A 72,089-nucleotide genomic window follows, 5' to 3' on the forward strand; every position below is an offset into this window, starting at 1 on the left:
TTACGAAACAAGTACACTGCAAGACCAAGTTGCGGTGGAGAGATAAATGAACGAAGCCTTGTAGCTGGCACAACGACATGGGATACTGCTGTACATTTTTTTAAAGGAGACTGTTCGCTACCTTTTTTTTCTTATTTTGACAAAACCACACCATTCACGAAGTCGTATAAAGTGTCATGAACGATAACTTCAGCATTCTCTGTCAAGTCATTGATATCTGGATAATCGCAAATACTGTAAGGAGTCATTCTTATATCTTGACGGATGATAGTTGCTCCTACTCTACTATTCTCTTTCTCTCATCTTCTTCAGTAACAGCTCGTTCATTATACTACTGATTCAAAAGTTTGTGGCCACTGCCACGAACACATACAATTGGGGGATTTTTTAGCATTGTGGCAAACAAGACCTCATTACTGCAGTGTTCAGTCAGTTTATTTTTCAGAGTTTTTGTGCTCATTGTTTCCCCTTCTGGGAGACATTCATTAACTTTCTGCAACAAATCGAGCAGTGAAAATTGACATTCCTCTTAACTATCTATAAATTTGCATAATTCTTGAAACGCGGTATCAAAGTTGGCGGCCACTTTTTGGAACAGAGGAGGGGTTCGGCACTAATTTAGCGTAGCAGTCTTGATGATAACGGGCTTCTGCAGCTACTAAACACAAAACACTGTTGATGCGTTCGGCAACCTTTCTATCGAAATCATAATCGCGTTTCTCTGCTTTCTCAAGCAGCGTATGTTTCACAGTTAAAGAGCGAACTCCACGGCGTTTGTGGAGTGGTTTTTATTGTTTCCGCCTCTATGTCACACTTTTCAGCACATATGAAACAGTCTTTTTTGAAACTGAATGGATAAGAGGAAGAGGATCTGAAACTTTTATCATCTGCTTGTGCAACATTCTGATTAATTAGTTCCCTTATATTACGTTCCTTTAACATAGTCACGTCGATATACCTTATGCATTACAATCAGTCCAGCGTTCTTTAGAAGATTATGAGCCCCATCCTTGTGTTTCTTGCTGACGCGTATTAGAGCTTCCAAGCCCTTCGTCACTATTGGTGTCTCTCCTTCCGAAGCAGATTTACCACAAATAAAACAGGTAGTAAGTTGTGGCATAACTTGACTAGAAGAAGGGATCGGTTGGTAGGACATGTTTTGAGGCATCAAGGGATCACAAATTTAGCATTGGAGGGCAGCGTGGAGGGTAAAAATCGTAGAGGGAGACCAAGAGATCAATACACTAAACAGATTCAGAAGGATGTAGGTTGCAGTAGGTACTGGGAGATGAAGAAGCTTGCACAGGATAGAGTAGCATGGAGAGCTGCATCAAACCAGTCTCAGGACTGAAGACCACAACAACAACAACAACAACAAGGTCCAGAATTATTGTTTTCTCAGTCCAGACAAAAGAAATGAGACTAAGAAGAAGCACTTCGTAACATCATAAACTGATGAATACTGTCACAGAAACAGAACTCTCTGGTAGTACTTTGACAGTTTACAAAATGAACTCAACTGAACTGGTCACTGAGTAGGAAGAAACGCCAGCGACAATATTAGTAGGGGAGCGCTGAGTGAATGGGAAGGAGAATTTGACCGTTTTCATTGTTGGCACGTACTCCTGATTTCAACAATACCGATCGCAAAAGAACTATGGAGTAGAATATATACGCTACGTAATATTTCCATACACTTAATTACGCTTTTCATTGAAATACGTTGCTAAGCAACAAAAACTGCAAACTGTTACATTAACAGAATTCTGTTCCAATTCTTGTACCTCAGATGAAAAGATGCACAAGATCTTTTTCGTGTACAATTTTGCGAGGAATATATTTACTAATACGAGCTCTGTTCGAAAAATGGGCCTTTTCGCACATAAATTTAAAATATGGTACAAATTTACTTTTCGAAGGGATAAAAGGGGGACACCCCCCCCCCCCCCCCCAACGAAGGAGAACTTTTCTGTTTCTTATTACTATACCCCATACGAGTATTTTCCCGAAGTTTCAAACCTTTATAAATTTTTTCTCCCATCTGCTGATTTTCTTACTAATTTGCCTGGGGTAATTTGGAAGGAGCGTGGTTCAAATTCCCGCTAAGCCATCACTAACTTCTCCGTATTTTGCCTTACATACTTTCATATACTTCTGAAAAGTACCTGGATAATGGTTTATACAATATTTACCAGTTCTCAGTCGATTTTTGCTTGTGTTTCCTGACGAATGTAGAGGTCTTTCTCTAATGAACTTGGTATCGACGAACCATTGAACTCAAAGGCCCCTCAGTTTGCAAGCGTTTCTGAGCATTTCTTTCACCTCTCTATGGTCGGAAGCAACTTATGTAGCGAGCTGAAGTGATGTACATGCAATACAAGATTCGATAATCTCATTACTTGAACAAGTACGGCCTCATTAGGGAATGGATGTGTTCCTTGTAAGCACATCGTTACGTTTACTGTAGCTAAGAAGAAAGCTAGACACTTTATGGAAGCAGTGCAGGCCGTAAATCTATAGGAGCGGAACTCAGCTTTCCCTGCATCCCGTAAGAGGAAAGCTACAGACTCCAGGCGGAACTGCGGCTCTCCCGGGATGCTGCCAGACGGCGAAGAAACGTTTTCGCCTCTTTCTGAAACTTCTAAGGTTTCCAATTTCAGGAAGAACTTTCGTCATATATCAAACATACCTGGAGAAAGAAACACGTGAACATTTTTCAGATGAAAAATTTTCGACTCCTTTATAAATATCACTGATTAAAAGTTCAGTATAGCCTATAGCGCATTGTGGTTGGACACTTGATGGATGAGAGGCATTTTGCTCGTACATACTCTACGCGATCCAGGCTGTCCGAACACCCATTAGTTGATAGCAGTATCGGGTGTGTCCACCCTTCGGCTTTATGACTGCTTCACCTCTGCTGACGACAATTTCAGTGAAGTGAACGGATGTCAGTGGCGGAATGGCTGTCCATTCTTCCTCCGGAGCAGAAACCTGAGAAGGTAGTGACGTTGGACGATGAATCTGGAGAGAAGACGACGCTCTAATTCATCCCAATGGTGATCCGTTGGGTCAGGTTGCCACTCTGGGCAGTTAGTCCTTTTCAGGAATGTTGTTGCCGACAAACCATTGTCTCAAGGATGCTGCTTGTGACAAGGTCCATTGTCATGGTGATAAAAACAGTCAACATTTCCGAATTGTTCCTCTACTGTACGCAGTACACAGTGCTCTAAAATTTCACATCCTTGCAACTTTCGCGTTTTCTTAAGCGCAGTGGGAGAACCGCACACAAAAAGCATCCCCATACCGTAAAATAATCTTCACTGTTGGCACTATACAGGTGACAGGTAACGTTCTCTATGCATTTCCCAAATGCAAACCCCTCCGTCGGATTTGTCACAAGGTATAGCGTGATTCATCACTCCAAACGACTCATTTCCACTCACCCACTGTCCGCTCTTTGCACCACTTCAAGCGTTATTTAGCATTGAGCGTAGAAATAAGGAGCTGTTTGACCATCGTATCTCATACTTTTTAACACCTTACGTGAAGTCACTGGGCTAGCTCCACTGCAGGCAGCACTTTGGAACTCACTTCGCGTTTCTACTTCACAGTCACATCACCAACGGCTAACTTGGGTAGCATTAGAAGGGTTGAAATGTTGCTGATGGATTTGTTGCTCAGATGATATCCAATGACTAACCTACTTTAGAGGTCGCTGAGGTCTCCTACTGACCCATCCTGTACTACAGCTTCTCTACTGATTACACAATACTCCCCTCCTACTTTTATACTGGTGATTTCCCCTCTCGTGAAATCTAGTGTTCAGTTCCGCATTAAACTGGGGTTTCCGGATAGAATAATAGGTGGAAGTAATAAAAGTTGAAGGTCAGGAAGGGCGAGTTAGTTTTAAGAAAAGCGTAAGACAGGACTGCACCTTATCACCAGCATTGTTCAACTACAACGCTGAAGAAGCAAGGAATAAAATCAAAGAAACTTTCCAAAGGGGAAAAATGTTCAAGGGGAATACATCGAAACAAGTTTCGCAGGTGATATAGCTGGATGTAAGGAAGAATTACAAGAGCTGTCGACAGGAATGGACAGCCTATATAGCACAGCTTAAGGACAAGCAGACGAAAGACGAATAGAAAGGAGAGTAACAGCTTGTTTAACAACGAGACGGAGAACGCAGCGGTACTGCAAGAATTAAGATAATTCTCCTATCTAGGAAGTAAGATTACAGTGCACGCTCGAAGCAAAGAAGATATCGGAAACGAATTGGTTCAAAATAAGAAAGATTTCTTCAGTGGAAGAGTTTTAGTAATGTCAGAAAAACAAATAGAGAAGAAGTTCCCGAAAGTTTTATGTCTTTAGATCAGCAATGTACGAAAGTCAGTCGTGGACAGTCGGGAATTCGGAAAAAAAGAGAAAGTATTTGAAATGTAAAAAGTTAAGTAGAAGTAAAGAAAAAAGTGCCAACGATAATGGATGAGGATAGAAGACAATGATAGACTTCACTAAAACAGTTACACATATGTGACTACATCCTTACGTTGTTTATGAAATCAAGGCTTCGGCCACTGTGTACAGCAGTCTCCATCAAACATTCGTTTATATATCCGCATGAGCGTTATTATATGTCAATAATAATATTTTGTTCTTTTCACTTATATTAGCAACGGACTTATTTCTAATTAGACAACAAAGATACTGCCGATTATCTGTTTTAAGAGAATACACTTAATTTCTTTTATCAATTCGTTATTCGTTTTCTTCTGGCCGTTGTTTGAACTAGGCATTAAGTTTCGCCAGCTATATTTTATCCGTTGAGGAATAATGTTGTTATATTCAAGGGAGTTTTTAACTTTCTTAGAAACGATTACCTTCCATTGCTGCAGTTTCATTTAGCATGCGGATTTAATTTTCTGGGCGTTTTATGCAAGTTGGTGGCAGATTGGCTCAGATGGCTCTAAGCACTAAGGGACTTAACATCTGTGGTCATCAGTCGCCTAGACTTAGAACTACTTAAATCTAACTAACCTAAGGGCATCACATACAGCCATGCCCGAGGCAGGATTCGAACCTGCGACCGTAGTAGCAGCGCGGTTCCGGAGTGAAGCGCCTAGAACCGCTCGGGCACAACGGCCGGCGGTCGCAGATTGTTTGGTAACGAAACAGTTATGCGTCTTGTGCTCTCTATCATCGATTATTTCTTCATTGCAATACGATCCTTTATCTGTTAATACGAAGTCTCATGATTTCCATTGAATGATGTCATGTATGAGAATCTCAGTGAACTTACGGTCGAACGTTGCCGAAAAATGACTACAGCCATCACTGAACATGGCCTGATGAAATCATTTAATAGTGATCGATATTTAACAAAGGATCTTTATTTACCGAAATCTCCATAATTTAAAAAATATTCAAATACAAAATTATCATTTTACTTTTCCATTGCTGTTGGAATTTATTCTTTGAACGCGACAATTCACGACTCCTACCAAATCATTTTCGTTCGTTAGGTCGCTAGAAAATGTTATATGAAGATTTTGAAAAAATTATAAAAGGATGCGCTTCATGTTGCAAGTTGTTTTCATAAAGCTTATATGTTTACTGCTGGGCCAGTGCTGGATTCATCTTTTACAGTGTAATTTCAGGGAGCTCTCGGAGCCAGTTTGTCAGGAACGTCGTTGAAACCTATTTTAATTGGATGGAACAAATGTGATGGCGGGGACTGTAAATCTGTATTGACAGTAGTTTTTATTTTATAAGTGCCGATAAAAATATTTCCGTTCGAAGGCCGTGAATTCCATAATAGGTATGCCAATCAGGCAAAGACGCCGTGAACATCGAAGCAACATCCCACCGACGCACCAGACTGAAGATACCCGTTTGGTAAAACACCGCGTCCTGTTGTGTGAAGGTGTCCGTAACTATCTGCTGCACACCCTCGTCCGACAGGAAACGTAGACCCATCAAGACCTAGTGTGAGGGACCGAAGTCGTGATAATCACATGGGGAGAGATCAGGAGTATAGGGCGGGCGCGCGAGTGTCTCCCACATGAACTGGCGTAATTTCTGCGTTACGATATTTGCGATGTGGTGCCATGCTGTATGAGGCAGCAGCATTCCTTGCTGCATTTTCCCCCGACGTTTCGCCGTATGTCTGCTTACACTGATAAGCCAAAACATTACGATCACTGCCACTCACCGTGTTGGATGTCGCCTGTGGCGCTGCGGGCTTGAGACGCCGTACCAAAAGTATGTAAGCGGCGCAGACACGGACCGGGATCACCAAATGGGGAAATCCATTGAGATAAGCTACTCTGATAAATGGCTGATTATTATTACGCAGAGCCCGTGAACGAGTATCTCGAAAAAGGTGAAGACGTTCAAATGTTCACGTGCTTCTGCCGTGAGAATCTATGGAAAGAGGTAGAAGGGGACTCTCCACAGAACGTGGGGTTCGGAGGCTTGTCTGCTCTAGAAAGTAGTTGTAGCTGGTGATCTGTGGCGTCTCTGCCGAAACAGCACAATGCTGGTGCACGCACAAGTGTTTCGGAGCGCACCGTTCATCGTAAATTGTTGAACATAGTGCTTCATAGCAGACCACACCGACATGTTCTCATGTTCTCCCAACGACATGGTCAGTTACGACTGCAGTGGCGTAGGACCATCGGGATTCGATCGTCGATCAGTGGATACGTGTCGGCTCTTCGAGTGAATTACATTTTTTTCTCAACGAGGTCGATGGTCGTCTCCTTAAACACCGTCAGGTGAGGTGAACGGTGGCTCGAAATTTGTAGCACGCCACGCACGTAGACTGGTGGGACCAGTGTTATGCTATGGGCGAAATTCTCCTGCGCTTGCATGGAACCTGCGGTAGTAACAGTGAGGTCACAGGTCCTATCCGATTAGGGAAGGATGAGGAAGGATATCGGCCGTGCCCTTTCAAAGGAACCATCTTGGCATTTGCCTGAAGCGATTTAGGGAAATCACGGAAAACCTCTACATCAGGACCGCCGGATGCGGTAATGTCTTGCCCGACGGTGATTTCATGTTTCAGCAGTATAATTGTCCGTGTCTCGGAGCCAGAACCGTGCTACAGTGGTTTGAAGTGCATTTAGGGAACTCACGTTGATGTCTCGGCGACCAAATTTGTCTGGATCGCTATCGGGCGCCATCCCCGCATACGGAAATCAAATGGTTCAAAGGCTCTGAGCACTATGGGACTTAACTGCTGAGGTCATCAGTCCCATAGAACTTAGAACTAATTAAACCTAACTAACCTAAGGATACCACACACATCCATGCCCGAGGCAGGATTTGAACCCGCGACCGTAGCTGTCGTGTGGTTCCAGACCGTATACGCAAATCAGCGGCCCGTTTTTTACCCGAATTACATGACCTGTGCTTGGACATCTAATGCCATGTACCGCCACAAACCTACCAACAAACCGAGGTGATGCAAAGCTCTTTTTGATGTGTGTAACATTAAATTTAGGCTGTTATAATACAATGAAACGCAAACAAAAAACATTCACATTTGATTTCTGAGTGAGAAACGTGTTGCATAATGTTTCCTTACACCGAGGAAGTAGAATTCATGAGATATCTCCTGATATCTTGTCGGCCTTAATTTTTACCTGCGCAGTACAGCAACTCGACATGGCGTGGAGTCAACAAGACGTTGGAAGTCCTCTGTCGAAATATTGAGCAATGATGCCTAGCCCATAGACGCTCCTAATTACGAGAATGTTGATCGCTGCGGGATTTTGTGCACGAACTGACCTCTCGGTTATGTCCCATATACGTTCGGTGGGATTCATGTCGGGCAATCTGTGTGGCCAGATCATTCACTCGAACTGTCCAGAATGTTCTAACATGGTGCATTGTCGTTCGTAAAAATTCCATCGTTGGTTTGGAACATGAAGTCCATGAACGGCTGTATATGGTCTCCAAGTAGCAGCACATAACCATTTTCAGTCAATGATCGGTTTCGTTGCACCAGAGGAGCCTGCCTTGTTGACAACTTGGGTCTATGACTTCGTGGGTCTGTGCCACACTCGAATCCCACCATCAGCTCTTTTTTTTTTTTTTTGTCATCAGTCTACTGACTGGTTTGATGCGGCCCGCGACGAATTCCTTTCCTGTATTAACCTCTTCATCTCAGAGTAGCACTTGCAACCTACGTCCTCAATTATTTGCTTGACGTATTCCAATCTCTGTCCTCCTCTACAGTTTTTTCCCTCTACAGCTCCCTCTAGTACCATGGAAGTCATTCCCTCATGTCTTAGCAGATGTCCTATCATCCTGTCTCTTCCCCTTATCAGTGTTTTCCACATATTCCTTTCCTCTCCGATTCTGCATAGAACCTCCTCATTCCTTACCTTATCAGTCCACCTAATTTTCAACATTCGTCTATAGCACCACATCTCAAATGCTTCGACTCTCTTCTGTTCCGGTTTTCCCACAGTCCATGTTTCACTACCATACAATGCTGTACTCCAGACGTACATCCTCAGAAATTTCTTCCTCAAATTAAGGCCGGTATTTGATATTAGTAGACTTCTCTTGGCCAGAAATGCCTTTTTTGCCATAGCGAGTCTGCTTTTGATGTCCTCCTTGCTCCGTCCGTCATTGGTTATTTTACTGCCTAGGTAGCAGAATTCCTTAACTTCATTGACTTCGTGACCATCAATCCTGATGTTAAGTTTCTCACTGTTCTCATTTCTACTACTTCTCATTACCTTCGTCTTTCTCCGATTTACTCTCAAACCATACTGTGTACTCATTAGACTGTTCATTCCGTTCAGCAGATCATTCAATTCTTCTTCACTTTCACTCAGGATAGCAATGTCATCAGCGAATCGTATCATTGATATCCTTTCACCTTGTATTTTAATTCCACTCCTGAACCTTTCTTTTATTTCCATCATTGCTTCCTCGATGTACAGATTGAAGAGTAGGGGCGAAAGGCTACAGCCTTGTCTTACACCCTTCTTAATACGAGCACTTCGTTCTTGATCGTCCACTCTTATTAATCCCTCTTGGTTGTTGTACATATTGTATATGACCCGTCTCTCCCTATAGCTTACCCCTACTTTTTTCAGAATCTCGAACAGCTTGCACCATTTTATATTGTCGAACGCTTTTTCCAGGTCGACAAATCCTACGAAAGTGTCTTGATTTTTCTTTAGCCTTGCTTCTATTATTAGCCGTAACGTCGAATTGCCTCTCGTTCCTTTACTTTTCCTAAAGCCAAACTGATCGTCACCTAGCGCAATCTCAATTTTCTTTTCTATTCTTCTGTATATTATTCTTGTAAGCAGCTTCGATGCATGAGCTGTTAAGCTGATTGTGCGATAATTCTCGCACTTGTCAGCTCTTGCCGTCTTCGGAATTGTGTGGATGATGCTTTTCCGAAAGTCAGATGGTATGTTGCCAGACTCATATATTCTACACACCAACGTGAATAGTCGTTTTGTTGCCACTTCCCCCAATGATTTTAGAAATTCTGATGGAATGTTATCTGTCCCTTCTGCCTTATTTGACCGTAAGTCCTCCAAAGCTCTTTTAAATTCCGATTCTAATACTGGATCCCCTATCTCTTCTAAATCGACTCCTGTTTCTTCTTCTATCACATCAGACAAATCTTCACCCTCATAGAGGCTTTCAATGTATTCTTTCCACCTATCTGCTCTCTCCTCTGCATTTAACAGTGGAATTCCCGTTGCACTCTTAATGTTACCACCGTTGCTTTTAATGTCACCAAAGGTTGTTTTGACTTGCCTGTATACTGAGTCTGTCCTTCCGACAATCATATCTTTTTCGATGTCTTCACATTTTTCCTGCAGCCATTTCGTCTTAGCTTCCTTGCACTTCCTGTTTATTTCATTCCTCAGCGACTTGTATTTCTGTATTCCTGATTTTCCCGGAACATGTTTGTACTTCCTCCTTTCATCAATAAACTGAAGTATCTCTTCTGTTACCCATGGTTTCTTCGCAGCTACCTTCTTTGTACATATGTTTTCCTTCCCAACTTCTGTGATGGCCCTTTTTAGAGATGTCCATTCCTCTTCAACTGTACTGCCTACTGCGCTATTCCTTATTGCTGTATCTATAGCGTTAGAGAAGTTCAAACGTATCTCGTCATTCCTTAGTACTTCCGTATCCCACTTCTTTGCGTATTGATTCTTCCTAATGTCTTGAACTTCAGCGTACTCTTCATCACTACTATATTGTGATCTGAGTCTATATCTTCTCCTGGGTACGCCTTACAGTCCAGTATCTGATTTCGGAATCTCTGTCTGACCATGATGTAATCTAATTGAAATCTTCCCGTATCTCCAGGCCTTTTCCAAATATACCTCCTCCTCTTGTGATTCTTGAACAGGATATTCGCTATTACTAGCTGAAACTTGTTACAGAACTCAATTAGTCTTTCTCCTCTTTCGTTCCTTGTCCCAAGCCCATATTCTCCTGTAACCTTTTCTTCTACTCCTTCCCCTACAACTGCATTCCAGTCGCCCATGACTATTAGATTTTCGTCCCCCTTTACATACTGCATTACCCTTTCAATATCCTCATACACTTTCTCTATCTGTTCATCTTCAGCTTGCGACGTCGGCTTGTGTACCTGAACTATCGTTGTCGGTGTTGGTCTGCTGTCGATTCTGATTAGAACAACCCGGTCACTGAACTGTTCACAGTAACACACCCTCTGCCCTACCTTCCTACTCATAACGAATCCTACACCTGTTATACCATTTTCTGCTGCTGTAGATATTACCCGATACTCATCTGACCAGAAATCCTTGTCTTCCTCCCACTTCACTTCACTGACCCCTACTGTATCTAAATTGAGCCTTTGCATTTCCCTTTTCAGATTTTCTAGTTTCCCTACCACGTTCAAGCTTCTGATATTCCACGCCCCGACTCGTAGACGTTATCCTTTCGTTGATTATTCAATCTTTTTCTCATGGTAACCTCCTCCTTGGCAGTCCCCTCCCGGAGATCCGCATGGGGGACTATTCCGGAATCTTTTGCCAATGGAGAGCTCATCATGACACTTTTTCAATTACAGGCCACATGTCCTGTGGATACACGTTACGTGTCTTTAATGCAGTGGTTTCCATTGACTTCTGCATCCTCATGTCGTTGATCATTGCTGATTCTTCCGCCTTTAGGGGCAATTTCCCACCCCTAGGACAAGAGAGTGCCCTGAACCTCTATCCGCTCCTCCGCCCTCATTGACAAGGCCGTTGGCAGAATGAGGCTGACTTCTTATGCCGGAAGTCTTCGGCCGCCAATGCTGATTATTTATCAAAATTTAGGCAGAGGCGGGGATCGAACCCGGGACCTAAGACGTTTTGATTTTGAATCAAAGACGCTACCCCTTTTTTTATCTCATTTTGTTCGTTTTCGTTCGTTGCATCTGCTCGGGGCGGACGTCGAAAGACACCCGTTTTTTAGTTCGTTGTTGGTCCATTAACTCAGATTTTTATTACAGAGAGCAGCTAGCCCTCTGACCGAACACGCTGAGCTGCCGTGCCGGCTGTCCCCTAGACCACGGGTACACACAGCTCTTACCAACTGAAATTGGGACTCGTCTGTCCAGGCCACGGTTTTCGAGTCGTCTAAAGACAAACCGATATAGTCACGATCCCAGGAGAGCCGCTGCAGGCGATGTCGTGTTGTTAGGAAAGGCAGTTGCGTCGCTCGTTTACTGCCGTAGCTAATTAGCGCCAAATTCTGCCTCACATTCGTAGCGGTTATGTTCGTTATACATTGATTTCTGGGGTTATATTACACAGTGTTGCTTGTCTTTTAGCACTGAAAAATCTACTCATAGGCCGTTGCTCTCGGTCGATAAATGAAGGCCTTCGGCCACTGCGTTGCCCGTGGTGACAGGTAATACCTGAAATTTGGTATTCTCAGCATACTCTTGACACTGTGATTCGCAGAATACTTAATTCCCTAACGATTTCGGAATCGCAATGTGCAATTCGTTTAGCACCAGTTACCATTCCCCGACAGACTCTGTGAATTCCCACTGTGTGGCCATAGCCACGTCGGAAACCTTTTCACATAAATGACCTATGTACAAATGACACCTCCACTAATGAAGTGCCCTTTTATACCTTGTGGATGCGATGCTACCGCCGTCTCTATATGCTAATATTGTTATCTCATAACTATTATCACCTCAGTGTATATACAGAAGACTGTATTCTGGCCTGCTTTGTGCAGTAGCGCTGAAATGCTAATCATTTGTTTATCCAAGCATATTCTACACGGCCTGTCAGGTTTATGTTTCTTGCATGCCTCGATGATAGAATTTCAATTTTAATGGTCAGTAATGCCAATAAGCATAATAAAGACCAATTTTAACTATATTACTATACGGTCACACATCCAGAAAAGTTTTACTTAAGATGACAACGTCATCACAAGCCTGTATGCAATGGAAGAATGGACAGGTTAGTGAGACATCCAGGATAGCTGCAACGACCAATAGAGAGGAAAAAAAGTAGGGGCAGATGCAGGCTAAAATATACAAAATACATTACAAGGATGTTGGTTGTAGCAGTCACATAGAGGCGAAAACTTAGAACAAAATAGAAAAATGAAATTATAATGAAATCCAGACCATTTCATTCTTCGAGAGCTGCAAGATCACCAATGGTATCTCTTCTTTCGGACATGTCCGAAAGAACAGATGCCATTTTCATACAGATAAAGCTTACCGGCCAAATATCTTCTTCAGTGCGGATGCACTCACATTGCTCAAACTCTTACAGGATTCGGTAGATTGACTGCATCACATGTGTTTTTTCTATCGGAATAGGCACATTAACACTTCAGTTTTTTCATTCTAGGGAAACGTATGTATACGCTGTGTGTTCAATTTCCTTACAATAGACAAAGACCTCTGCACTGCAGGCACCCTTTCTATAAGGAGGGATAAGTTTTTATATATATATACACACATCAAAAAAAGTTTTGCACCACCCCGGTTCCCAGAACTCCTGAAGATAGACGTTGACTGTGAATATTGTGTCACAGACACAGTCCCTTTGTTCAGAGATGTCATTAAACCCGCGGAAAGTTGTAAACAACCATGCATGAGCAGCGCCTATTAGACGGAGGGGGTCCGACAGCCGATCAGTTCCAGTCATTCCACCAGGAGGGAGGTACATGGCTCTCGCTGTTTGTAGTTCAACCATGCCTAGACGGTCAATACCGTGGTTTGATCGTGTCCACATGCCGGCCGTGGTGGCCAAGCGGTTAAAGGCGCTACAGTCTGGAACCGCGCGGCCGCTACGGTCGCAGGTTCGAATCCTGCCTCGGGCATGGATGTGTGTGATGTCCTTAGGTTAGTTAGGTTTAAGTTGTTATAAGTTCTAGGGGACTGGTGACCTTAGAAGTTAAGTCCCATAGTGCTCAGAGCAATTTCAACCATTTTTTCGCGTCCACATTGTTACTTTGTGCTAGGGAGGGCTCTCAAACAGGGAGTGTCCAGGAGTCTCGGAGTGAACCAAAGCAATGTTGTTCGGGCATGGTGGAGATACAGAGAGACAGGAACTGTCGATGACATGCCTCGCTCAGGCCGCTCAGGGGCTACTACTGCAGTGGACGACCGCTACCTACGGATTAAGGTACGGAGGAACCCTGTCAGCAACGCCACCATGTTGAATAATGCTTTTCATGCAGCCACAGGACGTCGTTTTACGACTCAAACTGTGGGCAATAGGCTGCATGATACGCAAGTTCACTCCCAACGTCCGTGGCGAGGTCCATCGACACCATGCAGCGTGGTACAGATGGGCCCAACAACATGCCGAATGGACGGCTCAGGATTGGCAGCACGTTCTCTTCATCGACGAGTGTCGCATATGGCTTCAGCCCAGTCAGGCTGATCGCCATAGACAGATTGTCCAGCGAGTGCAGCAAGGTGGAGGTTCCCTGCTGTTTTGAGGTGGCATTATATGGGGCGACGTACGCCGCTGGTGGTCATGGAAGGTGCCGTAACGGCTGTACGATACTTGAATGCCATCCTCCGACCGATAGTGCAACCATATCGCCAGTATATTGGCGAGGCATTCCTCTTCATGGATGACAATTCGCGCCCCCATCGTACACATCTCGTGAATGACTTCCTTCAGGATAACGACATCGCTCGCCCAGCATGTTCTCCAGACATGAATCCTATCAAACATGCCTGGGGTAGATTGAAAATGACCGCTTATGGACGACATGACCCACCAACTACTCTGAGAGATCTACGCCGAATCGCCGTTATATATATACTTATATTGAGACGTTGAAGAATAATAACTGATCTAACTATATGGTCACAAAGAATTCTTTCCCACAGATTGATGCTGAACTGTTGCTGATGAGATACTTCAACAATTCCTCAAGGATTGTCTGTAGCCCACGGATGACGATTATGCTGATTATTGTGCCAGTTCTGAACTTCGTTAGTAAAAAGGTTTGATATAATCCCATAATTGTAATGGTCTGGTGTAAAACCCGTCGACAGAATTCTTCCCGTAGAGGGAAATCTGCTGTTGATAATCGCTGTACTCTTTGCACGTGATAGGACAGCAGCGACTGTCATGTAGAATACACATAATCGTACTTTGGCATTGTAACATATTGGCAGTAACATGTTGATGAGATACTTCAACAATTCCTCAAGGATTGTCTGTAGCCCACAGTTCTGAACTTCGTTAGTAAAGAGGTTTGATAGAATCCCATAATTGTAATGGTCTGGTGTAAAACCCGTCGACAAAATTCTTCCCGTAGAGGGAAATCTGCTGCTGATAGTCACTGTACTCTTTGCAAGTGATAGGACAGCAGCGGCTCTCATGCAGAATACACATAATCGTACTTTGGCAGGCCACTTGCCTAGAGCCTGTACTAGGTTCATCTCAATATTTAGTTGAACCCAGTCTTCCAAATCTGGTTTATCCACAGTCCACAGCCTCCTTGCACATTCATCTTTCTGATAGGACCCATGAGCACACTAATACCCACTAACGGCTTGAAATATTATGTCTGTGAGGTTACTTGTTTATAGCTATTACAAGCCATATGTTTTTAGGTTGGTTAATACCTCCAAGTACATGTGGCAAGAGCAAGCCATTAATGTTTTTTTTCCCCTGTTGAAGGGTGGACACATGGACACAAAATGATTAGTCTGTACTGACAGGCATAATCCACTTGGTGCAGTTACAACTATGTAGGAATGAGAAGGTAGTAAATTATGTAATGTATTTGTGGGAGGACTATTAGATGCAGAGAAAAGACAACGAACACACTGATATGAGCACATATCAATGTACCACATATAAAAATATCTCGCACTTATGCCCATTACACCTTGCATGCATAGAATCTGCGTTCCAACAAATAAAAATGAGGTACAAAAGCTGTATTTACAAAAGGTAACCGAACAATTTACAGAAATATACATACAAAGTGTGTCTCACAGGTTATGTTTTCCTCTACAACTGATGCACTTTTATACTTCTAACAGCTTGGAATATTCGTAGCACAATTTACAAACAGCTGATGCACTTACACGTTTTTCTTCCAACAGCTTGGAATAGAAGTAGCACAATGTGCGAGCAACAAAGTACTCACTCACAAGAACAATATCCAGTCATACCATACGCACTCATAGATAATTACAACTGTACACATTGTGATAAGCAGGTTAAACTATTCCACATCCACACAAACATATTTTTCATCATAGAACACCCCCCCCCCCCCCCCCCGCCCACACACACGCATATTCTACACTGAAGAGCCAATGAAACTGGTACACCTGCCTAATGTCATGTAGGGCCCCCGTGAGATCGCAGAAGTGCCACAACATGACATGCCATGGACTCGGCTAATGTCTGGAGGGAACTGGCCCCATGAATCCTTCGGGGCTGACCATAAATACGTAAGAGTACGAGAGGGTCGAGATCTCTTCTGAACATCACGTTGCAAGGCATCCCAGATCTGCTCAATGATGTTCATGTCTGGAAGTTTTGGTGGGCAGCGGGCGTGTTTAAACTCGGAAGAGTGTTCCTGCAGCCACTCTGTAGCAGTTATAGACGTGTGGGTTGTCTCATTGTCCTGCTGGAATTGCCCAATACCGTCAGAATAAGCAATGAACATGAATGGATGCAGGTGACTTGACAGGTTGCTTACATACGGGTCACCAGTCAGATTCTTATCTAGACGTATCACGGGTCCCATATCACTCCAATTTGCCCACGCCCCATACCATTACAGAGCCTCCACCAGCTTGAACAGTCCCGTGCTGACATGCAGGGTCCATGGAAACATGAGATTGTCTCCCTACCCATACACGTCCGTCCTCACGAATCAATTTGAAACGAGACTCGTCCGACCAAACAACATGTTTCCTGTCATCAACAGTCGTATGTCGGTGTTGATGGACCAAGGCCAGGCGTAGAGCAGTGTGTCATGTTGTCATCAAGGGTACACGAGTGGCCCTTCGGCTCCGAAAGCCCCTATCGATGATGTTTCGTTGAATGGTTCGCACGCTGTCATTTGTTGATGGCCCAGCATTTAAATATGCAGCAGTTTGCGGAAGGATTGCACTTCTGTTACGTTGAACGATTCTCTTCAGAACGTCGATGGTCCAGTTCTTGCAGTATCTTTTTCCGGCCGCTGCAATGTCAGAGATTTGATGTTTTACCGGATTCCTGATATTCCCGGTACTCTCGTGAAATGGTCGTACGGGAAAATCCCCACCTCATCACAACGTCGGAGATGTTGTGTCCCATCGCTCGTGCGCCGACTATAACACCATGTCATACTAACTTAAAAGTTGATAAGCTGCCGTTGTAGTGGCAGTAACCGATCTAACAATTGCGCCAGATTCTTGTTGTCTTATATAGGAGTTGCCGACCGCAGTGCCGTACTCTGCCTAGTTACATATTTCTCTATTTGGATACACATGAGTCTATGCTGATCAAGCAGGTTGTGTGCAATACGGTATGGCTCTGCTCCCAACAGGATGACTTATCGTTCTGTCACGACAGGCCAATCCTCAGTTGTGATATAGTATGTACCTCATCTTTTTTGCGACAGAATACTGTCTTGTTGCACCATATGCAGAGGAGGGGATGGAGCGCCAACAACACTGGCAAGGTGTAGTAGTAGGAGGCAGGGTACAGGGTGCATGTTTCCAGGCATACACTCTGGCAGCATTCGAAAATATCTCATTCGAAATTATATGGGTAAGTACACATGTGTGTCCATGCAAAGTTTTGCATATTCCTTTAAATTAGTGACGTCAAATGTCTGCCATACATTCACCATACCCCATATCCAATACGGCAGTGCCTGAAAGTTTGCTGCGGAATGTAGCTATGTTGGGCATTGTGGTTTGTTGAATTTCTCACACGAATCTAAGTATTCGTATGGAGTATTCTTCCTTACGAGCTGAAAGTTGACAGCATCAGGAAATGCTTTGCGAATGAGATGACAACTAGTATCTCCAGCGATGCATGCATAAATCTCACTGTGTCATGGAACTGCAATGTATCTTCTTGGTAACTCTACCAGAAAACAAAATTCGCCTGTTAGTGGTATTAGGCAGGACGCTAATCCACTCTCTGCTCACTCTGTAATCAGCCAAGGGCTTGACTAGGATGTGAGCATCATACTAGCTTAAATTGTGGATGAGAGTTGGTGATTCAAGTTGCATGCATTGTGTGCAGCACCAAGGAATTTGCCAGTTAGATGGCAATGATACATATGCTGTGCTTCCTCTTTTTTGTCAAACAGTTGCCCACAAGAACACCAACCAACTGCTTTCTTATACAGTAATTAATCTCCCTTCATTTCGATCGTAGGAACGATATTGTTATAAATATTGTCAACCTTCCGTACAAGTTTTTCAACCTTTGAGAGTACCCAATGATTGTCTTGAATCATAGGTGCATACAGTGCTGCAAAAGGTAAATGCCATTATGTGGGAGTGGTGTGTGTGGCACTAAGATTACCCCCACAGTACACTACAGGAACGAGAAGACATCGACAGTTGGCATGTACAGCCAAGGGTACTTGTCCCTTGAGGAGAAAATTCTTAAACATTAAGATTTTATTGTCCTCAGTAGGCACTTCTACACGTGCTGGGTCCCTGCTAGAGTAATCCAACAGACGTTTTGTTAATAGCTCACACATAATATACTAGTTCAGGCACCCAGGACAGGAGTGCCTTATAGCCTTGTGTTTCGAGATTGAGAGGAGAGAAGGTGGGACATTCTTTTGATCCAGCAGTAATGTTCTTTCTCCCCTCGGAGATTAAGAATAAATCTGCATGTGTTGGTCACCGACTGGCCAGTTTGTGAAGGTAGAGGAATGTAACAACAACACCATCTGACTTGCATTCCTTCAGGCTATGTACATGACTAGTCATATGAGCTTCAGGCTCTTAAATTTACTGAGGTCTTGAAGGTTCATGCGAAATTTAATACCAATCATATTTATATCAGTCATTAATATCTACATGATAGTCATGTAGTCCGCTCCCGGTAGCTGAGTGATCAGTGCGACAAACTGTCAATCCTAAGGGCCTGGGTTCGATTTCCAGCTGGGTCGGAGATTTTCTACGCTCAGGGACTGGGTGTTGTATTGTCCTAATCATCATCATTTCATCCCCATCGACGCGCAAGTCGTCGAAGTGGCGTCTAATCGAAAGTCTTGCACCCGGCGAGCGGTCTACCCGACGGGAGGCCATAGTCACACGACATTTATTTTATACAGTCATGTGCACAGCATGATTTTTTCTTATAATTTCTTTCGTAAGCCAGAAGTGAGCACAGAAATAAGTACTTTTCTTTTCTTGGTCATTAATAACGCCCTGCTCGGGAAGGCAGTTATGTACATGAACATCCAAACACAGAACTCCACAGAGAGCTTCACCCGAATCTCTTTGTTGGAATTCGAAGAGCTGGGTATGTATCGGTTTCAGGGTAAAATCGTCAAACCATTCAGCATCTGTGAGACCTTTGATATCTCACCATTATCACCTAGCTTCTGTGTGAACACACTTTTCGAGACACCCTCCTTAGGTGGGAGAGTGAGCTTGTAGCATATCGTAGCACTGCACTTAATGGCGAGATATTGCAGACTGTTTAAAATCTTCAGAAGTTTATTTTCCAGAATGGCAGATACCCATTCACTAAAAGAATTTTATCTTGGCACCCAACCATATTACAGATGCTGATAAGAAAGAATCTGTCTCCAAGCTCACCTCTAATCTCTCAAAACGGTAATTCGATGCAGAATCTCTAAAAATCCTCAACTTCGCTGTCAGAAAGGGTGGAGGGGCTGCTACTGGTCGTAGTTGATTACCACTAACACTACGAAGACTCTAACCCGATGATTTAGGTGTTGGTGGCAGTAGTGCTGCTGTTGCCCACGCTGATGGAGATGCCGATGTTGGCTGCACTGCTGCACATGACGACCTGCTGCCAGCGCAGGTGTGATCACTAGAGCTAGAATTTTTGCATATTTGCACGATAGTGCATATGCAGCAATGATTCTTGAACTACAAGTATTTCACCACAATAGCTTAAGAAAAAGAGTAAGACCTGAGCAAATTTCTCTTTTATTGTTCCGTTTGTGTAGAATTACATCTCTGTCTTATTTACAAATTCATAAAAGGGCGCCTAAAAATGAGACGAACATAGCAATCAGCAATGAGCGGTTCCTGTACTATGAAAGTATGTCTCTCGACAGCTTAACAAAAACTAAATAGCGATCAACAATCATGCGGCAAACCTTTAAAGTTCGGTCGGCCATCGCGTCATAAAAGTCAGTACGGTTTGTATTGTGTAACAAACGAAGCCGGCGGCGGCAGCGATGGCATTTCCAAGAATGAAAAAGTTCCATTGTCAGCTACCTATAAATCAGTAACTATTGTGCTGTTCTTCGTGATTTATGAAGTGTGCACAGGAGGAGACCATATTACCACAATACCGAAGGAGAATAACAGTAAAGCTTATTTACTTAGACAGTGGATTGATGGAAATACTACTCTAACAGCAGATCGAAATGTAGTATTGTGCGAAGTGTGTGAGAAGCACGTAAGTTCTATTTCTTCTTTCTCAAAGTTAAAAACCAATGTGATTTTCGAGTTAGTTTTTTACTTAATGAAAATAAACTCACTTTATTTTTATACCATTGTTATAGGAGCCGTATGATAAAAGATTCCAGATTACACAACATTTACAAACAGCTCCTCATAGAAATGCTGCTAATAAAAATATCTCCAACATCCAGACAACCTTACCAGCAGAATTTTCTGCAACCAGAAGTGGAAATGATGACAATGATAATTTTTCGAAAGATCTCTGCAAAGCTTTAGTTTCAGCCGACTACCTTTCAATAAATTAAATAATGTAGAATTTCGAGGGTTCCTCGAAAAATATACCAAACTAAAAGTTCATGATGAATCAACAATAAGGAAAAACTATCTCGGCAAAGTTTACGAAGAGGTAAGTTAAAACATTAATTTAATGAAATTAGTTTGCATGTCAGCTACCCCCATATCCCCCACCCTCCATTTCAGTTTCATTAAAAAAGTTTAAATTATTTTTTAAGAATTTTAAATCTATTACACAAAAATATTTTAAAATCGAAACATAAAATTTCGTATTGCCTGTAGTTTCAAAGAGTTTACGATCAAGAAACATTTTTAATATTTTTTGTTATACTTATCCTCCCCCCGCCCCATTTTACACTTGTGCTCCCCCTCCCCCCCCGCCCCCCCCCCCAAAAGTGGGACCCATATTACCATGGCTGTTCTTTACAAATTTTCAATAAAATAATTCTTTTCAGGTAATACAAGAGATCAGAGATGATATTGAAGATTCAAACGTGTGGTTATCTGTAGATGAAACGACTGACTCATTTGGGAGATATATTGCCAATGTTGTCGTCGGAAAAATGGCGGAATCTGAACCAGGAACAACTCATCTCATTGTCTCCAGAGTACTGGAAAAAACAAACCATTCTACTATTGCTAGGGTTGTTCATGATGCATACGCGTTTTGTGGCCCGATAAAGAAAACGAGGAAAAACTCCTGGTGATTGTTACAGATGCAGCAGCATATATGATTATGGGTGCCAACGCTTTGCAGCTATTTCATCCCAAGGGAGTTCACATAACTTGTTTAGCACATGCTCTTCACCGACTGGCTGAAGCAATTCGAGCGTATTTTCCAGAAGTAAATTCCTTAATTTCCTCTGTGAAAAAAGTGTTTGTGAAGGCACCATCAAGAGTAAAATTATTTACTGAAATGACGCCAGGTATTCGTTTACCCCCACAGGCGATCATCACGAGGTTGGGTAGCCCAGCTGCAATTCGTGCTTGCAATGAGGAGAGTGTCCAGAGTAAATTAGTGTTTATTAGGACCTATTTCAGTAAAACCCCAGCCACAATCACACGTTTGGAAGAAAAAGCAATGCCTCTATTTTCTGCCCTTGAGGTCTACGAAACAGCTGTCGCCGGAGACATACCAGGAGAAATAGGAAAGTGTTTTCGCAGCAGAAAACTGAAGCAAGGAATCCAGGTTTAATATTTCTTTGTGATGTGAATAAGGTGTTACAAGGAGAATCTGAAAAACAGCTTAATGGTTATTCTGTAAGTGACATAGCCTCTTTTCGGAACTGTCCTGTGACTTCGTGTGATGTAGAAAGATCTTTCTCTTCGAATAAAAACATTTTAAGTGACAGAAGGAAATCGTTTCTTCCAGAAAACAGTGAAAAATATTTAATTGTTTATTGCAATAAAAGCAACTGATGCTGAAATAGACTAAGAGAAAGAGACAAACAGACAGTAATAAATATGAACTTTGTTAATTAATGTTTTAAGAATAATTGTACAATCAGATTACTTCAGGAGGATTAAAAGATGTGAGAAAGTTGAAATAATGAATTTTATTTATTATGCATATTTTAAAGTTTTTAGAGCATATTTATCAGATTTTTAATGCAAAGATGCATGCATATATTCATACTTTTCAGTGCATATAAATCCGAGCACTAGTGATCACTAACCTGACAACTGAAGTCAGGGCCCAGCTGACAATGCTGCTGGTGCTCATGGTGAATTGGCTGAGTGCTGCGTCATTGCTCACGATGAACCAGATGTTGGTCACAGGGGTGGCAGTTACAGTTCCTCAAGCAATTCTGTAACAGCACAGCACAACAGTCTGCAAATATTGTAAAAGTTACACACACGCACAAAGTATAGAGAGAGGTAGACAGACACTGAGTCATGGGTGCATATTTCTCATCGACCCTCTCTTCCAGCGCCTTCAAGAGCTTATTATGTGGCACTAGAGGTTGCCTTATCGTTGCATTACATGTGGGGTCGTCATCATCGTCATTGTCATTATCAGGCTCTAGCGATGGGTCGGCCGGCATCTGAACCCATCATCCCTCAGATGCTGTTTGTGCTGAAAATGCCATGGAAGCCAGGACATAAGCGATTTTGAAACAACAATAACGATACTGGCGAAAAAAAAAATACAGACACTCGGACCTGCAGAGAGAGACGTACTGTCATCATCATCGTCAGGACCCTGAGATGGTACAATCACATCACGCTCCTGTAATAGCATACTCACAAGCGTTGCCCTTAATGTTTTATCATTCATCAATCCTCAAACAACAACATCGTAGTCAATAAGTATCGAAAATACAGATGCATACGCAAATATATAAAACAAATTGTACTTACTTTCAAGGATCTCATCCTCTGTCCGCCCCGATAGCTGAATGGTCAACGTGACGGATTGCCGTCCTACGGGCCCGGGTCCGATTCCCGGCAAGGTCGGGGATTTTCTCCGCTCAGGGACTGGGTGTTGTGTTGTCTTCATCATCATTTCATCCCCATCCGGCGCGCAGGTCGCCGAATGTGGCGGCGAATGTAATAAGACATGTACCAAGGCGGTCGGACCTGACCCGTAAGGGGCCTCCCGGCCAATGACGCCAAACGCTCATTTCCATTTCCATCTCATTCTCTCCAACACGCAGCACGAAAGCAGCAAACGTCTCACCATCGAAGAGGTTCGATGGAGTACCGCCATCGTCGACCTCCCACTACCCAGTGAGAACGCTAGCTGCTGCTGCTGTATCTACCACTCTCACTGCCTGACTCTTTCATAATGATGGATGCAACAAATGTCACCTTTAAATGCTAGGAGCAGACTGAATGAAACTGGGCCTTCTGGACCATCTTCAATAGACGGCGCCAGTCGAGTGGCGATGGGTGTAGATTTCAGCCAGTACCGTTCCAGCATCCACTGGTAGTGGATGCATGTCATCGAGGCTCTTAGGGTGGAGTGTTAATGGTGTGTATGTGACACGAGAAGTCATATAATATAATTTTAAAATAACTTATTTATAATCCAATGAAATAGTATATCTAATGCATAAACAGAACTTTTATTCTTATTCTTCTTCGGCCTAAGTCGATGGAGTGGAGGGAATCCGTATCTTTGTAGATCTCTAACAGAGTCGTACTTGGAAATATCAGGTATCCATAAAGAGACCTCACTAGTTTTCATGTAAGCAACTGAGTCTGTACCATCAAATTTTCGAAGTAACCACAAGATATTAAAAACTCATTTTGTTTTTTCCCAATTGATGCCATGATAATATCGATTCGTCGATAACACACATTTATAGGTTTGGAGGGAGTTTGTGGCTCTTAAAGGCTTGCTAGGAGCTACTGTCCCCGTTCGCAAAGGCGAAAAATGAGACGTCTTTAAATGCGAAATGTCCATGTTCATCAAGAAAGCCTTGCACATCTATTATAATGGTAGTAGTTTGAGGCGCCAGAGTGAATTGGTTTAATTGCTGTGCTATACCTATTAATCTACACAAATCTCTGCACATTTCCGGTAAGTGGGCATAGTTGATAATCGCATTGTGTAGTATTAACACGAAAGCTGCTGTGTTTCCTGGAAAGATTTTAGAGGCTTCAGATTCAATAAAAAATCAATAGGAACGTTGGGTTTGGATCAATATGTAACAAACTTGGATCTACACCACTGGCCATTAAAATTACTACACCAAGAAGAAATGCAGATGATAAACGGGTATTCATTGGACAAATATATTATACTAGAACTGATATGTGGTTACATTTTCACGCAATTTGGATGCATTGATCCTGAGAAATCATTACCCAGAACAACCACCTCTGGCCGTAATAACGGCCTTGATACGCCTGGGCACTGAGTCAAACAGAACTTGGATGGCGTGTACAGGTACAGCTGCCCATGCAGCTTCAACACGATACCACAATTCATCAAGAGAAGTGACTGGCGTATTGTGACGAGCCAGTTGCTCGGCCACCATTGACCAGACGTTTTCAATCGGTGAAAGATCTGGAGATTGTGCTGGCCAGGGCATCAGTCGAACATTTTCTGTATCCAGAAGGGCCCGTACAGGACCTGAAACATGCGATCGTGCATTATCCTGCGGAAATGTAGGGTTTTGCAGGGATCGAATGAAGGGTAGAGCCACAAGAGGTGACCGAGACGTGTAACCAATGGCACCCCATACCATCACGCCGGGTGATACGCCAGTATGGCGATGACGAATGCACGCTTCCAGTGTGCGTTCACCGCGATGTCGCCAAACACGGATGCGACCATCGTGATGCTGTAAACAGAACCTAGATTCATCCGAAAAAATGGCGTTTTGCCATTCGTGCACCCAGGTTCGTCGTTGACTACACCATCGCAGGCGCTCCTGTATGTGACGCAGCGTCAAGGGTAACCACAGCCATGGTCTCAGAGCTGATAGTCCATGCTGCTACAAACGTCGTCGAACTGTTCGTGCAGATGGTTGTTGTCTTGCAAACATCCCCATCTGTTGACTCAGGGATCGAGACATGGCTGCAAGATCCGTAACAGCCATGCGGATAAGATGCCAGTCATCTCGGCTGCTAGTGATACGAGGCCGTTGGGATCCAGAACGGTGTTCCGTATTATCCTCCTGAACATACCGATTCCATATTCTGCTAACATTCGTTGGATCTCGACCAACGCGAGCAGCAATGTCGCGATACGATAAACCGCAATCGCGATAGGCTACAATCCGACCTTTATCAAAGTCGTAAACGTCATGGTACGCATTTCTCGTCTTTACACGATGCATTACAACAACGTTTCACCAGGCAACGCCGGTCAACTGCTGTTTGTGTATGAGAAATAGGTTGGAAACTTTCCTTATGTCAGTACGTTGTAGGTGTCGCCACCGGCGCGAACCTTGTGTGAATGCTCTGAAAAGCTAATCACTTGCATGTCACAGCATCTTCTTCCTATCGGTTAAATTTCGCGTCTGTAGCACGTCCACTTCGTGGTATAGCAATTTTAATGGCCAGTAGTGTACATAGATTACAGGTTGTTGTCATGCCTGTAAAATTCAGAACTTTAGAGTAATCTGACGTTAGTTAAATTACAGTTGTCATATTCACTCGAATCATGTTTAAGAGTCACATTGTTATCACTTTGATGTGTAAAGATGACAAATGGAAGTGTTTTCAGTTGGTTTTCACGGTTAATTATCGTCCATATGACCATGGAAGCAGAGGGTATTGAGATAGCTCCCTTCATCTGAAATTTAAAGGTTGAATCCCAAATCTGAGTATATTGAAAAGTTTTGAACATTCTTCGTCAGTTACAGCAGGGCCAGCCATGGATTACCAAACTTCACGCAACATGTGCAGCTCGCGTGCGAACCAAGGCCCGGCCTGTCACTTAGTTTTGCTCAGTCCTTCTCGTAAGTACCCCCTACAACATGATATTTTGTTTAGTACTGCGATGTTGTATGTTTCCGTTGGCACAACTCTCTGCGTTCGGAAGAATCATGCTGTCATCGCTGTTTACCCTTCGCTATTTGTTCATGATATGAAGGACTTTCACAGAGACAGTGGCTGTTTGCACAAAAAGACGCAGTTTAACAATCTAGCATCATAAGCCTTTAAAATAAATGGGAATGACAGAAGAGGAGGATGAGAATTCTCAATTTGCATAAGCGATGGGTACTGCATATTGGTATGAAACAATATCACAGTACCATGCAGAAACAATTTAAAGATTGAGCTGACAGTGAAAGAGCTAAGAAATTCGATTATGAAATTAGATGAGCCACAATTACGTGGCAACCTGAGTGTGAAAATCAGTGAGAGCGTCTGTGTTTGTCTGTATGCCGACACCGCCAGGAATAATTAAATATTACCTAAAATTCTTCTTTTTTTTTTTTTGGATCTGTGTTGTTGAGAAATGCGAAATACTAAACCAACTCACCTGTAGTGCGATTGCACCGAAATTCAAAAGCGACATGTTCGCAGTTTCCCCTCGCGTTCAGACAGCGTAAAGTGACGGTGGGGGAAATGTGCCAGCCAGGTTGAACGTTGTGACTCTCGTGCCAGGGCATGAATCGTGAGCTGAATTCTCAGTCACCCCTGAGTTACAGAGACATGAGCTACCTTCCTAACTAATCTCTCAAGCACAGTCACGTTCTCTTTTCCATTGTCACTTTGAACATATGCAATAACGTCTGTTCCACGTCTTCTAGTAGATGTTTGTTCTTCATAGAATCCACCTCATATCCTCAAAGTTCACCGTAGCCATTTTGAGAGGTATGCATGCACTAATTCGTTCGTACTCGTTTGCTGATGGTGGTTTATCCAGACAGCTTTCTGCATCTTCTAAGCTGTTTAACTCGACTTTTGACACTGAAATGTATGTTTTTATGATTGATGTGACTTACTTTCCCACAGCGGTCAATTTCAACACCATTCAGCTCTTATTTTATTTTGCTGAAACAGGAATGTGTTATGTGTAAGGTGGGATGCTGCCATGGGACTCCCATCCTTTTTAGTGAATTTACCCTCCAATCAGAGGAAACTCCTGCTTAGAACGGTCAAAGCATCCTGGTGTCGGATCAAAATGCGTGTCTCATCATTGTTTTCAAACGTTGCTGAAGCAAACTTTTTGTGTGGAAAGTTTTCCTTACAAATGAGTCGTTCATCATACTCGACTGGAGCGATTATGCTGAGTGATGACATTGTTCTTGCGTCCTTGCAAGCCAAGCGGTTTAAGAAATTGCTGATTCTTTGATGTTAACACGTTATGTTTTGGTTGCAAATAAACGATCACTCTAGATTACAAGCCTCAACTCAAAGTGGTCTAATGTCTGAACAATCAGTGGGTGGTAAATCGTGCTGCTTTCATCTCTACAACATCTTCTATGCGGTGCTTCTTGAAAATCAAACACTTCGGCTATCCTCCATACAAGCACCAACAATTTGACCACCTTCGAATTCACTTAGATCCGATGTAATGCACTCAGAACTACACGGAAAACTGTTGTGACCAAGAATAACACTAGCAACGTGTTGAGAACATTGCACAGGTGCGTTAGTGATCAAACAGAACAGCGCAACCTACGGGCTTGGCTAACATCCGCATTTCTATTCAAGTATTCATTTCTCGCGGTATTTCAATATTTTTGTCCATCCCTGCAAGTTGTTGATGTTGAGGATGGGACTTGAAACCTGTCTGAAATATATGCACAACTGTTGAGTGTGCAGACATTGTTTAGGGGGGAGAATGTCGAATTCTAGTCAGCAAAAAAAAAAAAAAAAATGGCTCTGAGCACTATGGGACTTAACATCTATGGTCATCAGTCCCCTAAAACTTAGAACTACTTAAACCTAACTAACCTAAGGACAGCACACAACACCCAGCCATCACGAGGCAGAGAAAATCCCTGACCCCACCGGGAATCGAACCCGGGAACCCGGGCGTGGGAAGCGAGAACGCTACCGCACGACCACGAGATGCGGGCTTTTAGTCAGCTTCAGAAAGAATGTTCATTGAAGAAACAATGACTAGGATTTCTTACAAGTCCTACTGTGGCAAATAAAATAAAAAATCAGCTAATCCCAGTAAACTAAAAGAAGTATTTCCTGATTTCTGCAGTCTTAGTATCATTCGGAAAATATTACATATTAAGAACTGTATCTGCTGTATTAATTAAAGATAACACGAAATTTCCGATAGACACTTCGAGTGCAGTACTATTAAACTAAAATGTGAAACCACAGTTAAGTCAACGGAGCTGAGTTTTTCGCATTATTGTTATTATCGTTTCTGATACAAGAATAAATTTTCAAATTTGATATATTATGCTAAGATATATCCGTCCATAGTTTATACAAGAGCAGAAAACACCCAAGTAAAGAGTAAAATTCGTCCTTTCTCTTAGACATATACTTATATTTCTGAAACTATTCTAATTTTATCACGTGTCTAAGTAAGTGCTCACTGACCTTGGTAAAGAAAATCTAATTCAAAAGGTTTTCCTTTTGTTTCGGTAAGTCCCTTGACATTACTCCTCATGCAAAAAGCAGCATACATTTTTAAAAATCATTCTGAAAGTAAAGCAGCGAATTTTTTTCTCAACCGAGAACTGTGCTACGAATGCGAAACTTTACGTATGTATTATTTGAAGTCTCCTGAGTGAGCGCGCCAAGTTTCCGTCACTTCCGACATAAAGTGTAGCTGCAGAACAGTTCCAAAATGGCACTGTGGGTGATGTACGTTACAAGCAACGTGCCGTTCAAATGGTTCAAATGGCTCTGAGCACTATGGGACTTAACATCTGAGGTCATCAGTCCCCTAGAACTTAGAACTACTTAAACCTAACTAACCTAAGCACATCACACACATCCATGCCCGAGGCAGGATTCGAACCTGCGACCGTAGCAGTCACGCGGTTCCGGATTGACGTGCGTAGAATCGCAACGTGCCGTCATTTGATTTCTCACTGCAGAGAAAGATAGTGTGGGGAATATTCACAAACGCATGTTCAAGGTTTATGGAGTATTTGCTGTCGACAGAAGTACAGTTAGACGCTGGGCACGGAGGGCGAGGTAACCAGCAGGAAGTTCGGCAGAGCTCCACGATTTGCAGCGGTCGGGGAGACCGTCCATTGCTGTCATACCTGACAGCCCTGACCTAGCCCCTTCGGACTTACACTTGTTTGGGCCATTAAAGGATGCCATTCGTGGAAGACATTTTGAGGACGAAGAGGAGGTGATTCACACAGTGGATCGCTGTCCCCGCCACCAGGACAAGGATTGGTACCGACAGGACAAACCCGCCCATGTTTCGCGCTGAAGGAAGGCCATAGAATTGGATGGAGATTACGTGGAAAAATAGGGAATGTAGATAAAACACCATTCTTCCGTGTGTGTAATTCTCATTGTGTTCAATAAAGAACTGTAGAAGAAAAAATGCGCTGCATTACTTCCTGGGCAATCCTCGTATTTTCTTCATATTGTCAGTTAGTGATATGCGAACTGCAGTACTACAGTAATAATACCAGTCCTATTGGTGCTGTTGCTCACAGCTACATCTAGTATTTCCAGTCAGTTGGCTCTTCCGGTTAACACTGATCGATCCGAATACAGCTGATGCTATTTAGCCCCATAACAGATAAAGGAATATTTTATAAATCAGCAGTGTGACCTCTCTCAATACTCCGTGCCTAGTTGCTGAAACATTACTCCTTTTTTAACTAGTCCTATCAAGTAAAGCTTGCACCCCTTTTACTTCATAAAAACTTCAAGGTATAGAAAGGAGGTTTTCGGCAAATGATAGTAGATAGAGGGGCACATGATTTTACAATACTGTTGTGAATATATACCATTTGTGTACTATGTATTTACCCTGCAATGAATAATAATCGAAGTGTATGAAGATGGAAAGAGGGACAATTGATCACAGCTCTTCAACTTCCCCTTGTTGATTTGTATGTGAGTCCTGTCCCGTTCCATCTAAATCATTCTCGACCTTCTTAACTATTGCATCAAGTATTTTATAATGGAACGACACATTTTCTAACAGCGTTCGAAAGGTTACAGAGTGAAAATATTTCCGCAAAGAATTGCAAGAGTAATGTGCCGCTTAGTTTTTACCTACCATCATAGAGTTCTGTGCAAATGTGTGTTTGTGAACACGGAGTGAGCGCTGTACAGTCTGCAGAGAAGCTGTTAGACGTTAAGAACCATGTAGATTGTGAGGTGGTTTACTCTGAATCTTGATAGAATTTCGTGCGAATATAATTGGAGCTTTGAGGTCACCGGCCTGGGAACAGGCATCAAAGTGAGCCACCAAGACATACTGTCATCAGTTTCTTCCTTCTTTCCGTAAAAACCGGCTTACATTCACGACTGTGAAGGTATGTGACGGATAAACCTCGTACTAGATGCAGTACACAACGCTAGCCTTTGAGTTAAAAGATAAAACCATAATTGATATCGGAACAACTAAAGAGCTAGCAATATTAGCATACCGTAGTGTTATGGTTAGCGTTTCTAGCTCTCGGCCATGAAGCCCCGGGTTCGATTAGCAGAGGGATCGGCGTCTTTCTCCATTCGGAACTTTGTGTGTGTGTGTGTGTGTGTGTGTGTGTGTGTGTGTGTGCCGTGTGTGCCGTCACCATTAGCTCACCGCGCAAGTCGCCCAAGTGGCGTCGTACAAGAAGGCTTCGGCCGACCTCCACAGAGGGAGCCTCCCGGCAGACAATACCACACGCATTTTACGAGCCGTAAAGTCTGATGTTAAAAGGCGGATTTTCTGACGTGTGTTATCAACGTATAGCGGCAATCGACTGTTTGTGATCCAGGGACATTCAGAAATCGTGAGAACGCGTAAACAGTTAATTGCTCAAGACGAAGAGGAGACAGCTACTGTAAATTGTAAGAAGCATGGTGTCACACCACACAAAACAAGTTTTACTGCTGACAATGATAGTTTACATAAACGTGTAGTAGCTAGTCTGCTAACAGAAAAAGTGACTTGTGGAGCAGGTGTTATGTAATATAAACACGATCATTCATTTTTCTGTTATTCTGTGCGCAAATAGACAGCAAGATTCGTTAATACAGATATCAACAGTCAGCATCCATAGTTGTTCTGCGGCTGCGATGCACATATTTGGAGGAATACAAACTGCCTCAATATAGTCCCGGTTTTATTGGTTTTCCAGCATTTGAATGATTCTAAGAGTAATATCTTTTTCTGACGAATTTGTAGATTTATTATCCTAGATTTCTGAAAAGATGTGTTTGGTTAATATGTCCTATTAACTCTATAAATACATGCAAAGAAGATTAATCTCCAATTTCATTACCTCTAAAATTTTCCGGAGATGTCGATAGATCTCTACATTACATCCAATTCTCGAAATGTTCTTTGTTTCTACTGTCTCCATGATTTTTTTCTTATAATATTGCCGTCTGATATACCCAGTCAGTGTAACGTATAATTCATTGCTAAGTTTACATGTTCATATGAACATTTTGTTATAACAAACATGTTATGGTGACCTCTATTTCTTATGAACATTTTTGTTCGATTGAGAATCCAAGTTATTCTAGTTTTGCTATCATTCCTAAAAATTGTAATTAAGATACACTCCTGCAAATTGAAATAAGAACACCGTGAATTCATTGTCCCAGGAAGGGGAAACTTTATTGACACATTCCTGGGGTCAGATACATCACATGATCACACTGACAGAACCACAGGCACATGGACACAGGCAACAGAGCATGCACAATGTCGGCACTAGTACAGTGTATATCCACCTTTCGCAGCAATGCAGGCTGCTATTCTCCCATGGAGACGATCGTAGAGATGCTGGATGTAGTCCTGTGGAACGGCTTGCCATGCCATTTCCACCTGGCGCCTCAGTTGGACCAGCGTTCGTGCTGGACGTGCAGACCGCGTGAGACGACGCTTCATCCAGTCCCAAACATGCTCAATGGGGGACAGATCCGGAGATCTTGCTGGCCAGGGTAGTTGACTTACACCTTCTAGAGCACGTTGGGTGGCACGGGATACATGCGGACGTGCATTGTCCTGTTGGAACAGCAAGTTCCCTTGCCGGTCTAGGAATGGTAGAACGATGGGTTCGATGACGGTTTGGATGTACCGTGCACTATTCAGTGTCCCCTCGACGATCACCAGTGGTGTACGGCCAGTGTAGGAGATCGCTCCCCACACCATGATGCCGGGTGTTGGCCCTGTGTGCCTCGGTCGTATGCAGTCCTGATTGTGGCGCTCACCTGCACGGCGCCAAACACGCATACGACCATCATTGCCACCAAGGCAGAAGCGACTCTCATCGCTGAAGACGACACGTCTCCATTCGTCCCTCCATTCACGCCTGTCGCGACACCACTGGAGGCGGGCTGCACGATGTTGGGGCGTGAGCGGAAGACGGCCTAACGGTGTGCGGGACCGTAGCCCAGCTTCATGGAGACGGTTGCGAATGGTCCTCGCCGATACCCCAGGAGCAACAGTGTCCCTAATTTGCTGGGAAGTGGCGGTGCGGTCCCCTACGGCACTGCGTAGGATCCTACGGTCTTGGCGTGCATCCGTGCGTCGCTGCGGTCCGGTCCCAGGTCGACGGGCACGTGCACCTTCCGCCGACCACTGGCGACAACATCGATGTACTGTGGAGACCTCACGCCCCACGTGTTGAGCAATTCGGCGGTACGTCCACCCGGCCTCCCGCATGCCCACTATACGCCCTCGCTCAAAGTCCGTCAACTGCACATACGGTTCACGTCCACGCTGTCGCGGCATGCTACCAGTGTTAAAGACTGCGATGGAGCTCCGTATGCCACGGCAAACTGGCTGACACTGACGGCGGCAGAGCACAAATGCTGCGCAGCTAGCGCCATTCGACGGCCAACACCGCGGTTCCTGGTGTGTCCGCTGTGCCGTGCGTGTGATCATTGCTTGTACAGCCCTCTCGCAGTGTCCGGAGCAAGTATGGTGGGTCTGACACACCGGTGTCAATGTGTTCTTTTTTCCATTTCCAGGAGTGTATTACAACGGCGTGTAACATAACAGATGCAGAGTAGGCACACAGGAACGCTCGTTTCAAATACGCGCTCTTGTCAGAAGCGTTGGTGACGTCCAGTCCAAGGGGCAGAGCTTAAGCACGACTGCTGATCAGCAAGTAAACGGCAAGCTGCGAGAAATTGGATCTCCGGGCGGGGACTACTCAGGAGGAAGTCGTTATCAGCAGAAAGAAAACTGGCGTTCTACTTATCGGAGCCTGGAACGTCAGATCTCATAACCAGGCAGGCAGGTTAGAAAATTTAAAAAGGGAAATGGATAGGTTAAAGTTAGATATAGTGGGAATTAGTGAAGTTCGGTGGCAGGAGGAACACGACTTCTGGTCAGGCGAATTCAGGGTTATAAATACAAAATCAAATAGGGGTACTGCAGGAGTAGGTTTAATAATGAATAAAAAAAATAGAAGCGCGGGTAAGCTATTACAAACAGCATAGTGAACGCATTACTGTAGCAAAAATAGACACGAAGCCCACGCCTACCACAGTAGAACAAGTTTATGTGCCAACTAGCTCCGCAGGTAACGAAGAGATTGATGAAATGTTTGATGATATAAATTATTCAGATAGTGAAGGGAGACGAAAATTTAATAGTCATGGGTGACTGGAATCCGATAATAGGAAAAGGAAGACAAGGAAAAGTAGTAGATGAATATGGAATGGGGGTAAGGAATGAAAGAGAATTTTGCACAGAGCATAATCATAGCTAACACTTGGTTCAAGAATCATGAAAAAAGGTTGTATACATGGAAGAGGCCTGGAGACACTGGAAGGTTTCAGATAGATTATATAATGGTAAGACAGAGATTTAGGAACCAAGATTTAAATTTTAAGACATTTCCAGTGGCAGATGTAGACTCTGACCACAATCTATTGGTTGTAAACTGTAGATTAAAACTGAAGAAACTACAAAAAGGTGGGAATTTAAGGAGATGGGACCTGGATAAACTGAAGGAGCCAGAGGTTGTAGAGAGTTTCAGAGAGAGCATTAGGGAACGACTGACAAGAAAGGGGGAAAGAAATACAGTAGAAGAAGAATGGGTAGCTTTGAGAGATGAAATAGTGGAGGCAGCAGAGGATCAAGTAGGTGAAAAGACGAAGGCTAGTAGAAATCCTTAGGTAACAGAAGAAATATTGAATTTAATTGATGAAAGGATAAAATATAAAAACGCGGTAAATGAAGCAGACAAAAAGGAATACAAACGTCTCAAAAATTAGATCGACTGGAAGTGCAAAATGGTTAAGCAGGGAGGGCTAGAGGACAAATGTAAGGACGCAGAGGCATATATCAGTAGGGGTAAGATAGATGCTGACTACAGGAAAATTAGAGAGACCTTTCGAGAAAAGGGGACCACTTGTATGAATATCAAGAGCTCTGATGGAAACCAAGTTCTAAGCAAAGAAGGGAAAGCATACAGGTGCAAGGAGTATTTAGAGGGTCTATACAAGGGCGATGTTCTTGAGGACAATATTATGTAAATGGAAGCAGACGTAGATGAAGATGAAATGGGAAATACGATACTGCGTGAGGAGTTTGACAGAGCACTGAAAGACCTAAGTCGAAACAATGCCCCGTGAGTAGACAACATTCCATTAGAAATACTGATAGCCTTGGGAGAGCCAGGCCTGACAAAGCTCTACCATCCGGCGAGCAAGATGTATGAGACAGGCGAAATACCCTCAGACTTCAAAAAGAATATAATAATTCCATTCCAAAAAAGCAGGTATTGACAGATGTGAAAATTACCGAACTATCAGTTTAATAAGTCAAGGCTGCAAAATGCTAACGCGAATTCTTTACAGACGAATGGGAAAACTTGTAGAAGCCGACCTAGGGGAAGATGAGTTTGGATTCCGTAGAAATGTTGGAACACGTGAGGCAATACTGCCCTACGACTTATCGTAGACGACAGATTATCCCCGATGTTATTGAATCTGTATACTGAGTAAGCAGTAAAGGAATCAAAACAAAAATTCGGAATAGGAATTAAAATCCATTGAGAAGAAATAAAAACTTTGAGGTTTAACGATGACATTGTAATTCTGTCAGAGCAAAGGACCTGGAACAGCAGCTGAACGGAATGGACAGTGTCTTGAAAGGAGAATATAAGATGAACATCAACAAAAGCAAAAGGATGTTAATGGAATGTAGTCGAATTAAATCGGGTGGTGCTAGGGGTATTAGATTAGGAAATGAGACGCTTCAAGTAGTAAATGAGTTTTGCTATTTGGGGAGCAAATTCACTGATGTTGGTCGAAGTAAAGAGGATATAAAATGTAGACTGGCAATGGCAAGGAAAGCGTTTCTTTGGAAGAGAAATTTGTTAACATCGAGTATAGATTTAAGTGTCAGGAAGTCGTTTCTGAAAGTATTTGTATGGGGTGTAGACATGTATGGAAGTGAAACATGGACGATAAATAGTTGAGACAAGAAGAGAGTAGAAGTTTTTAAAATGTGGTGCTATAGAAAAATGCTGAAGATTAGATGGTTAGATCACATAACTTATGAGGAGGTATTGAACAGAATTGGGGAGGAGAGAAACTTGTGGAAAACGTGACTAGAAGAAGGGACTGGTTGGTAGGACATGTTCTGAGGCATCAAGGGATCACCAATTTAGTACTGGAGGACAGCGTGGAGGGTAAAAATCGTAGAGGGAGACCAAGAGATGAATACACTAAGCAGTTTCAGAGGGATGTAGGTTGCAGTAGGTACTGGGAGATGAAGAAGCTTGCAGAGGATAGAGTAGCATCGAGAGCTGCATCAAACCAGTCTCTGGACCGAAGACCACAACAACAACAACAAAAACAAATCCAAAGCTCGCTGACTGAGCGTGTCGATAATGACGAGTCCATCGCCACTGAAAATGTTTTATGCGTCGAAAACTACGCACGTTACAGCAAGATTAATTATCGTCATTTACGCTTATTCCGTTAATAAATAATTTGTATTGGAATCAGAGGTACTACGAGCTCAAATGTGGTGCAGAATGAAATATACTGAAACTACACTTCTACGTTTAACAGCAGTTGGTTGTATTTGGCCACTGTACAAAACGAAAACCCCATCATAGGAAGAACAGAAACTTAGGTACAAATGTACAGTGGTGGAGACGGCTCATATTATTGGTTACACCAAAAATTTGGAGCGAAAACAACCGACTTTCTGATGCAGTTTGTGCAGCATGTGACATCCTTCCCTTTAATGTCCATACAGAAACGGCAAAAATGTTATACTCGATGTTTCTCTGGGGATGGCTGTGATGGCACAGCGGTCTCCGCCCTCAGTAAGCACAGGCACCAGCTCTATCCAATGAAAGTGTAGAGTGGGCCGTGGCCACACTTCCACAAAGGTGCTCAAGTCCCCTGCTAACAAGGCTCGCTGACTGCCTTCTGCCGACAAGCATGAACATGAGATTGGAAACACCTTCCCTGTGAGATATACGCAAAGCTTTTCTCTCAAGCAAACATGTCGAGTACTCTGAGTAACTTTCCGGAGTGGAAAGGAGCGCCTGGTCCCCGGCACGAATCCGCCCGGCGGACTTGGGTCGAGGTCCGGTGAGCCGGCCAGTCTAAGGATGGTTTTTAGGCGTTTTCCATCTGCCTCGGCGAATGCGGGCTGGTTCCCCTTATTCCGCCTCAGCTACACTATGTCGGCGATTGCTGCGCAAACAAGTTCTCCATGTACACGTACACCACCACTGCTCTACCACGCAAACATAAAGGTTACACTCGTCTGGTGTGAGACGTTCCCCTGGGGGGTCCACCGGGGGCCGAACAGCACAATAACCCTGGGTTTGGTATGGGGCGGCGAAGGGATAAAGTGGAGTGCGGTGGTCGTCGTGGGGTTGTGGACCACTGCGGATGCGGCGGGGACGGAGTCTTTCCGTCGTTTCTAGGTCCACAGTTAACATACAATACAATACAATAAGTAAAGTAACCACGAAACAGTGGCAGAAGAGTGCTACGGGTTCTATGCTTTAATGCACTAATACAGGATTTTAACGTTACAAACTACAAACTATTTTGCAGTTAAACAAATTAGGCCTGAATATGCAATTGACCACAGTAACACTTGTTACACAGTCAGTACAGTGTAGACACAGCAATTACCTTTTTCCTGCCTTATTGATTTTCAATATTCAGTGTTTTTAATAGCAATATTAGATTGAAACGTCCCCTTTGAACAATTTATACAAGACTGTGCTTATACTGACACACAATATTTTTTTTTAGCGCAACGCAATCTGACTTTCAAAAAAAATCCCTACAAAAGAATGGCCCTGACTAACATTAACCTATACCTTTCACAAATCACTTACCTCAGAAAAATCTTCGTTACTGGAACTACTGCAATACAGTGAGCGCCACTACTGCCAGCTAAACAAAAGATTCAAACTACGGAAGGCACTAACTACTGATAGGCATAGTTAGCAAATGAAAGATTTTAATAGAGAACAAACAATGTATTTACCTTAATAGTCATAATATATATAGCAGTTCATGACAAATTTTAAAACTCCGCCATCTCTCTCCCCACATCCACCACTGCTGGCGGCTCACCTCCAACTGTGTAATGCTACACGCTGTTCACATCCAGCTGCCGCTGCCCAACACTACAATGGCAGACAACAATGCAAACTAGCCACAGACTGCACACAGCACAGCCAGTGATTCTCACACAGAGCGCTACGTAGCGCTGCCAATAAGAAAACATAAACAGCCTACTTACGTAGCCCCCATGCACCCCACAAAAAATTTTACAAATTGTTTTGGGCAGTGGCCAATAATGATTTGATAAAATTTTCCATAATTACAATAACAAAGAAATCAAATGCACACACTTATTAATACAATGTTGGTCAAAAGCTAAAATTTTCCCACACTCCATAACGACAGTCCTGATCATTCATCACAGTAACATTGCAGTGTTTTTCTCAAAGTCTGAGCAGTAAAAGAAAATGCACACGGAAGTAGTGGATTTCCATGCAGTCTTGAAGAAGTAGTTTTGTGCTTCCAATGGAAAGATAGTGCTGACTCTTGACATGCAGACAGGTAATGGGCCACAACAGAGAAAACCCACAGCAGAGTCATTCTACGTGTTGAAGAATATTGGTAGGTAGGTCATCACAGAGCAGACCCACTGTAGTCCTGGTAGAGATTACGGTATTGGTGGGCCACCAGAGGTGCAGACCCACTGCAGTCCTTGTAGAAATAATGGAATTGTTGGATCATCAAAGGTGTAGACCCACAGTAGTCCTTGTAGAGATGGCCAGCAGCCATCTGCTGCGAATGTGCAGGTGCACAATCACCATCGAAGAGTCTTGCGGACAATATAGCAAGTCCATAACCACCACTTGCGCACTCACAAAGTTTTTGGAACTGTCCTTAGAACCAGCAATGCTCTTATCCAGTCCCTTGCTGAATTATTGACACACGTGCAAACACTAACAGTCCCTACTTCTCACATATTGTCCATATACTATGACCAACAGAAACGTGTGCAGTGAAATGTAACTTACAAGTTACTTAATTTGATGAACTGGTGTCAATTACAATTTTATAACATGAGAATACAATTACAAAGGTACAAAATACATCATTAAAGAACATAATAATACAAAAGAATCGAACTAACATATACATCAATGTTACAGGAATTATGACATAAGTAAATACATAAAAGATCAGAATAACTTTTGAAACATCAACTTTACACATGAGCATTAAAACAAAACAGAATAAATAATGTCTAAGCATATTTACAAGGTAAATAACATATTATTAATGCCAATTATATTTGAAGATAACAGTATTCCTCATCATAGTGAATGTAGTTTAGTATTAGAAGAGAAAAAAATTCTATGAAACAGCACACAGAGACAGGAAGAAAACAAATACACAAGGGTACACAAACACATAGTGGGATAACACAATGGAAAGGACAGGGTTCGTTTTCAGTGTAACATTAGGTACTGCAGTATTTTGCGAACAAAACCTGTTTTGTTCTTGGAGATCTCCCTTCATTCATCATTATTCCCAAAAAGTACTATCTATACCTCTTTTCTGTATTCTAACCATATTTCTTTCAAAATAATTATGGCTCATTGTACAATACTCATTTTGGCCCAAATCGTTTTCGTATTACTTCTCAATGAATTTCTTCCAATTTATCAAAACTCGTTCTCACATATAGCCTACCCCATATTAAGCTAACTTAAATCTACTGAGCTCAGATGCTAAACTAAGGGACGAGGCAATGCAGCAGGCACAAAACAATTAACACAAACAGCAATGAAAAAAATGCAGATTTGCGAAGCAAGCAGCATTATAGAAATTAGCAAAGCAATTGCAATATTACAACTAATATAAGGCAATGTGCAGCAAACAATAAAAATAAATCATTAGTAAAACTGGCTTAACAGAATAATACAAAGTCAAATTCAGTAACACTATGCCTGGCAAACAGCAGCATAAAATGAAATAACTTATACCTAAACATGACAAAGTTCAAGCAGAAAAAGTATTACACTAAAAATGGCCATGTCTAATACCTATGTCACATCTTAACACTAGAGTGATGCATCACAATTTATTCTACAAAAGAAATTACCAAGTACTTAAAAAGAAAATTATGAATGCAGTTCCTGTGAAGGTAAATGTCTTTTTGTGCTCCCTCATTTTTTTGAAAAAAATTATTATTTACTCGATCTGTAGACAGAAAATATTTATATTAGTACATCTATAAAATTTTATTTTAACCAATGCTGCAGTGCAGCTAGAAACTAGATATCAAATGAAATAAGCAACTATGTACAAAGCAAAGCATAAGAACATCGTTCAATAGCCATGTGGCATTTCATAAGTAGTAAAAAAAATATCTCATCTAGAAAGACAGTAGTCATAATCAGGTGTGTAAACAAACTATTTCTTGTCATTTCATTAGGCATTTCAGTAAATATCAGAAAGTATGATATGTTTCCAAGTAATGAGCGTGTCGTATTTGCGATGCTTTCTACAAAGGAATGTCAGAAGCGAGGTTAATGGCCTCTTTTTTTCTCCACCTAATGGCTTTTTCTCCAGGCGGCTGGCCCAGCTCGGCGCCACAACGCATTACATCAGGTCACTTAGCTTTCTTACCGAAATATTTACGACAGCAGTTTCAGCTACAGTGACAGTCTCATATAAAAATTTCAAAGGTCGAGAATTTGCGTTACAAATGTGTAGAAACAAAATCCTATAAATATAACAGTGTCCAAAAAATTTTCGTCGGCATTGTAATACATTCGCGCATTTACATACATTTCATAACTCTTATAGTACGATTCTTGGTTTCCAACAACCTTTTTCACAAACCAGAGTCCCTAGCCACTACTCATTATTCCTTACCTTTTTACACATATACATATTCGTCGACACTTCTTCAATATTTCCTCATAACAGATACGTAGCATAATCAAATTACTCATATAGCATCAGCTTATTAATCATAAACATACCTCAGCAGCATAATACACATCGTCGTCGTAATAATAACATCATAACACCTCAGTCAAATCTCAAAAACGTCGTAGCTTTCTACAATAATTTCAAAACCTAAAGAAAATTCTCTGCTCATGTCAAAAGTTTCATCCACCTCAAACGTACTTTAAAAATCATGATCCCATACCAAATACATCATTCAAAGCTCTCATAGTATCACAATGGTTCTGAAAATTATGAAGGGTTCACACAGTACACACAAAATAAAATTTCATAAGTGTGAAGTTATCCAGCTGTGTAATTGTATAAACATCTGTCACTGACGTAGAAAAAAAAATGTTTGTCTCTCTCAGTTAAATGATCCGATAGCTGTGTAATTCTGTGTTAGAGAAATAAAGTACCGATGTGTAAAGTTGTATAAGCAAATACCATATTAGCTAGGGCTCCTTGTGCTTGCCACACACATGGTACACAAAGTAAGCGTGTACCCCCCTGAGGATTAATGTAATTATACCCTCAGGTGTTACAGATTACAGCAATGGAATGAAATGTATCACGGAAAACCCTTGTATCATTGCACTTCAAATATCTTAAAAAAATAAATGTTTTAAGTGCGAAATTAATCACTCAAATACGTGTACTGTAGCGCTAAACTGTGCGTCATGTTGTAAGATAATCTCTGTGGAAGTCTCGTGGTTATCGTCCTCCGAAAGCTAAGTTCTGCAGAAGTCAATGTACTTACCTCATGATAAACAAAAGTGAAATGCTTCGTGTATTGATATCGTAGTTATTACGCTTATTGTTGTGATGAAGAAAGTACTGTATTGTAACGTATTGTTGTGCTACAGAAAAGGCTGTCTCATTGTAGCTATACCACAAAAGTTACTACTAAAACATGTTTTACTTTCCAGAATAATTCAGAAAAACTGTGCAGATATAAAACAGATACACCGCAAAAGCAACATTGTAAATTGTCACTCATTAGTAGCGTCGTGATGTAATTGTGTAGCTGTCAAATAAACCAAATACTAAGTCATCTTTAATCTCACACAAACTACTTCAAATAAGGAATGTCTTTTCAAGTAAACCAAAATGTTGCATTAAAATCTCATTAGCAGTATATGTTCTAAGTATGTAAGCCTTATAGTCGTTATGTAATCGAGCAACTAACAAGCAAGAATGTACACACACAATAACACTGTGTCGTCTGTTCACAATAACAATGCATTCGTAATTTCTGTTTAAAAATGTTCCCTAGGTTCTAGACTGGATATTTAACTTCTAACATTGTTGCATGTTAACAGTTTCTTACTCTAACAAAGCATACTAGTAATCTAAAGTGAAAAAATTTTATGGCTAAGACTAAGTTAAAAAGCAGATTATCTTTCAATAAACGGTTTTATATGCTAAATGTGGTGCAAGCCTTTACTCTTCCTAGTGCTCAGCGTTAACTTCAAAGCAATTATCATGTTGTATACATCGGTAAGGAACACCGGAATTTTTCTCAAGGTTAGCGTCTGTGTTATTTTTCTCTGAGCCAGCCGGCGCAGGTGGCTGCCTGCGGTGCGAGTCATTGTCTGTTCCTTTATTGGCGCGCGTCGTTATTGGGATTAGGACACCTAGCTTCTACAAATTCACGTTGTCGAAAGTGCCCTGGTCTGTTTGAATCCCGCCAGTTCTGATGAAATTCAGGTCTGTCGTTATGATTATCTCGTCTGTCGTCATGTCGGTAGATTTCATAATTTCTTTCTTGTCGGTCATGTGGTGGAGAATTTCTCCCTGAATCGTAACTGCGCGCTGGACCGTTGCATCTGAAGTTATTCTGTCTCCCTTGATAATAATTATTTTGGTTCTCATATTGCCTGTTTCTCTGGTAATCTCTGTCATATTCATTACTACGGAAATCTGATATTTCTCTGTAACTATTGTTACTCTGCCAGTGGTTGTCATATGGGTGGTGTCTGTTTTGTTCACGCTTTGCGTTGTAAGAATAGCCTTGTCGTGTCCAGTTATTATTTCTGTCGTCACGGAATCATGACGGATGTGACCTGTAGTGATTGTTTTCCTGTTTTCGCATTCCCCGATTGTCAGTGTCAATTTCCAGTTCTTGTAACAGTCCCTCAAAAGCTTCAATGTCGTCTTTGCAACGTCCTGCCAAAATAATAAGTCGTAAATGTTCAGGTAATTTGATTAAGCAAATGCGGATGAGTTCTGAGGGGCTGTATGGGTTTGACAGGTACTGATTCTTGTGCAACATGTCTTCAAAATATTTCACAAGACTGGAAAATTCAGACTGTTCGAAATGTTTCATCATTATGATGCTATGTTTTACTCGGTCTTGTGTAGCTTGAAACCAATATGCTGAGAGGAAGGCATGGTAAAATTCTCCTTCACTGTGACAATCGTGAATGACCGATCGCATTCTTACAGCTGGTTCATTCTCTAAATAGCCACACATAAATTCTAATCTGTGCTCTAACGACCAGTTGGGAGGAAAACAATGAGAGAATTGATGGAGCCATGCTTGTGGATGAATGTCGTTGCCAGAATTCTTAAATGTTTTGAATTTACGTGTAGTAATGAACAGCTTATAGTCAAAATCATCATGTCGGCGAGTCGCATGTCGGTCATTGTTACGTCGTGTCGGCGGTTCAATCTCAAAATTCGGTGCACATTGCCAATTTCTTTCATAACTTCCGAAATGCCCTATGTTATTATTTTGTGGCTGTTCCGTATTTCTATGTCCCTCTTCCCGTATTGGGGCGCGAGTGTCCTCTGAAATACGTAATTCTTGTATTACCTGTGTCAGCTGATCTTGTACTTCCCGGATTTCTCTTTTGTACTGTGTATTGATTTGATTTTGATTTTGTTTGAATTTTCTAATTTGTTCATACTCTTCAGTGTCCGTGAAGGCTACAGGTCTTGTGTCATTCAGATCATCATCTACCTTTGTAGATAAGTTAGTGAACTGATCTGAAAGTTCGGCTACTTTATCCGATAGTGAAATTATTTCCTCTGTGTGTTTTTCTGAACCAAGTTTCAGAGTGTCCATTTGTGTTGAAATCGTATCTACTGTGTATTTTAAGTTTTCCTGAGTTTTTGCAAGTTGCATAACCGAATCGGTAGATGCAGCTGAGTCAATTTTAGCTTGCAAGGTGTCGTGATTTTCATGAACAATAGTCTGCAGTTCTTTTATGGCTGCTTCGTGATTCTGTAATGCATTTTCATGACGCGAAAAAATAGGTTGGAAATGCTCACAAATCTGTGTTTTTACGTCATTATAGACTTTTTGACATTTCGATTCAATGTTATGTAACTCAGTAGTTAAATCTTCACGTGTTTGTTCAAGTGTGGTGTCTAACTTTTGAAGCTTTTGCTGTGTTTGTCTCTGATTTTGTTCCATTGTGTCTAACTTTTGAAGACTTTGTCCCATTTGTCTCTGATTTTGTTCCATTTGTTGCATTAATTGCAATAATAATGTATTAGTGTCTGGAATCTGTTTCTCTATGCTTTTGGCAGCGCATTTTCACCGGCAACATTCACATTTTGACAAGCAGAAAATGTGTCTTGACTCATTTGAGAAAACGGTGAGGACCCAAAACCTGAATCTACAGTATTTGCGAAATTGTGTCCTGTCATTTCGGATTCCTGAGGCGAGCTGTTGCCGACCGATCGATCGATAATGCTTCCCTGTTCACTACCTGTTTCACTGTCTACACCATTATTTGCCGCCCGCTCCATTTCCCTATGCACAATTACCAAATTACTACTTCGAATGTCTGTTAATTCACTTCGCAGTGGTGCTGATAAGCTACGCTCGTCGTCACTATTATTTCTCAGTTTACTTTGAAACCTAGAGTTACGTTTTTCACACGCCATTATTGTCAAAATATTTCACACGATAACACAGAACAGCACAATTTGAAGAGCAAAATAACAAAACACATTAACATAGCATTGAAAATAATATCTAGTTAATTGCAAGCGCAGCTGTGAAATACTTGGTGCAAATCTACATGCATGCCACAACTGTGTACAACAATGAAAAACTACAACTACAAAGGAAATTCTCTCTATAATTACGCGCTAGCAATAAACAAAAGCTACACTAATTACACAAACTACAAGAAAAAAATCAGAAGATTCCAGTGAGGTATCCTCGGCTAAGGGTCGACATATGAAACGTCCCCTTTGAACAATTTATACAAGACTGTGCTTATACTGACACACAATATTTTTTTAGCGCAACGCAATCTGACTTTCAAAAAAAATCCCCACAAAAGAATGGCCCTGACTAACATTAACCTATACCTTTCACAAATCACTTACCTCAGAAAAATCTTCGTTACTGGAACTACTGCAATACAGCGAGCGCCACTACTGCCAGCTAAATAAAAGATTCAAACTACGGAAGGCACTAACTACTGATAGGCATAGTTAGCAAATGAAAGATTTTAATAGAGAACAAACAATGTATTTACCTTAATAGTCATAATATATATAGCAGTTCATGACAAATTTCAAAACTCCGCCATCTCTCTCCCCACATCCACCACTGCTGGCGGCTCACCTCCAACTGTGTAATGCTACGCGCTGTTCACATCCAGCTGCCGCTGCCCAACACTACAATGGCAGACAACAATGCAAACTAGCCACAGACTGCACACAGCACAGCCAGTGATTCTCACACAGAGCGCTACGTAGCGCTGCCAATAAGAAAACATAAACAGCCTACTTACAAGATTTATTTAAATCAGAAATTAATCAGGCTTGCGGCATGTGAGTAAGGTGTTTATATGGTGAGTTCTGAGGGCGCCTTATAAAAGGTCGTTGAAAAATATTTAGGAACAACTGGGACGTCATTTTGCTGTTGATTTATGAACATGTTATCTATATGAAAACCAATGTTGCAGGAAGGGTTAAAATGTATTTTGTCTATAACAAAGGAACTAACAGACTTACAACGTTGTTTGTAGGCGGCAAATGAACGCAAGAAATATGGCTATCTTTGCATATGTGTAGTTTTAACATTTTATTTTCAAAATTTTAATGGTGGTCACAAGAGCATTATCGTTGCAACGAACAGGGCAGGTGTCGTCAGTGATGCTTCATAAGCAAGACGCCCTAGTGTCGCGGAGTCTGTAGTGTCATCACTTTGTCAGTCGTGGTCGCTGTCTTAGCGTTGAGTTCGGCAGCCAGCCGCGGTGGCCGAGCGGTTCTAGGCGCTTCAGTCCGGAACCGCGCGACTGCTACGGTCGCAGGTTCGAATCCTGCCTCGGGCATGGATGTGTGTGATGTCCTTAGGTTAGTTAGGTTTAAGTGATTCTAAGTTCTAGGGGACTGATGACCACAGCAGTTGAGTCCCATAGTGCTCAGAGCCATTTGAACCTTTTTTTTTTTTTTTTTTTTCGATTCCAGTCGAAATTTGTACTAGCTTGAACTTTTACCCGGCGCTCCGCGGACCGGTCATCTTACAATACACAAAAAGCTGACATACAGATTTTTGGATATCAATGAAAATACGTGAGTGTGTTTGATGTTGTTTTGGTCATCAGCCCTAGATCGTTTATTAATTCGCTGGTCTATTGCAGATTTTTATAAAGTATTTCCCGATATTATTGCTCCAAGATATTTGATCTTTCTGACCTTCTACGTTTTACCTGTGTCTGCTTCTGTTTTGCGATTTTTCTATTTATCATGAACATTGGTTATTAAAATGCCTTTCTCCATTTTCATCGCTAGCCAGCTATCTCTTCATTTCATCATAACTTCTACACCTCACGTCATCGACGATCTGCCTTATATATTCGTAAACAAACTTACCCCTGGATTTCTCTTCTTCCAACAGAAACAATTCATGTCGTAATATGCGCTCTCAACTTCTCTATCTCTTCCATTCATTACGTAGTTCATTATGCATTTTTCTCTCTGACTTGTTGAGGGGTTTCATTCCTTACTCAGTCACTCCATCTGATCTTCAAAAATGGTTCAAATGGCTCTGAGCACTATGGGACTTAACATCTATGGTCATCAGTCCCCTAGAACTTAGAACTACTTAAACCTAACTAACCTAAGGACATCACACAACACCCAGCCATCACGAGGCAGAGAAAATCACTGACCCCGCCGGGAATCGAACCCGGGAACCCGGGCGTGGGAAGCGAGAACGCTACCGCACGACCACGAGATGCGGGCATCTGATCTTCAACAGTACTTGTAAACTACATTTCAAACGCTCCCACATCTACATCTACATCATACTCCGCAATCCACCAAATGGTGTGTGGTGGAGGGTACTTTCGGTACCACTATCCGATCCCTCCAACCCTGTTCCACTCGCGAATAGTGCATGGGAAGAATGATTGTCGATAAGCCTCTGTATTGGCTCTAATTTCTCGAATTTTCTCCTCGTGATCAATACGCGCGATGTATGTGGGTGGAAGTAATATGTTGTCTGACTCCTCCTGAAAAGTGCTGCCGCGAAATTTCAATAGTAGCCCTAAATATCTCCGTGATGCACAACGTCTCTCTTGTAACGTCTGCCAGTGGAGTTTCTTTAGCATGTCCGTAACGCTCTCTCGCCAGCTAAATGTTCATTATCCAAGAACGTCATAATTCTTGAGTATAAAACATGTTCCTTAATTCTACAACTGACTGACGTCAACGATATAGGTCTATAAGTGTGTAGATCTGTCTTACGGCCTTTGTTAAAAACGGTAATGATATGCGCCTTTTTCCAGTTGTTAGGTACCTTTCGTTGCTCAAGCGATCTACGATAAATTACTGCTAGAACGGGAGCAAGTTTTTTCGCATAATCCTTATAGAATCTTATAGGTATCTCATCTGGTCCTGAAGCCTTTCCACTACTAAGCGACTGCAGCTGCTTTTCAGTTCCGGTATCGATCATCTCAATATCTGCCATTTCGACGTTCGCATGACGATTGGAAGGAGGGACAGTGTTACGATCTACCGCGGTGAAACAACTTCGGAAGACCGAATTCAGTATTTCGGCCTTCTCTCTGCTATCTCCCGTTTCGGTGCCAGTGTGGTCGCTGAGAGAATGAATAGATGATTTTGACCCACTGACTGATTGGACATACGACCTATAAATGGTTCAAATGGCTCTGAGCATTATGGGACTGAACATCTATGGTCATCAGTCCCCTAGAACTTAGAACTACTTAAACCTAACTAACCTAAGGACATCACACAACACCCAGTCATCACGAGGCACAGTACGACCTATATCTCTTAGAGATTTTACTCAGGTCGGTTGACAACGTCTTACTTTCAAAATCATTGAGCGCTTCTCTCGTTGCTCTCCTTCGTTCATTTTCGCTTCCTTCGGCTTTTCTTTGTCTACTAGGATTTTACTTCTCTTGAACCTGAGATGAAGTGCTCTTTGTTTACATTGCGCTTTTCTAACACGACTATTAAACCATGGTGGTTCTTTCGCATCACTTAAAACCTTACTCGGAACATACTTGCCTAGGGCATAAGGAATGATGCCTTAGACTTTTTTTTCCATTTGTTCTCCACATCTTCGTCCTCATCACCGAATATTTGATGGTGATTGCTGAGATATTCTGAAATTTGTACCCCGTTACCCTTGCTGAGCAAATATATCTTCCTACTTTTCTTAATATTCCTTGTAGGACCCGTCGTCATAGATGCTGTCATAGCCTTATGATCACTGATACTTTCCTCTACGTTAACTGATTCGATAAGTTCAGGTCTGTTTGTTGCTAGGAGGGAGGTCTAAGACCTTGCTCTCACGAGTTGGTTCTCTAACTATCTGCTCAAGGTAATTTTCAGACAACACATCCAGAACTTCCCTTTCTCTGGCACCAGTTCTGATATCATAACATTCCCAATCTACAGGGTATTACAAAAAGGTACGGCCAAACTTTCAGGAAACATTCCTCACACACAAATAAAGAAAAGATGTTATGTGGACATGTGTCCGGAAAAGCTTAATTTCAATGTTAGAGCTCATTTTAGTTTCATCAGTATGTACTGTACTTCCTCGATTCACCGCCAGTTGGCCCAATTGAAGGAAGGTAATGTTGACTTCGGTGCTTGTGTTGACATGCGACTCATTGCTCTACAGTACTAGCATCAAGCACATCAGTACGTAACATCAACAGGTTAGTGTTCCTCACGAACGTGGTTTTGCAGTCAGTGCAATGTTTACAAATGCGGAGTTGGCAGATGTCCATTTGATGTATGGATTAGCACGGGGCAATAGCCGTGGCGCGGTACGTTTGTATCTACATCTACATCTACATCTACATCTATACTCCGCGAGCCACCTTACGGTGTGTGGCGGAGGGTACTTATTGTACCACTATCTGATCCCCCCTTCCCTGTTCCATTCACGAATTGTGCGTGGGAAGAACGACTGCTTGTAAGTCTCCGTATTTGCTCTAATTTCTCGGATCTTTTCGTTGTGATCATTACGCGAGATATATGTGGGCGGTAGTAATATGTTGCCCATCTCTTCCCGGAATGTGCTCTCTCGTAATTTCGATAATAAACCTCTCCGTATTGCGTAACGCCTTTCTTGAAGTGTCCGCCACTGGAGCTTGTTCAGCATCTCCGTAACGCTCTCGCGCTGACTAAATGTCCCCATGACGAATCGCGCTGCTTTTCGCTGGATCATGTCTATCTCTTCTATTAATCCAACCTGGTAAGGGTCCCATACTGATGAGCAATACTCAAGAATCGGACGAACAAGCGTTTTGTAAGCTACTTCTTTCGTCGATGAGTCACATTTTCTTAGAATTCTTCCTATGAATCTCAACCTGGCGCCTGCTTTTCCCACTATTTGTTTTATGTGATCATTCCACTTCAGATCGCTCCGGATAGTAACTCCTAAGTATTTTACGGTCGTTACCGCTTCCAATGATTTACCACCTATGGCATAATCGTACTGGAATGGATTTCTGCCCCTATGTATGCGCATTATATTACATTTATCTACGTTTAGGGAAAGCTGCCAGCTGTCGCACCATTCATTAATCCTCTGCAGGTCTTCCTGGAGTACGTACGAGTCTTCTGATGTTGCTACTTTCTTGTAGACAACCGTGTCATCTGCAAATAGCCTCACGGAGCTACCGATGTTGTCAACTAAGTCATTTATGTATATTGTAAACAATAAAGGTCCTATCACGCTTCCTTGCGGTACTCCCGAAATTACCTCTATATCTGCAGATTTTGAACCGTTAAGAATGACATGTTGTGTTCTTTCTTCTAGGAAATCCTGAATCCAATCACAAACCTGGTCCGATATTCCGTAAGCTCGTATTTTTTTCACTAAACGTAAGTGCGGAACCGTATCAAATGCCTTCCTGAAGTCCAGGAATACGGCATCAATCTGCTCGCCAGTGTCTACGGCACTGTGAATTTCTTGGACAAATAGGGCGAGTTGAGTTTCACATGATCTCTGTTTGCGGAATCCATGTTGGTTATGATGAAGGAGATTTGTATTATCTAAGAACGTCATAATACGAGAACATAAAACATGTTCCATTATTCTACAACAGATTGACGTAAGCGAAATAGGCCTATAATTATTCGCATCTGATTTATGACCCTTCTTGAAAATGGGAACGACCTGCGCTTTCTTCCAGTCGCTAGGTACTTTACGTTCTTCCAGAGATCTACGATAAATTGCTGATAGAAAGGGGGCAAGTTCTTTAGCATAATCACTGTAGAATCTTACGGGTATCTCGTCAGGTCCGGATGCTTTTCCGCTACTAAGTGATAGCAGTTGTTTTTCAATTCCGATATCGTTTATTTCAATATTTTCCATTTTGGCGTCCGTGCGACGGCTGAAGTCAGGGACCGTGTTACGATTTTCCGCAGTGAAACAGTTTCGGAACACTGAATTCAGTATTTCTGCCTTTCTTCGGTCGTCCTCTGTTTCGGTGCCATCGAGACAGATTTCCAGAACGAAGATGTCCCGACAGGAAGACGTTCGAAGCAATTGATTGGCCTCTTAGGGAGCACGGAACATTGCAGCCTATGACTCGCGACTGGGGAAGACCTAGAACGACGAGGACACCTGCAATGGACGAGGCAATTCTTCGTGCAGTTGACGATAACCCTAATGTCTGCGTCAGAGAAGTTGCTGCTGTACAAGGTAACGTTGACCACATCACTGTATGGAGAGTGCTACGGGAGAACCAGTTGTTTCCGTACCATGTACAGCGTGTGCAGGCACTATCAGCAGCTGATTGGCATCCACGGCTACACTTCTGCGAATGGTTCATCCAACAATGTGTCAATCCTCATTTCAGTGCAAATGTTCTCTTTACGGATGAGGCTTCATTCCAACGTGATCAAATTGTAAATTTTCACAATCAACATGTGTGGGCTGACGAGAATCTGCACGCAATTGTGCAATCACGTCATCAACACAGATTTTCTGTGAACGTTTGGGCAGGCATTGTTGGTGATGTCTTGATTGGGCCCCATGTTTTTCCACCTACGCACAATGGAGCACGTTATCAAAAATGGCTCTGAGCACTATGGGACTTAACTGCTTAGGTCATCAGTCCCCTAAAACTTAGAACTACTTAAACCTAAGGACATCACACACATCCATGCCCCAGGCAGGATTCGAACCTGCGACCGTAGCGGTCGCGCGGTTCCAGACTGTAGCGCCTAGAACCGCTCGGCCACTGCGGCCGGCGGAGCACGTTATCATGATTTCATACGGGATACTCTACCTGTGCTGCTAGAACATGTGCGATACAACATGTGGTTCATGCACGATGGAGCTCCTGCACATTTCAGTCCAAGTGTTCGTACGCTTCTCAACAACAGATTCGGTGACCGATGGATTGGTAGAGGCGGACCAATTCCATGGCCTCCACGCTCTCCTGACCTCAACCCTCTTAACTTTCATTTATGGGGGCATTTGAAATCTCTTGTGTACGCAACCCCGGTACCAAATGTAGAGACTCTTCGTGCTCGTATTGTGGACGACTGTGATACAATACGCCATTCTCCAGGGCTGCATCAGCGCATCAGGGATTCCATGCGACGGAGGGTGGATGCATGTATCCTCGCTAACGGAGGACATTTTGAACATTTCCTGTAACAAAATGTTTGAAGTCACGCTGGTACGTTCTGTTGCTGTGTGTTTCCATTCCATGATTAATGTGATTTGAAGAGAAGTAATAAAATGAGCTCTAACATGGTAAGTAAGAGTTTCCGGACACATGTCCACATAACATATTTTCTTTCTTTGTGTGTGAGGAATGTTTCCTGAAAGTTTGGCCGTACCTTTTTGTAACACCCTGTATACCTGGCAAGTTGAAGTTACCCCCTTATCAGAAGGCATGATCAGGAAAATGAGTAATGATATTCTGGAAGTTCTATCTGAAGCGCTCTACAACTACGGATCCTGGCCCAGGTGGTCTATAAAAGCATCCGTACACCCTTTTTGACCGTTCCTTGATACTCACTTTCACCCACATCAATTCACATTCGGAATCCGTGATAACATCGCTAGACTTTATCGAATTTTTTTTTTTACTGCAGTAAAAACGCCGCCACCATTGACGACGAACCTATCTTTACTATAAACATTCCAGTCTGAACTTAGGATTTCGTTGTCATTGACTGCTGGCTTGAACCAGCTTTCTCTTCCCAATACTGTCTGTGCATTATGACATTATGACTAATTCTGAGACATTTCCTTCGATGCTCCTGCAGTTTACTAAAATGATATTAATCTTTTCTATCTTTTATCTGCGAGGACCAAGATTCTCTGAGGTCGCTGTGGCTGATTTAACAGGCAAATCGTCTTTGCTCGCAAGGGAGGGGTCCTCTAACCTAAAAAAAAGCCCCACGTGCACGCCACGCGTACTCCGCTACCCTAGTAGCCGCTTCCTCCATGTAGTGCACGCCTAACCTATTAACGGAAACCCTACAATTCTGCACCCGATAGGGGAGGTCGATTCTTAATTTCTCTCTTTCCCAATGAACACGTTTTGCACCAACAGAAATTGTGCTCCAAAAATTTCCAGAAATCTCGGTCTCAAAATTTATACCTTAGGATAGTAGAGGCAGGTTCTTTGTATAGAACAGTTTTTTGAATTGTATAATTCTTGTTACTATGTTTTCTTGTATCTTACTTTTGTATCTGTGGAGAAGCCGGACTAACTTGTGGTTCCTTGGATTCAGCAGCTGCAAGGGCACCATTCCAGGTGATCGACTGAGAGAATCACCTTGCCGTATTGATGCTGCGATCGGCTAAAAGTGAGAGAAAACTAGAACCGTTATTTTTCCCGTGGACATGCAACTCAGCTATATGTTTAAATGGTGATGGCATATCCTTCTTTAAAATTTCCGGAGGTAAAATAGTCCCCCAGTCGGATCACCGCGGGAGCCTTATCAAAAGGATGTTGTAGTCAGGAGAGTGGAGTGTGGAATGTTAAATCCCTCTCCCCGTGTAGGTAGTTAGAGGATCTGAAAAGAGAAAAGGATGGGTTGAATTTAGATATCGTGGGAATTTGTGAGGCGCTGCTTCATGAATAATATCGGTTTCTGGTCAGGTGAGTGCAAGATTATAAATACAAAATCAAGTAGATGTAATGCAGAAATAGATCTGATAATGAATAAGAAAACAGGAATGCAGATAAGCTATTATGAACACCAAAGTAAATACGCTATAGTAGCCAAAATCGACATGAAGCCATAACCCTCCACATTAGCACAAGTTTATATGCCTACTGTCCGCCCCCGGTAGCTGAGTGGTCACGCGACAGAATTCCATCCTAAGGGCCCGGATTCGATTCCCGGCTGCGTCGGAGATTTTCTCCGCTCAGGGACTGGGTGTTGTGTTGTCATAATCATCATCATTTCATCCCCATCGGCGCGCAAGTCGCAGCAGTGGCGTCAAATAGAAAGACTTGAACCTGGCGAACGGTCTATCCGATGGGAGGCCCTAATCAAACGACATTTACATTTATTTTATATGCCTACTAGCTCTGCACGTTAAAAGACTGCAGGGAAGGGTAAAATAAATTGTTAAGATTGTTAAGGGAGAGGAAAACTTCATTATGATAGGTGACTAGAATTCGGTAGTAGGAAACCGTGGACTGATGGAAAGGAATGTAAAAGTAAGTCGCCTAATGAGAATTTTACACAAAGCATAGTTTAATTGTTGCTACTACTTGATTTAAGATTCATGGAATCAGACTGAGTACGTGGAAGAGACCCAGAGACACCGGTTGTTTTCAGATATGTTATGGTAATACAGAGATTTCGAGACAAGAATTTAAACGAAACAACATTTCTAGGAGCTGTCGGAGATTCAGATCATTATCTATTGACTATTAAATGCAAATTATAACTGAAGGAATCACAGAACGGCAGAAAATTGAGGAAATGGGAACTGGACGAATTAAAAGAACCAGAGGTTTCTAAGTTTTTCAAAAGTACATTTAGGCAACGATTGAATGAAAACGGGGAAAATGGATAAAATAGAAGATGAATCTCTGAAGCTACGAAAGGCAATATTCAGGGCAGCAGAGGATCAGATAGGTAATACGACAAGGCTCAGTATAAATCCTTGCAAGGGAATACAGGCATCTAAGATTTGAGATTGACAGAAATCGCAAACCGGCTAAGAAGGAATGCCCAGAGGAGAAATGCAATCTTGTAGAAGCATGCATAATTAGGAGAAAGATAGATACCACCTACAGAAATTTCAAAGAGGGCTTTGAGAAACAGACAAGCAGCTTATCAGGAGCTCAGATGGCAAACCAGTACTAAGCAAAGAATACCAACCTGCGCAATGTATAAAAGGGCTATAAAAGAGAAATTGACTACTGTAACATTGTAGAAAGGTAAAGAGATGTCAAATCAAAACTAAATGGAAAATATGGTACAAAGCGAACAGTTTACCAGAGCCTAGAAAGACACAAGTGAAACAAGGTTCGTCTCCTGGAGTAGACGACTTCCCCTCATAATTACTGAGATCCTTGGGAGAGCCAACCATGACAGACTACGTCACCTGTTGTGCAGGATTCGTGAGACAGGCAAAATACCCTCATTATTGAGGACGAGTATAATAATTCCAAATCCCATAGAGGTAGGTGCTGACGGGTGTGAATACTATTGAACTAGTAAGTCATGGTTGCAAAAAGGGGACATGGATTATGTACAGAAAAAAATGGAAAAACTGGTAGAGGCCGCCCTCGGGGGAGAAATGCAGGAACACGCGAAGCATGCTGGCTTCTCTTAAAATATAGTTTGAAGAAAGGCAAACGTAAGTCTGTAGCAGTTCTAGATTAAGAGACAGCTTTTGATATTGTTGATTAGAATATCCTCTCTGAAACTCTAAAGGTAACAGTGATAAAATACAGGACCTAAAAGCTATATACAGCTTCTACAGAAACCAGACTGCAGTTACAAGAGTCGATGAATATGAAAAGGAAGCAGTAGATCAGATGGGTGCTAGGCATGTTACAGTCTATCCTCCATGTTATTTATATTCTACGTTCAGCAACCAGCAAAGGAACCTAAAGAGAAATTTGGAAAGGGAATTAAAGTATAGGCAGCGGAAATAAAAATATCTGATGTTTACTGAGGACTTATAATTCTATCAGAGACGGCAAGGAATTCTGAAGATAAGCTGAACCTAATGAATAGTGTCTTGAAATGTGGTTGTGAGGCGAACATTAAAAATTAAATCAGGACACAGTGAGGAAATTAGATTAAGAAAAGAGACATGAAGAGCAGTAATTTTTGTTGTTTGCTTAGAAAATAACTAATTTGACATTTCGACAGTGCTTCCGTTTGCTATAACAGAAGACCATGTCTGCCATTTCCAGTGTGAAATAATAGGCCTCCATTATGTTGGTAAGTGCGAAGACAAAAATACAATGTAAAAGCATTTCACAAACTTATCAAGATACAAACTAATGTATGCGTTGCACCTACCAGAAGTGCGCATACAGTAACCACACTAACAGATGTTTATTGCATGCTGTACCCATGGACGATAACCGAGGAATGTGCCTTCATTTGTTCATTATATTACGTACGTCGCTCGTAATAGCAAAGGCAGAACAGATGTGCTTAACAGTAGGGAAGTTTAACAAGTGTTCATAACTCTTAAGATATTAATTTTAGAGCCCATGTCCATCACATTTTTTTCTTATTTTGGCCTATACACCCCGTACACACATGTGTGTGTGTGTGGAACACTGTTTTCAACAACCTGCAGCCTCTGTCATAGTAGACCCCAGCGAGAACAACATTCCGTACTTCACAGCGAGATAAAATAGCATTACTGCCATAGTGACGCACGTACGTAAAGATTAAAATTCGTAATGTACCACACCCAAAATTAGTCTACACGAGTTGATTGTCCATTTGAAATTAGAGTACAGTAGCCTCACAAAAGACCTACACCACCTGAAGTGGTTCTGTCTTATGATATTGCCCCACCTCTAGGCGGTTTCCCAAAATTTCGGATGACTGTAATCTTGCGATACCTATCTTTCAGAGCAACATACTACGAAATGGAAAGAGTTGTTAAAAGTTCACGGCGAGCGTTAGTACTCGATCGCAAAGGCAATGATGTTTCATTTTCTTTTTTGCACGTATAACGGTGCATACGAACAGAAATCCATCGTAGCCAATGAAGCAAGAACATAAGACAGAATAAGTTGCAGTAATTTCGGCTTAGGGGTAGCTGCGAGAAATTCCGCTCCTCGCAGAATGGTCAAGCGAGACCTGCTGCTTCTGCAAAAGAAAACCAGGCTAACGCGCCAATTTAGCCACCTCTTGGAGGCCAGCAAGAATGTGACAGGTGTTCCGCACGTTCTGTGTGGCCGGAGAAAGCAGCACCGTTCAAGAGTTCTGACCTCTAGTTGGGTTTCGTCCTTTTCTCTGGCTGTCTTCATTCATTCTTCTCTTTCTTTCCTGCGGCTTTGGCTCAACGCTAAATGTTGACTAGGGTAAAGTGCCAATACACCAGAACTCAACTGCGCTCTAAATTCTTTTGTTACCTCTGTTGCGCAGGGTCGTAAAATAGTTTGTAGCTGTATGCCTTGCGTCCCTTTCTGAAGGTGGTACACCAACCCTCTCCTCGTAAATGGGTCAGAGGGAAGGGAGAGCGATGAATGCGTGAGAGCCCGGGGGTGCGCGGCAGGGGAGAAGAGGAATGCGGTACCCCTCTCTTTCTTTTTTCGTTCCTTTGCTGGAGACTTCAACGCCAGATAAGAAAGCGACCTCAAGGGCGTCGTAATTCCGTTTAACATCCGGGTCTACATCAGGTCTTAATGATTTGACGCCGCTCGTTTTATTAGCGGTTATAGATGCACGCTCTCCACATCTCCGCCATCCTCAGTCCCTTTTTCATACAATAGAGTCACAACATACAGTCACAGTTATGACCAATTCCCTTCAAACTAACTGTTGACGCTAGTTTACTTGTATAACACAGAACTGTTTACCCAGAAATAAATAGTTCACCAGCACTTTCCTATCTATGTATCTTCCTTGTAATCATTGTGCGCTATTCGGTGTACCTAGGTCAGTGAACGGACAGCGCGAAATACTATTGCGCATATGTCGCTCTCTGATTCGTAATTCTTATTGTTCTTCTCAGTCTCCTGAAATCAGCCTATAGAAAAATCCTTCTCTATAATTCCTCAGCGTTTCCAAAAAGCCTCTTTTGCATTTTGCAGCATACTCTACGATTACTGTTTGTAATCTATACGTTAGCATCATTCAGACATCTTCACATCATCTTGTGTTGTTTTCTTTACTAAGAAGTGATTTCACTTTAAAATTCTTTTCCATTATCAGTGTTATACTCGCGTCGGACAAAGTATATCGAAGCGTGCTTCTTAAAATATCATTTATCTACCCTGAACCTTATATTACTTCATATCTAGTATTCCTTTTGTCATTATAACTAGAACGGCAACTTCGTTGAAATATTTTACACGTGAGTTCATCTTTTTCCTGTTTTTCATGTTTCTATATTCACCTTCTAAATAGATCCAAAATATTTACGTTTCACTAAAACTAGAATTCTTGTGAAAAACATACAACACAGTCTAAAAAATAGTGTCATAGCATATCTCTAAACGTATCACACATCAGTCTTCGGGTGTATTCCATACAAACACAGTGAGCATCCTAACAATTCCCCGATAAATGATATGGGATTCGAAGATCCGCCTTAATGCATAACACCGTTTTTGTCATAGAATAATTATTTTAAAATGGACTCCTCATGCAGACATGGACCAATCAGAAGAATGAGTAAAGTACACACTGGAAACTCGGATTCTACAGAAGACGTAATCTTACAAACAGGACTCTGAGTACCTTTGCTATCTTCCTCCATCCGAAGTTGACTTGGGACCTGAAAACAAAACATTTATGCAAGAACAGATCACACTAGTGTTTCAAGACGTATCATGAAATTCACAGCAGTTTCCTAGAAGAGAAATAATTCACTTACACTCAGTGGAGTATCCTAAAATAAGTTATGTAGTGTGTCGAATCCCTATAGCATTGAGCTACAAGTCGTCACTCACAATCAATTTTCTAGTGTGCAGTCAATAAGCTGAACTCTCGTTGTTGCTCTGCCTACAGATGACTAAGATGACTGTCTTACAACTAAAAAGTTCGTATTACATTGCTGTACTGTCCAACACCAGTTAACTTTTCCCATTTTCCATTGAACATGAACAGAAACATACTTAATTTCTGGATAAAATGCTCACTAATTGACATTGCATTTTCATGTAAAACGTTGTTTAAATGTTAGTTACGGAGAAGTTGACAGAGTTCAGCTTGTAGTTGACACAGGTAACAATCTCGGGTGTGCTCTGTAATATATATTTATGATGCAATTAATGCTGAACAGTTTTTAAATTATACATCACTGTCAGTGCCCGTGCTCAGGAATGCCAAAACTCGGCATATCTCCGTCTCCTCTCCAGTTCCTTCTACCCCCTTTCCCTCTTCCCTATTTTTTTGTGTGTGTGTGTGTCTAGCGCAAACACCCACACACTGACACGTGATATTCTCTGCTCTCCTTGCTGAAACTTGAGATCTCTTCTCAAACTGGACATACATAATTATGTAGTACAGAGTGTTTAAAATTAACAAAAAGGTTTGCATTTGGGAAAATATGAAAAAGAAACATTGCTAGACATCATTTGTAGTAAATGCATTTATTATTCGAGCTATTATTTGTATCGACAGACTCACTTGCTAAATGTTCAGTTGTGTGTGCTTCATAATTTTCGTTTATACTTGGAAGTTGTCTCTTAAGATCTGTCATTTTGCATATATCATGTTATTACGCATCTTCTATTCGTGAGCAGTCTTTGCTGTAATATCTGCGGCAAATGATCGATTGATCGTTTGCTGACCTCTAAGTCTGTTGTATTAGTGCGTCTTGACTAAAGGGGTCCTCATATGTTCAATAATATTGTCAAATTGTCAAATATTGACCACCTGAGAACGAGTATTGACGCATTGACAATATTAGAAATTCTGACGAGCAGTATTCATGTCCCAAAAATATTCTCTGTATTGTCAATACAAACTGAAGATGTGTGGTCAGGAATTGACGGTTTGACAGTATTCTCCATTTAGACGTTGACAGAACTTCTTGAACCAGGCACACAGCGTTAGTGTGCACTGCTCATGTTTTCAATTCGTCTTAGTGCCTGTCTTACTTCAGATTCAATTTTTCATGTAGTCTTTTAACACAGAGTAGTTTCAATAGGTAGTCATTGTATATATCAGTTTATGATGGTCAGCGGAGAATTCTCTATGATATTGCTTACTTTTTACTTTGAGAATGTGGTATAGGTTGTTGAATAAGACTGCGGTTTGGAAAAATACTTCCACTTCGAAAAATACGTCATATAGAGTAGCTAATAAGAGGTCTGCGAAATTCAAGGCAGTCACCAAATTATCACAAATGTTTTACGTTAATTACCTGACTAGATCCTTGCTACGTAGATGTAACTGCTTCTCAGGTTCCCACAACAATTTTACTAACTATGTTTGCCGATGATAAAAAACAAAACTTCAAGCATTTGAATGACCTGCCTGTCGCCAAAAATCTCGAAGTTATTCCGAATCTCTCGTCGACAGCGCTTGATCCCTCTTCTATTTTGTGCCGTATCGGCATTAATAATTTGTTGTACCATGCACTACTGATCCGAAAATAGTTAAAGAATTCTTTCGGGAACGTAATTCTGATTTCAGTCAGTAAATTACCGTGCAGCAAATCGCTCCTCTTTTTTTAGCCATTTTCTGACCAAGTTCCTCTCTTTCGTTGTTTTCTATCGTTACGGTTAATGTAATTGTGGCACAACTTTTTTTTGGCTGTTCGACATCTTAACCTTGTAAAATTTCCTTGCCTACTGACGATATCGACAATAATATTTATGTTTTGCAGGTTGCTTCAGTATACTAAAGAATTGACCGACCAGTATTGTCAGCAAATATTGAAAGTGTGCAGGTTCATTAGGATCTTGGAGGTGAGCGCGGGCTCAGCAAATGAGAAATGTGGGTGCTGAGACGGCCGGTGCCGATGGCTTGTTGGAAACACAACAAAGATTCCTTCGGTCTCTTCTGTGCGAGTCTCTTCTGCCGAGCGCTGCTGTTCTTTTCCCTGTGTATAATTCTGTGTGCTAACAAGTGCGACTGCACTGAAGGAAACTGAGAAGGAAGGATGATTATGTATGAACGCTGCCTTCGCTTTGTGTGTATGAGGCTATCCTGGGAAGTGCATACAACATTTCTTCTTGAAAAATAAACAAAAAATTGGATAAGTAATTCTCTTTGGGTGTTGAAGCAGTATGTGTTGCAGAGTGAGCGAGCGGCTAGGATTAATGTATAGTAAATTCTGTACTGTTTACACTGTGTGTTTGAGTCACAATCGAATTGAGCAAACAGATATGTCATTCACCAAACGTTTCTTGCATGTTTGAGTGTTTCAGAACTACCGTGTAGATTAAATCTTTGTATGGTGGCAACGTAGGCAACGGCCTTGCCGCAGTGGCTACACCGGTTCCCGTGAGATCACCGAAGTTAAGCGCTGTCGGGCGTGGCCGGCGCTTGGATGGGTCACCATCCCGCCGCCACGTGCTGTTGCCATTTTTCGGGGTGCACTCAGCCTCGTGATGCCAATTGAGGAGCTACTCGACCGATTAGTAGCGGCTTCGGTCAAAGAATACCGTCCTAACGGTCGGGAGTGCGGTGTGCTGACCACACGCCCCTCCTTATCCGCATCCTCCTCGGAAGATGACACGGCGGCCGGACGGTCCCGGAAGGGCCACTTGTGGCCTATAGACGGAGCTAAAAAAAAAAAAAAAAAAAAAAAAAATGGTGGCAACGTGAGTACCACGTAGTTCTTGAACGTTAAATCTGAGGTTCGATGTAAATTACATGTAATCTTTAACCTTTAATAACCACAAATTATTGTCAAATCTTCGATCTTTATTTTACGCTGCTTTCCCTCATCAAATTAAATGCAATTATACCTGCTCTTATGCATAATATTGCAATGACCAAAGGACACTCTCTTGTGTCTTCTTCACAATAATTATATCGATGAAAGTCATTCCTCATGTTGAACAAACACCTACAGAGGAATAAAATTTGTCGGACATTATAATAATTTGTTTTCAGTTTCCAGAAGATAAGTTTGCCTGGAGGGTCCCCCTGAATAGGTCAGGCGTGCACTACACGCCGGAAGCGGCTACAAGGGTAGCGGAGTACGTGTGGAGTGCACATGTGGGTTTTTTAGGTTAGAGAATTCCCTCCCTAGGCCCGTCAAGACGCCTAATGAGCCGCGGCAAGGTAGGAGTAGGCAAACTGCTACAGGGAATAACAATATTAATGTGCTAATAGTAAACTGCAGGAGCGTCTATAGAAATGTCCCAGAACTGCTCTCATTAATAAACGGTCACAACGCCCATATAGTACTAGGGACAGAAAGTTTGCTGAAACCAGACGTAAACAGTAATGAAATCCTAAACTCAGATTGGAATGTATACCGCTGAGACAGGCTGGACAGTGAAGGGGGAGGCGTGTTTATAGCGATAAGAAGTGCGATTGTATCGAAGGAAATTGACGGAGATCCGAAATGTGAAATGATTTGGGTGAATGTTACGGTTAAAGCAGGCTCAGACATGGTTATTGGATGTCTTTATAGGCCTCCTGGCTCAACAGCTGTTGTGGCTGAGCACCTGAAGGATAATTTGGAAAATATTTCGAGTAGATTTCCCCACCATGTTATAGTTCTGGGTGGAGATTTTAATTTGCCGGATATAGACTGGGAGACTCAAACGTTCATAACGGGTGGCAGGGACAAAGAATCCAGTGAAATTGTTTTAGTGCTTTATCTGAAAACTACCTTGAGCAGTTAAACAGAGAACCGACTCGTGGCGATAACATATTAGACCTTCTGGTGACAAACAGACCCAAACTATTTGAAACAGTTAACGCAGAACAGGGAATCAGCGATCATAAAGCGGTTACGGCATCGATGATTTCAGCCGTAAATAAAAATATTAAAAAAGGTAGGAAGATTTTTCTGTTTAGCAAAAGTGACAAAAAGCAGATTACAGAGTACCTGACGGCTCAACACAAAAGTTTTGTCTCAAGTACAGATAGTGTTGAGGATCAGTGGACAAAGTTCAAAACCATCGTACAATATGCGTTAGATGAGTATGTGCCAAGCAAGATCGTAAGAGATGGAAAAGAGCCACCGTGGTACAACAACCGAGTTAGAAAACTGTCGCGGAAGCAAAGGGAACTTCACAGCAAACATAAACATAGCCAAAGCCTTGCAGACAAAAAAAAAAAATTACGCGAAGCGAAATGTTGTGTGAGGAGGGCTATGCGAGAGGCATTCAATGAATTCGAAAGTAAAGTTCTATGTACTGACTTGGTAGAAAATCCTAAGAAATTCTGGTCTTATGTCAAAGCGGTAGGTGGATCAAAACAAAATGTCCAGACACTCTGTGACCAAGATGGTACTGAAACAGAGGGTGACAGACTAAAGGCCGAAATACTAAATTTCTTTTTCCAAAGCTGTTTCACAGAGGAAGACTGCACTGTAGTTCCTTCTCTAGATTGTCGCACAGATGACAAAATGGTAGATATCGAAATAGACGACAGAGAGATAGAGAAACAATTAAAATCGCTCAAAAGAGGAAAGGCCGCTGGACCTGATGGGATACCAGTTCTATTCTACACAGAGTACGCGAAGGAACTTTCCCTCCTTCTTGCAGCGGTGTACCGTAGGTCTCTAGAAGAGCGTAGCGTTCCAAAGGATTGGAAAAGGGCACAGGTCATCCCCGTTTTCAAGAAGGGACGTCGAACAGATGTGCAGAACTATAGACCTATATCTCTAACGTCGATCAGTTGTAGAATTTTGGAACACGTATTATGTTCGAGGATAATGACTTTCCTGGAGACTAGAAATCTACTATGTAGGAATCAGCATGGGTTTCGAAAAAGACGGTCGTGTGAAACCCAGCTCGCGCTATTCGTCCACGAGACTCAGAGGGCCATAGACACGGGTTCACAGGTACATGCCGTGTTTCTTGACTTCCGCAAGGCGTTCGATACAGTTCCCCACAGTCGTTTAATGAACAAAGTAAGAGCATATGGACTATCAGACCAATTGTGTGATTGGATTGAGGAGTTCCTAGACAACAGAACGCAGCATGTCATTCTCAATGGAGAGAAGTCTTCCGAAGTAAGAGTGATTTCAGGTGTGCCACAGGGGAGTGTCATGGGACCGTTGCTGTTCACAATATACATAAATGACCTGGTGGATGACATCGGAAGTTCACTGAGGCTTTTTGCAGATGATGCTGTGGTGTATCGAGAGGTTGCAACAATGGAAAATTGTACTGAAATGCAGAAGGATCTGCAGCGAATTGACGCATGATGCAGGGAATGGCAATTGAATCTCAATGTAGACAAGTGTAATGTGCTGCGAATACATAGAAAGATAGATCCCTTATATTTATCTACAATATAGCAGGTCAGCAACTGGAAGCAGTTAATTCCATAAATTATCTGGGAGTAGGCATTAGGAGTGATTTAAAATGGAATTATCATATAAAGTTGATCGTCGGTAAAGCAGATGCCAGACTGAGATTCATTGGAAGAATCCTAAGGAAATGCAATCCGAAAATAAAGGAAGTAGGTTACAGTACGCTTGTTCGCCCACTGCTTGAATACTGCTCAGCGGTGTGGGATCCGTACCAGATAGGGTTGATAGAAGAGATAGAGAAGATCCAACGGAGAGCAGCGCGCTTCGTTACAGGATCATTTAGTAATTGCGAAAGCGTTACGGAAATGATAAACTCCAGTGGAAGACTCTGCAGGAGAGACGCTCAGTAGCTCGGTACGGGCTTTTGTTAAAGTTTCGAGAACATACCTTCACCGAAGAGTCCAGCAGTATATTGCTCCCTCCTACGTATATCTCGCGAAGAGACTATGAGGATAAAATCAGAGAGATTAGAGCCCACACAGAAGCATACAGACAATCCTTCTTTCCACGAACAATATGAGACTGGAATAGAAGGGAGAACCGATAGAGGTACTCAGGGTACCCTCCGCCACACACCGTCAGGTGGCTTGCGGAGTATGGATGTAGATGTAGATGTAGATGAACTCCGGGTCAGCAATTGCAGCAGCGAATCGATGCAGTGTTCCTTGCAAGTGCTGTATTTACTGTTTATTCCTTGCAGCAAAACATTCTGATTAACAATCGATGCCACAGTTAAGTAATTTATTGCTAAAAGGAAATATTTCCTCAAAAACTGAAAATGCAGAGTTTCAAAAAAAAATGGTTCAAATGGCTCTGAGCACTATGGGATTTAACATCTTAGGTCATCAGTCCCCTAGAACTTAGAACTACTTAAACCTAACTAACCTGAGGACATCACACACATCCATGCCCGAGGCAGGATTCGAACCTGCGACCGTAGCAGTCCCGCGGTTCCGCACTGAAGCGCCTAGAACCGCACGGCCACCGTGGCCGGCAAAATGCAGAGTTTGTTGAGTTCGGTTTACTGAGACATAAATGTTTCGCTAGAAAATAAAACGGGAAGCCCTCTCTACCTTGTCGCTTGTAGAGGCGGGATTAAAAGCTACAGAGGTTTCTAATGGGGGACAACTCCAGGAGTTGTCACGTTTGAGAAACAAACGTGAGGCAGGCCTGAAATCGTGCTGAGACAAACGGTGATTTTTGCTGTAAATTTTGATTAACTGTTCTACAGATAATATTAAGACGAGCAGCTCAGAGTATGAACTTTCAAACAATCATGAAAAAACAAGAAAACGGAAGAAAGCACGTTTGATTAATTTTAGTATGCTATACCGTTGTACTTTGCTGTAAATTGTGCGCCACGAAGGCTTTCTTTAAGGTGCAACAAGGAATGGTTAAGTAACAGCACAAAGTATCACTTGCTCCCCAGCGATTTCCGTACTACGAGTGCAGTTCCGAAAAGAAAGGGCATATATATCGGAGGTCACGAAGTCACCTAGTACGAATGGAAGCCAGTACGTATTTCCCAACAAGAACACTGAACTTCCTCAGACAGAAGCGTATGATGGGAAAGTTCCTGTAAACAGGAAGAAGGAAGACGATATTAACAGTTTACCCCAGAATTGAATGAAGTTCACTGAAAAGTGACATGAACCGATCATGATCACTTCTATTATGTTTCGTATTCATTTTTGTATAAACGTAGGGCAATTTTCTGGAAAATTAAGTGTTGTATGATTGCTATTATATGTATCCGGGGGTTTTGCCTCCGAGGCAGTGAGAAACGGTAACTTATTTAGCTATCTTTTAAATGCACTTCATAACATGAATATGTAGGGTAATAATGCATTTTTATGTGTAATAGTACGCCAAGGATAGACATATTTATTTACTTTACCGGTTTATTACATTTATTGCCCTCGAAATGCTGTTCATTAATTAATTTTAAGATCTTTCTTTCAAGTATTTTAATTATTACGTTGGAATATAATATATTATTTGCTTCCTCATTTATTGCTATGAAGGGAAGAACTACAGGTCATAAAAATCATCACAGCAACTACAATTATTTTCCAAACAAGGCAATTTCAGGCCTACACTGTTCGGAAACTGAATTGCTTCATACTGCAGAAAGGAATTCAGCATTAAATTATTAAATAACTAACGTCGAATTTTTTATTTCTTCTGAATAATTTATCAATCGTTAGTTGTCTCCTGTTACAAATGAAAGATTTAATTATAGTGCGTATCCTGTCTACTAGGCGTCATCTAGGTGACGTTCGTGAGATCCAATGCTACGTTCAGTGACAGGAAATTCGATCATCAAAAAAGTAATTATTTCAGGTGGCAAAACTATTCCGTTGCGCATAGTATGTATGTCAGTAGCAAATTACACGTGAAAGGCAGTCCGATCACGTAATAATATTATCTTTTATGACTTAATCCACATAATAAATAGGTTGTCTTTAATCAGGGAACTTTATGTGGAACTTAAATGTCCACCTCTACAAGCACAGTCCCTTAGACATGCAATACATACTGTTTATTTACATTTACATCTGTCTCTACACTCCGCAAGCAGCCTTACGGAATGTGGCGGAGGGTACCTCTCCCGCTTTCAAAATGTGTAGAATGAACGACTGTCAATATACGTTTCTGTACTCTTCTTCAGACTTACTCCCTCGGAATTTCAGCAGTAACCTTCTCCCTTATTAACAACGTCTGTCTTGCAGCGACTGCCTTTAAAAGTTGTTGAGTATCTCCGTAGTGCTTTTGCGCCTGCTAAACGATCCCGTAACGAAATGTGCCACCTTCAGTTGGATCTCCTCTACCTCTTCTGTTAATCCTACTTGGTAAGTGTCCCAGACACGAGAAATACTAAAGAATCCGGCTAATGTATGTTATATAGGCCGTTTATTTAATGCATGAAATGCATTTCCGTCCTTCCGGACTTTTATTTTTCATCTAGTTAGGTACAAGATGTTAAATTTATTTTCGCTCAGGCTTAACTACCAATCCCCGCAGGTCTTCGTGCATTTCGCTATCTTCTGGCGTTGCAACCTTCCTGTAGACAACAGCAACGTCTGCGAAAAGTCTGATGGACCTTCCTACGTCAACCACTCTATCATTTATACATATTGTAAATATGTAATTGTGGCGACACCTACAACGTGCTGACATGAGGAAATTTCCAACCGATTTCTTATACACAAACAGCAGTTGACCGGCGTTGCCTGGTGAAACGTTGTTGTGATGCCTCGTGTAAGGAGGAGAAATGCGTACCATCACGTTTCAGACTTTGATAAAGGTCGGATTGTAGCCTATCGCGATTGCGGTTTATCGTATCGCGACATTGCTGCTCTCGTTGGTCGAAATCCAATGACTGTTAGCAGAATATGGAATCGGTGGGTTCAAGAGGGTAACACGGAACGCAGTGCTGGGTCCCAACGGCCTCGTATCACTAGCAGTCGAGATGACAGTCATCTTATCCGCATGGCTGTAACGGATCTGGCAGCCACGTCTCGATTCCTGAATCAACAGATGGGGACGTTTTGCAAGACAACAACAGTTCGACGACGTTTTCAGCAGCATGGACTATCAGCTCGGAGACCATCGCTGCGGTTACCCTTGACGTTGCATCACAGTCAGGAGCGCCTGCGATGGTATACTCGACGACGAACCTGAGTGCACGAATGGGAAAACGTCATTTTTTCGGATGAATACAGGTTCTGTTTACAGCATCATGATGGTCGCATCAGTGTTTGGCGACATCTCGGTGAACGCACATTGGAAGCGTGTATTCGTCATCGCCATACAGGCGTATTACCAGGCGTGATGGTATGGGGTGCCATTGGTTACACGTCTCGGTCACGTCTTGTTCGCATTGACGGCACTTTGAACAGTGGACGTTACATTTCAAATGTGTTACGACCCGTGGCTCAACCCTTCATTCGATCCCTGCGAAACCCTACATTTCAGCAGGATAATGCACGACCGCATGTTGCAGGTCCTGTACGGGCCTTTCTGGATACAGAAAATGGTCGACTGCTGCCCTGGCCAGCACATTCTCCAGATCTTTCACCAATAGAAATCGTCCGGTCAATGGTGGCCGAGCAACTGGCTCGTCACAATACGCCAGTCACTACTCTTGATGAACTATGGTATCGTGTTGAAGCTGCATGGACAGCTGTACCTGTACACGCCAACCAAGCTCTGTTTGACTCAATGCCCAGGCGTATCAAGGCCGTTATTACGGCCAGAGGTGATTGTTCTGGGTACTGATTTCTCGGGATCTATGCACCAAAAATTGCGTGAAAATGTAATCACATATCAGTTCTAGTATAATATATTTGTCCAATGAATATCCGTTTATCAGCTGCATTTCTTCTTTGTGTAGCAATTTTAATGGCCAGTAGTGTAATTTACACTTAGTTTGAGTAATTCGGAAGACCTGTTTGTTGGTTTTATGATCAATATGCTTTCAACACGGGCCACAGATGCAAATGTGTACCCTCCTATAGTGCGATCTGCCTTTTAATATTAACATTTTGCCAATCACGGGAAGACTTCGCGATTTTAATGGTTTTGTGCTGATACGCGTTTATTATAATCAGACACGAGATCTTTTAACCAGCCTTCCTATGGTATTAGTTTTGATTTGTCAATTTTTGTCATATTTTTTATTGTGAACTTTGAGTGTAATATAATGAATGAATTGTGATTCTTGTTTAATTTCGTAGATAACAACATCCTTGTTCATCATTTTGGAGGGCTGCAATTGATTATGTCACGTTCCGTGTACCCTTGCTACTCGAATTGTACTGTGCCATGCAAAAGCACTCAGCTTCATTTAGAAAAAATAATTCCTCAAACAAAGTATAGAATTTCCTATACTTGAGTATCGAGGTGACACATGCGCAGAGCTGTTGAGTTTAATTCAGAACTGATTTGAGAACTTGTGGGAGCTTATATGTACGGGGATTATTCGGAACGTAGCTAATAGAATGTCACGCAAGCACTGAAACACGCATATGCACAGACTCCGGCATGCATTGCCCACAAAATGACGCTATTTGCATTGGTATTGTCAAGATATGCTGTTTTCAGTGTCAGTTCGAAATTTTTAAGACAACTTATCATCCGGCCGACGGTGGAATACCGTCAGTTATTCGGTTTTTGACAGCAAGGAACGTTGAACCAACAGAAATTCATCGATAGATAAGTGAGGTATATTGCCCCAATGCGAAGAGCACAGCGAAGTGCGTAACTGGGCTCAGGCTTTCAAGGATAGACACGAAAATGCCTACGATGAACTGCGATCAGGTCGAGCATCAGTGATCTCAAAAGATTTGGGCAAAAGTTGCGAGTTTGCAAATTGTGAGCGAACTGTATTCCCACGTCGCTTACTGAGAAACACAAAATGGAGAGAATGGATTATGCTCTTGATATCTTGGATCAATCAGTTTTTAAAGAACGCTGTCACATTGGACGAGATGTGCGTTTCCCCGATAACCCCTGTGTCAGTCGGTGGAATGGTGTTATACGACATCACCAGTCAAAATCAATGACAAGGTTATGGCAGGTGTTTTGGTATGGACAACAATCAACGCAGAGCTTACTATGTTGCCCTGACCAAACTTCGACGTGCAATACAGAATAAGCGATATGGCCTTCTGACGTCTGGAGTTTAGTTGCTGCATGACAATGTCAGACCTTATTCTGACACTCACACCCAAAATCTGATCTGATTATCTGTATGCGAACGGACTGTCCAGCCACCGTCCAGTCCAGACTTGTTGGCGAGCAATTTTCTCTTTCTCCGTTACTTAAAGGAATTTCTCGGCGGCAAGCGCTTCGCAGCATACGACGAGGTGAAAGAAGCAGTTAAAGACTTATATTCCCAGGCGGCAGATGTATATAAAATCTGGATACGAAAGCCCGTAGAACGGTTAATGACAAATTTTTAAACAATTACTCAGGCTATGTAGGAAGGTAGAGAAACATTTAAGGAATTAAATAAAACCAGTTTTTAAAAAAAATTGTAATGCTTTATGTTTTATAATAAACTAGACCTTACTTTCAGAATAACGCTCGGACATTACTTTTGGATACAATTGTAGGATTTTGTTATTTAAATTAATTTATTCTTAATTATTTTTTATTCTTACAGTAACCATTAGCATATTATCAAGTTTGAAGTGATCATAAATTTCTACATTCTCATTATCACGCTATGTAAACATGCAGATGGACTTTGTGTGCTAAAACTAAAAAAATGTTTAAAATAAACTGTAAGTAGAGGGAGCACTTGAAAACGTCATAGAATACTTACATATAGTTATAGTAATAGAACAGATAAACTGCTGACGACATAGTTGGTTTAACTGAATACGAAGAAGAAATGAAAGCCGTGTCTGAATCATCCTCATCGTTGATACATTGTGGCAAGGTAGAGCAAGCTAAAGTTCAATGGCCTGTAGACAGTGATCAACCACTTGACCAGGTTAACTTATTTCCTTACCTAGGAAGTACGTTTTCTAGTGCTCTAGTTGATCAGATTGAATTATTTACTTATCCAGGAAGTAGGTTCTCTAATGCTTTAGTGGACAAGGTTGACTTATTTACTTGTCAAGGAAGTAATTCCCTAGTGCTGGACAGAAGATGTAGAGTTGACCAATCAGTAGGTACCTTTAATGATAGGAAGATCCTAACCTAAATGTTACGGTCTAGATCCCAGGATAAGGTTTCTGAAAGCATGTGATTTCAATCTCACATTGTATTGTTGATGGTATTGGGACAGCAACCAGCCACAAATTTACTTTCAGTTCCTTTATTCAAAGGGTACCGTTACTGGTTTCGAATCGTTGTGATTCATCCTCACACGGTTTACACGCTTTCTTTGTGACATGTGGTGTTTTTTTATAGATTAATTGTCCTAAAATATAAATAATACATAATTATAAACATGCCACGCACAGATGATTGCGTTACAGATTTTCGTTGCATGTAACTAACGTGAAATTTCCGAGGATGAATCACAACGATTCGAATCAGGTAACGGTACCTTTTGAATAAAGGAACTGAAAGTAAATTTGTGACTGGTTGCTGTCCCAACACGATCAACATTTGTCTTCAAACAACAGCCACTGTCTCCATCATGTCGTCATATGACAAAATTGCATCATATTGTTTTGCCGAGAGCCAAAAACTGGGGACTACGAAGCTAATGAAAACTACATTATTCTGAAATTTGATGTTATGCTATATGAAATAGAGTGATAAGATTAAAATTAAAAGTCACAACCTCCATAGAAATTTTGGTAAGGAAAGAATCTACCGAAATCTGTTCTAGGAAGAACAATGCTGATTATTATTGGGCATATAGTGAAACATAAGAGACGCCTAAGTAGAATAATAGAGCGATCGTCAGTGGAAGAAAAGGGAACCACAAAAATACCACGACTGTGATCCAGAAAGAGAATTATAAAAGTGTCAGGTGCAGAACCTGCGTAGAGCTAAGCTGTTATCTACATTGCTGCCAACATGACTATTTTCAGCTAATCCTAGAAAAGAACACTGAAGAAAATAATAAACTTTTCACTCAAAGAACAGCATATTATCTCCAGATTTTATAATGTAGTGTACATAATAAAAAACTGTTCGCCTCACATACATTTTAAATTACTTTCAGACACAATACTTTTAACAATGAGATTATAAATATGTCTGTAGTGTGGTATGGTAACAGATTCTGGAGCAAGAGGCTGCAGTTAGTATTCCAGCTGAATATGTGATGGAAGATTAACGAAATATCCTTGTTGCTCAGAAATATCTAGAATACCCTCGATTCATGCACGAAAACCTCTCAAGAGGGTTGTTCCTCTTGGCCACGAAAGAATGCCACATGCAACGATAATACTGAAAGAGAAGAAGAAGTGCTTTAACTACTTGGTTGACATAAGAGCTTCAAGCAAACGTCACACACTTCACTCCAAAGAAATCCTCACGTAGGTCGAACGCGCTATCACTAGAGAATCAAAGTTATCGATTTTCGAAGACTGTGACATTGCAAGCTGTAAGGAATTTCTTAGACGAATACTTAATGCGTTTGGCGGTTGGAAGAATCAGTAATTCCACGGAGAGAAGAAGGGCAGGATGCGGGGCATTGTGTGTCCAGCAGTGGCTGGGGCACGTGCGTGTGCCGGATGAACAGCGAGTTGGCTGCACTTACACTTAACATTATTCAGCGTTATTTGAAGATGTAGTTTAAACTGTTACTCACGGACACTGTTACTGCATAACAGCTGAATAACGTTTCGGCATTTTCGCCGATGTTTGCATTCCCAAAAGATTGGATCACATTTGCAGCATATAATAAATAATTGTTTTAACTTAGAGATTTTGCGTACGTTTATGTCATGTAGCAACTGTGCCCATCTGCAAATGTTGCACTTATATTTTGGACACTGAAGATAGTTGACTTTATCCGAGTAAAACTGTTTCACATGTATTTTGGGTAGCGGAAGATAACAGACT

This window comes from Schistocerca nitens, chromosome 1 (genome assembly GCF_023898315.1).
Source record: "Schistocerca nitens isolate TAMUIC-IGC-003100 chromosome 1, iqSchNite1.1, whole genome shotgun sequence".
NCBI lineage: Eukaryota > Metazoa > Arthropoda > Insecta > Orthoptera > Acrididae > Schistocerca > Schistocerca nitens.